The sequence below is a fragment of the Thamnophis elegans genome, chromosome 16 (assembly GCF_009769535.1).
Source record: "Thamnophis elegans isolate rThaEle1 chromosome 16, rThaEle1.pri, whole genome shotgun sequence".
Classification (NCBI taxonomy): domain Eukaryota; kingdom Metazoa; phylum Chordata; class Lepidosauria; order Squamata; family Colubridae; genus Thamnophis; species Thamnophis elegans.
Genome location: NC_045556.1, coordinates 18477156 through 18548112, shown reverse-complemented (window position 1 = coordinate 18548112; position 70957 = coordinate 18477156). Strand labels below are relative to the sequence as shown.

The following is a 70957-nucleotide window of genomic DNA, read 5'->3' as shown; positions in this document are numbered from 1 at the left end:
GGCAGAATTTGTAGCAGGCTCTGATTGTTGAGCTAAGAAAATAGGAGAAAGGGATCTAAATGCATATAACCTTCCACCTGTAATCTTGAAGCCGGTAATCTGAACAGAGAATGAAGCTCATCAGGGAAAATAGCAATAAGCTTAGACTTATATATCACATTGCTTTTACAGCCCTCTCTAAACTGTTTACAGAGTCATCATCTTGCCCCCAACTATTTAGGTCCTTATTTTACTGACCTCAGAAGGATGGAAGGCTGAGTCAACCTTGAGCCCGGTGGGACTTGAACTGACAAACTGCTGGCAATCAGCAGTCAGCAGCCTGCAGTACTGCACTCTAACCACAGCGCCACTATGGCTCTAACTGTGCTGTTGAATATACGTATCTCTATGCGGATGTCACGATTACCATATTGGCAGTTTGAGTCAGAAATAAATGCATTGTTATGGCTCCTCTCCTAACTTAAGAAAGTAAAAACTTTTGAAACGGATTATTTCAAAAGGAACCTTTAATCAAGCAGGATGGAAACCATTAGAAGCAAAGCAGCATCTGAAAACCTTTAGGCCATGCAAATGGGATTAAGCTGACAATGACCCTCCCCTTTGTCCAAATGCAGATTCTGACCAATACACAAGTTTGAAGATGCTTCTTTAACTCTTCTGCCCTGGGAGTCAATAAAACACATGTTCCCATGGCTATCTCTAGTTAGACATCAAAGTTGTATATCCCACATGGCTACCATAAACATCCCTCCAGAGATGTTGGGACCTTCAGTCTCCCGGTGACAGGGAACCAGTTGTAAAGTTGTAAAACTCAGTTGTTTCAGATGTAGCTAATGATTTAACTCAGAGGCTCCCCTCCTCCCAATTGAATGGCAGTATCACTTTTAGGGATCTGACAGGCATTCAACAAAAGAATATAATCTTTGAGGGTGGTTTAAAGGGTTGGAAGGCTCACTCAGCCTTTCATTCTTCCAAGGTCGGTAAAATGAGGACCCAGATTGTTGGGGGCAATCGGCTGACTCTATAAACTGCTTTAGAGAGGGGTGTAAAACACTATGAAGCAGTATATAAGTGCTATTGCTATTTAAACAGTGGCCTAATCCTATCAAGTCATGAAAAGCACAGCAGGGAAATTCTTATGCCAAGCTTTCAGGTTTTTTTAAGGAAGGCCTTGTGGTCAACTCTCAGTCCATTCTGCTTCTCTTCAGATCTTCCCCAATAAACTGATAAGGCCACACTTGGAATACTACATTCAGTTTTAGTCGCCACAATGTAAAAAAGATGTGGGGACTCTAGAAAGAGTGCAGAGACGAGCAACCAGGATGATTAGAGGGCTGGAGACTAAAACATATGAGGAACGGATGCAGAGACTGGGCATGGCTAGTCTAGTGAAAAGAAGGACTACGGGAGACATGATAGCATTGTTCCAATATCTCAGGGGTTGCCACAAAGAAGAGGGAGTCAAACTATTCTCCAAAACATCTGAAAGCAGAACAAGAAGCAATGGGTGGAAACTAATCAAGGAGAGAAGCAACTTAGAACTGAGGAGAAATTTCCTGACAGAACAATTAATCAGTGGAACAGCTGGCCTCCAGAAGTTGTGAATGCCCCAACACTGAAAGTCTTTAAGAAGATGCTGGATAGCCATTTGTCTCAAATGGCATAGGGTTTCCTGCCTAGGCAGGGGGTTGGACTAGAAGACCTCCAAGGTCCCTTCCAACTCTGCTATTGTATTATTGTATTATTGTATTATTGTATTATGTATTATTGTTTTGTATTGTATATTGTATTATTGTATTATTGTATTATTGTATATGTATTGTATTATTGTATTATTGTATTATTGTATTATTGTATTATTGTATTATGTATTGTATTATGTATTATATGTATTATTGCATTATTGCATTATTGCATTATTGCTTTATTGCATTTATTGTATTATGTATTTATTGTATTTGTATTGTATTATTGTTGTATTATTGTTGTATTATTATTGTATTATATTGTATTATTATTGTATTATTATTGTATTATTGTAAACTGAGATTCTCTGCGCCATTCCTGAAACTGGCATAAAATTGGCCATGCTCCTTGCTCAGAGTCCCGCAACCAATGTCTAAAAAGTTAAGATGGCAGCTGCAATGGTGCCATTTCTGCTAATTCAGCATGTTTTTTGAAGGCTGAAATTCATTTTGTTTGATCTATTGATTGGCATGGGATTGAGGGACACACTCTGAAAACTTCATTGGGGAACCGACAAAGATGACATATGGTCCTTTCATTATGATGTAAAGTACCCCTTATGTGCTTGTGAAGCAAATACAGGTTGTCCTCAACTTACGACCACAATTGAGCCCAGTGTTCTTGTTGTTAAGTGAGTTTTGCCCCATTTTACAACTTTTCTTGCCACATTTATTAGGCGAATCACTGCAGTCGTTAAATTAGTTAAATTAGTTATACCATTGTTAAGTGGATCTGGCTCCCCCGTTGACTTTGTTGTCAGAAGGTCGCCAACAGAGATCACGTGACACCCACCCACCCCCGGACACTGCGACTGTCATAAATGTGAGTCAGTTGCCAAATATCCGAATGTAAATCATGGGTCCATGGGAATGCTACAACGGTCATAACTATGAAATACAGTCAAAAGTAACTTTTTCAGTGCTCTTGTAACTTCAAACAGTCACTAAATGAACTGTTGTAAGGCGAGGACTACCTATACAAACAAACGGACCTTGCACTGTGATGTCACAATGCACACTTCAGGATTTTGGCATCATCCTGGTTAGGTAAGGAATGAAGACCAGCCATAGGTAGATACATGATTGTTGCTTTATTTCTTATTTATTTTATTCCTGATTAAATTTCTATCCTGCCTATTTTGCCAAGCCAACTTCTATTTAAATAAAATGATGGAAGTGGTTCTGTTCTTTGGAGATGCTGGAACACTGACCAGGAGTGTTTTCTGGCTTCTGTTACTGCTAGTTTGCTCAGGGATGCACTTTGGGAGGGGAGGGGGGGCTTCAGGGTCACACGCACATGCAGAGAAGCAAAAAAGAAGATGGCGGCGCCTACAGTGACGCCGATAGAACCAGTTCGGGTGCGTGGCCAGCTGAGTTACTACCTATTTGGCCGAACCGGGCCGAACCGGTAGGAACCCACTCTGACTGTGACATGTACAAAAGGAGTTGGGATTGCTAATTCCTCGACTTGTGACCGCTCTTAAAGTCCTCGACTTATGACCGGCCACAAGTCCTCGACTTACCATTGACAGCTGGCGACAGCCTAGCTGCGCCTGATTGGCTAAGACGCAGCTGGCTGAGCGCGGGCTGCAGAGGCACTCCTATTGGTCTCCCTGCTTGACAGCTCCCGTATAAATAGCTGTCAAGCAGAGCGAGGTGCTAAAATTCTATCTGTATATAGTTGCCTGTTGCTCTTACACAATAAATAGATGTTCGCTTACCTCAGCCGCCTCACGTCTCATCTGTTCCTTCGAACTTCAACAGGGATTGTGTCATGGCACAGGGCTACTTTAATCAAACAGATGAGTTTGACACAAACGTACCCATGCACCCATGGAAAATACTGGATTGATAGATGGGTGGATGGATAAACAGATAAAAATAAAACAAGAGTGGCAAACTCAAGGCCTGGGGGCCAGATCTGGCCTGCGGGGCCATCATGGAAACAGCGAAGGATGGGCCCGCAGTGCCTCTGCCAGTGAAAATGGTCCTTGGGAGGGCCGCGGGCAGCCCTCCCAAACTCCATTTTCACTGGGAAGGCATTGCAGGAGGCTGTCATAGCCGAAAACGAAGCTCGGAAGCATGTTTTCGCTGGCAGAGCACTCGGGCCACCCAATCAACCCCCCCCCCAACATGAGTGATGTCGAGCTAGCCATTCCCACCCCAGGCCCCCAAGGTCAACCACAATCTTGATGCGGCCGTCAATGAAATCGAGTTTTTACCCCCTGAGTTATCAGAAGTAGAGCTAGAAAGATGATAGAAAGAGAGAGCCTGCATCTAAAGAAATGGAGATATTTTTTGCAAAATAAAATCTAGCGTTTTGTCCTGGAGCATCTTAAAAGAGAAGAGGAAATAAGCCTCCCAGGGAGAAGACTACGTCTCCTTTCATTTTGTCACCATGGGGGGAAAAAGTTTGGCAATAATTGGCATTCAGGTTAATTTAAGAAAAGCGTTCAGAAGAGGAATGGCTTTTTCTGCCTGTGGCATTTTCTGGACCAAGAAGATAGAATCACGAGTCTTCCTGTTGACAAGCAGCCAAGAGGCTCTGATTGAGGAAAAGTTCACTCACCTTTGGCAGAAAGTTGCATGGGTGTGACGGGTGTGGAGACTTTCAAAATGCCTTTTCCCTGGGTTACAAGTTCTCTTAGCTGCAAGGGAAGGCAGTGAACGATTGCATCTTATTAGTTACGGCACCTGAAGGGGTGAATGCCATGGTCCTCCCAACTTGCCAGATGTTCTGAATGTGGCAAAGGATCAGGTCTTGCTGCCTTCCGTTTATCTGGGCCAAGCTACGTGTCTTTGGTAAGTTTTTTTGTTCTTCAAGATTGGACGAGTAGAGCAAAAGGAAGCTAAGAACATTTATGGGGCCAGGAGGACAATGACTGGATTTTAGAAGAGGGGGAGGGGGGAGAGGGAAGTGTAACTTTTGTGCCAGATGTGTGAAAAGTGCTGAGAAGAGCTTTGGGTTCACTACTCATGCTTGGAAATACTTTTGATTTCCTCTCCTCTTACTTGGGTCTGTGACTCTGACACTTTGGTGGAATCTGTCCCCGTTCCAATTCAGATTCATCCCGAGGGCATACATGTCTTTTTGCTTGCACATGCATTGGTGTGCTTCAGTACATGCCCCTTAGAGAAGGAATAGGTACAAGGCATACTAATAAGCCCTTGAGAAGCACTGTTCACCAGCTTCTGATTTTCCAAGGGGAAAATGTATAAATCCCTGCCTTCCACTTTTAATATTTGATCTCCTGCTTCTTTGGGGTTTGGGGGTTTTCCCCTTCCTTCCTTCCCTCCTTCCTCCCCACTTCTCTTCTTCTTCTCTTCTTTTCTTCTTCTTCTTCTTCTTCTTCTCTTCTTTTCTTCCTCCTTCCTCCTCCCTCCTCTCCTCCTCCTCCCTTCTTCCCTCCCTCCCTCCCTTCCTCCTCTTTCTTCTTTCTTCTTTCTTTTTCTTTCTTTCTTTTTTTTTCTTTCTTCTTTTCTGGTGTATGTGGGTGTTTCCACTCCATTCAAAAAGTCCATTAAGGAAGGAAAGACATGGAGAACATAAGTTCTGTCAGGAAGAAGTTCCAGAGCAGGATCAGATACTGTATGGAAAGGAATTTTTTCCCCTCAGGAAAATGTAGGGAGGCAGGGCAGATCAAGACAAATAACATTTGGACGCTCATACAACCAGCCTTGCTTGATTTTGGTGTTCAGGTTAGTGCAATATACCGAATCAGAAGTGAGCCAAATGTGTAGTCTGCCTTACATGCTCAGCTAGTGGGGAAAAGAACCCCACCAAAATTAAGAGAATTTATATTGTATACTGCCACAGCATAACATACACTGTCTTTTCAGCTCTTTACCTGACTGCATTGTGTTACATTGGATAGAAACTTAAGGGCTACAGAGGCAAACCAGTGGCACTGGTATTCAGGGAATAAAGTATTCTGAACATCATCCTTGCAGATGACTGTGCTATAAAAATGCAATGAAGTAATGCATGAATTAGAGCTATACTTACAGGAAAAGATGCAAAAGGGGAGAGAGAGAGAACATCAAGTACCTCTTTCAGTTCTGGTTTTTGTTCAAGGGTCAAACGTTTAATCATGCAATCTGAACTTTGAGTTGTAAAGAAGGTAAAGGAGAGGAATGTAGCAAGAAAGAAAGTGATTATAGTGGGCCCTGACAGACATGACCTTTGGCTTCATGCCCAAACAGAAAGACTGAGATTGGGGGGTGGGGAGTATGCTTGGAAGCCATCCCAGGCTGAATTCTCACTCAGACCAGTGAGGAGGGAATCAGCCAGTTGCAGAAAGAATTGTTCCTGAAGCAATTGCCAGAAAAAGAACTTCAACCCTCTCCTTCTCCACCCCATTTCTTCACATTTCCCCTCCTCCTCCTCCTCCTCCTCCTCCTCCCCCTCCTCCACTCCCTTCCCCTTCTTCTTTCCCCTTCTACTTCTCCTTTACAATACAGAGAAATGGTTGGCACATTGCTTGTGCTAAACCATCCTGCAGTTGGTTTGGGTTTGGACTAAATTCAATGTGCTCTCTGACCAGTGCAGTTAATTAACTGGGTGAAAGTTCTACAAGACTTTAAAACTTTATCTCTCTCTCTAGCAACCTAGAACTAAGGGGAAATTTCCTAACAGTGAGAACATTGAACCAGCAGAACAGCTTGCCTTCAGAAGTTGTGGGTGCTCCATAACTGGAGGTTTTTAAGAAGAGACTGGATAGCTACTTGTCTGAAATGATATATAAGATCTCCTGCTTGAACAGCTAGTTGGACTAAAAGATCTCCAGGTCCCTTCCAACTCTGTCAATCTGAGGGCACAAATTTGCCAGCCAATAAGGGCTGAGCTGCCAGGGATTGCCCAATTCTGCTCTCATACTGTGCATGGAACCCAGTGGTGAAATTCAATTTTTTTTAGTACCTGTTCTATTTTTTACTACCGGTTCTGTGGGCATGGCTTGCTGGGCATGATGTGGTGTGGCTTGGTGGGTGTGGCAGGGGAAGGATACTGCAAAATCTCTATTCCCACCCCACTCTGTGGCCAGCCAGAGGTGGCATTTGCCGGTTCCCCGAACTACTCAAAATTTCTGCTATCGGTTCTCTAAACTATTCAAAATTTCTGCTATCGGTTCTCCGAACTACTCAAAATTTCTGCTATCGGTTCTCTGAACTATTCAAAATTTCTGCTACCGGTTCTCCGAACTACTCAAAATTTCTGCTATCGGTTCTCTGAACTATTCAAAATTTCTGCTACCGGTTCCCCAAACTACTCAAAATTTCTGCTATCGGTTCTCTGAACTATTCAAAATTTCTGCTACCGGTTCTCTGAACTATTCAAAATTTCTGCTACCGGTTCTCCGAACTACTCAAAATTTCTGCTACCAGTTCTCCAAACTATTCAAAATTTCTGCTACCAGTTCTCTCGACTATTCAAAATTTCTGCTACCGGTTCTCTGAACTATTCAAAATTTCCACTACCAGTTCTCCAGAACCTGTCAAAACCTGCTAGATTTCACCCCTGCTGGAACCCCAAAGAAAAGGTCAAGTGGGTCACTGTTTATTGGATTTGCCCGTATGCCATGATAAGCCACTAACAATCAGGGTTGAATTTACATAGCCATGAGTGTCCATGTGAGGTTGACAAAGTTAAGATGGAAGCTCTGGCTGTACAATTGAAACCCCATCTAATTTTTACATGTGACATGCATTGTAAAAGGGGCAGGGCTTTGTCACCACTGTTTTAATGTATTTTTTGACACTTCTGTGGATGTCCCACTCTCTGAGCCTAGATGAAATTTTGCTGGTGGATTCTGGCATTGTCCTTTCTGTAATAGAATAAAATTGGCCAAGTGTGATTGGACACACAAGGATTTTGTCTTTGGTGCAGATGCTCTCAGTGTACATAAAAAGACAAGATACATTCATCAAGAATCATAAGGTTACAACACTTAATGATAGTCATAGGGTACAAATAAGCAATCGGGAAACAATCAAATGTAATAACTGGAGTGTTGATATCTGTCAGAAAAGGACAAGCTATGTTTTTTATTTGATGATCATGCCACGAATCTCTCTTCAAAGATTGCTGCATTGTTTATGCCTGCAATATGGACATCCTAAATTACAATTAATAACTGATATTTTTCTTTCTTTCTCTATTTTCAATGCTTTAAGCCATCTACGGAATGTGGATCACCGCTAATCATATCGTATAAACATCACTGCATTGAATCAATACAATCTAACGTGATTTATAACACTGTAAATCAAAGGAAAAATAAATAAAAGGTAGCTTTAATTGCAGCCTATTTCAACAGTTATCTCTAAGTTTAAATTTGACTCAGGCGTGGAGGCCTGCAGGCTTTCAAAGCAACAGCAGCAGCAGTAGCAGCAACAACAACAATGCAATGAATGCAGCATTGGACTGCAAAACCAAATGGAGCCCCCTCCCCCAATTAAGAGAACAATTAAGAGGATGCTTATGACATTGTGTAATGCTTGCTATTTGCTTCAGGCTGACCTGTTTGACTCCTCAGAGCAATGCCACTGGGTCTCTTTCATATTGTTTTATTTTATTGTGTATTTTATATGATTTAAACTTATAAAATTATGCTATTAAAATTGTAATTTTACAAGGAATCTGTATTTACTGCCTCTGTTGGCATCCTCCCCCTCCTCTCCTTTCCCTTTTCTCCTTCATTCGTTCATCTCCTCCTCATCTCCTCCTCCTCCTCTCCCACCCTTCTCGTTCCTTCACCTCCTTTCCTTCCACCTCTGTTATATCCTGGAGGCAACAGAACAATTTTTAATTCCTTATTTTGAGTTTGGATTACCATGCTGAGATGCTTGCGTTAAAAAATGTATGCATTTGTCTGTGTGTGTTTAATTTTTCTCTTTTTGTTGGGGTAATGGCATTATTTGATACCTGGAAAAGGAATAATTAAGTCAAGAACCACTGACCTATAGTAAGGCAGGACCGCTCTCAGGACTAAATATTGTGGTTTCCCTTTTCTTAGCTTCCACTGAAGGATCCTCTGAAAGAAGAGTTTCCCCTTGAAGGGTGATTCCAACCATCATGGGGATATTTTGGACCACCTTATGCTTCCTGGTGTATGGTAAGTTCCCTGTTTTTGTACCCTAGGAAGTAGACCGGATCAGAAAAACCAACCCCACAGGAAGATATTTCTTCATTGATGTAGGCTACCAACATGTATCTTCCAAATCTAGTTTTGCGTCTCCATTTCCACTTTGGGGAGCTGGGAAGAACCAACCTAAGTCTCTTCTCATTCGAAGAGAATAGGAGCCGTGGTGGCACAGTGGTTAGAATGCAGTATTGTAGGCTGACTGTGCTGACTGCCAGCAGTTCGATCCCGAACTGGCTCAAGGTTGTCTCTGCCTTCCATCCTTCCAAGGTGGGTAAAATGAGGACCTTGATTGTTGAGGGCAAGATGCTGACTCTGTAAACCACTTAGAGAGGGCTATAAAGCACTGTGAAGTGGTATATAAGTCTAAGTGCTCTTGTTCTTGCTATATTTGTAGCTCAGGGGTGAACTGAGGGGCCCTTGGTGCTCTCTGAGCTTGGTGGTTTTCTTGCAGATGTTTCCTTACCCAACTAGGTACCATCATCAGTGCTAGAAGGGAGTGAGGCTTGCTGTCTGTTTACTTATTGGTGGATTGCTGTCAATGTTGTTGGGATTATCTACAATCAATACTGACAGAGCAACCCACTTGCATACAAAAGAGACCAAACCCCCATTCTCTTCAAACATTGATGATATTAGCTAGTCAGGTAAAGGAACATCTGCAGGAAAACAATCAAGCTAAGTATTTTCTCAATACTATCTCCTTTTCCAGGACTTAAGCAATGTTTCTGTCCTTTTTGTCACAAATGGTTTCCGAATATTGCTTCAAGGCCACATCTATGACTCTTTACATAGTAGAAGTATGGAACACTAAATATTCCCTTGCTGAAATACTTTCCAGGGAACTTCAGCAATTGAACATTGTTAAAAAAATGCAGTCAATCAATAAACCTACCAATAACTAAAGAGAAGTGCATTGAGGCATTGTGATGAAGATGAGATGAGTTCTCTTGGGCAAGTTGTACTGAAGTACAAAGTAGATATGTTTCATTTTGAGCCTGTACAGGAAATTGTCAAGCGCTGGGAAATAAAAGAGATTCAGGCAAGAGAATAAAGATTTATTGCATGCGTAAGCTCTCTACTAGATTCTGACCAACTCACGGATCAAGGGAAATGAATGGGAGATAAAAAGGCATTCTAAGTGGGCTGAACTTAGATATCTGGGGCATGTAGGGACTCATGACTTATGACATGTTTGATCTCTCCTCTAAGGTTTCAGCCTGGTCATCTCCCATATAATTACTGCAGTGATTGCACTCTTACTCATCCCTCTGCAGATCTGTCTGACCGAGGCTTCCAAAGAGCACGAAGCAACTCCTGGTCCCAACCCCTTTTATTAATTTACTGTGAATTCTGCTCATTCACATCCAGCAAAGTCTTCAAAGGGAGGATTACAGTCATAGACCTTATCTGGCTTGGAGAGCTGCCAGGCCGATATCAGCAAAACTTGGCAAGGAGTCTTGGAGAATCACAAGCCAATTAAGCGAATTAATTGTTTCTCCTGAAACTCCACTCCCTTTTACTCCTCTTTTATTTCCTCTGGGAGGGGCCCATTCATCGTCCACCTGTTGCCTTACTCCCAAGGTCACTCCTGTTCTTTAGCTGTTCCTGTCATCTGGCAACTCTGCGCATGCGCACACTGGGAACAGGCTCCAATTGTTGTCTGCCTCACTGATGTCTGACTCTGAAGGCAGCTGATCACCGGCCTACAGCTGTGGCCCCCTCTCTGCCTTTGACACAGAGCATCATCAAAGCCTTCCCCAGACTCCAGGACTTGGTCCATGTTTCTCCCCAACCTCCTCACTGTCCGAATCTGTTGCTAGCTCTGCTAGCCACTGGCAGGCAACAACAAGATCACAGATGCATTATCAGTGACTGAAGAGCTGCATGTAGACTTTAACCTTGATCAAGGTTCTGATCCATCCATTCCCAGTGTTGTGGCTCCTACAGAGTTCCATTCTGTCAATGTGTCAGAAGCTGATATTCTTTACTCTTCATAAATGGTTGGCTTCCAATCTCCTACAGCCCAATGCTCGGTGTTGGCAAGATCCGACATCTCATTACCTCGAGGTTCTCCAACCATGGGGAATGCAAAATCATACACCATGTCATAAAATTCTCAATCCTGCTGTATCTCTAACTCAGCACTTCACACCCAGTGCTTCCTGAAGGACTATAATCACAGAGTTAGTTTGATTAGAGTTAGCCAAGTTTTCATCAATCTCCAGCAAGAGAAATACTTGGTACCAAAGTCGAACAAGACCCCCAAGATAATTAACAAAATTAATTATATAATTGTATAACACCTAAGATAATTATATTAACAAGTAATTAATGTAATATATAACTATTTGAGTGGTAGAAAAACAAATATAGTTCACTCAGGAAATGCACTCACAAGATTCTTTGGACATACCATATAGACTATAAGGATATAGACTATCAGTCTTCAGATAAGGAAGGGGAAGAAATTTGTATAAAGTACCAGATATCTTCAGTGTTTTATTATAGTGCAGTAAATAAGGCCATTTCAGAATGTTTGGAATATGAAATGGGCTTTGTTTTTTTCAAGTCTGATAATTGTTAGGAACTTGATTAATGTCATCTTAAGTGTTCATATTTTTCAGTTTTTAATGCAACCAGAGACTCCCACGTGAGGGAGAGAAGTAGTTTGTAAATTTGATAAATAAAGAAATAAAAAAAAACATTTCGAAGTATGGTTTCGAAAGAAGTATTCTAGCAGCATAACACGAATCCTGATTGTAGAAAACAGCTTCAAAACTGTTCACACGACACATTCCTCCTAGCTGGGGAAAGATTCACAGGACAGCCAACTAACCTTGGTTAGTTTAAATCTTGCTTAGCTTTTGGAGGTTTCATTCTGTTTATACCAACCCAGCCAACTTTATGATTTACTGTATTTGCAAATTCAGGGAATTAATTAATTTAAGAATGAGTGACATGTTTTATAGAAAGGCAGAAGTCCAAAATACATTTCTGTTGTTTTTGTCATTCTCTCAGTGGTCAAAGAGGTCAGGACAAAAATTGTTCTAATGTTAACTACAATTAGACTAAGTGCATATTTCTCTGCCAAGTTTTTTTCTCTTTCTCTTTTAAACTCATGTTTTCCGTTTTTCTTGAAGAGGTCAGCTTGCCCTTCGTCTTCTAACAAATGGCTTTATCATTTAGTCTGGAATTATCACATTTCATGGGATGATTAATAGGAATACCTTCCAAGAGCAAAGGATTCCCGCCCTACCCCCAATTAAGAGAATCATTACAGCCTTACGGAATCCATGCTTGTGTTCTGGGAGGGGAAAAAAAAGATGAAATGTGCAAATTATTGCACTGTTTCTCCTTCATTACAAATGCCAGTTGGGTTTCTATTGGTGCAAACAGTGGTGGAATTCAAATAATTTAACACTGGTTCTCTGCCCCTAATGACCAGCTGGGTAGCCGTGGCTCGGTGGTCATGTGACTGGGGGGGGGGACAACTCAACATCACTCACGTTGATGGGCGCTGGGCCTTAGCTGTGACAATGCAATAAGGTTAACCGGAGAGGCAGTTCCTGTAAGCAGGGCAATCAATATTAGGCTAGAAACACCAGAATGTTTCTTCCTGCCTTCCTTACAGGATAGCCCTGTAACGTTTGTGGGGGGGGACAAAATGAGATTTCTTTCCAACAATCGGTTCTCCAAACTGGTTAGAAAGGTAACAATGGTTCTCCTGAATAGGTGCAAACCGGCTGAATCCCACATAGGGTGCCAAACCTTTGTTTTAGACAACAGTGGTTATTAACTCTCACTGTGATAATCAACATTAATAGAGATAGATGACAAACACAATTTGTCTGCAATTTGTTCTGGAGAGGGCAAGGGAGGGCATCCTGCAGTCCCGAAGTCCTTCCTTTGCAAACCTTGGGGTCCTTCCAAACATTCATGGTGCAATTTTCAACAGAAGGGCGGAGGGAAGCCACGTAAGCAATAGTGTACGTTTAAACATTAATGCCATTTTTTAAAAAAACAAGGACAAAAAGAAGCAAAAACTAAAGCACTGTTGCTCTTTGAGGTAGGCCAGGCCAGGAAACAGACACCGCAAGGGCTACTGGAACTCTATTTTTATTCTTGCAGATTTATTAGCAGAATCTTGAAAGGACTGATAGAGTTTCCTGTCTCCCTCCCTTTTATACCAAGGAGAGTAAAGGCGGGGTGATTCTTGAGTTTCTTTCTCACTTTCTCTTCCTTTCCTGGGTCAAGCTAATGGTTGTATGTATATATACAGTGTGTGTGTGTGTTTGTGTAGTTAGCTGATAGATAGATAGATAGATAGATAGATAGATAGATAGATAGATAGATAGAGCCAATAAAAGAGAATATTTGTAACTCAGGGTTGAAATGAGGGGTCCTTGGTGCTCTCTGAGCTGATTGTTTTCTTGCAGATGTTTCATTATTCAAACTAGGTAACATCACAGCACTGATGATGTTACCTAGTTTGGGTTATGGAAATGTCTACAAGGAAACCAGCAAGCAAGCATGGAGAACACCAAGGACTCCAAGAGAGAGAGGGAGGAAGGGAGGGAGGGAGAGGGAGAGGGAAGGAGGGAGGGAGAAAGAGTGTCATGGCTCCTTCACTTAATAACCAAGAAAGAAACCACTCAATTCCATTTTGCAGAATTAAGAGTACTTTTACTGATTATAAGTAATTAGAAGCTAAGCAAAGCTGGATCTGAGCAAAAGCGTGCGAAAGCATTAGATATCAATACATGATCCATTCCCCTCCCCTTGGTAACCCCAGTCCCATAGTCCAATCGTATATCTCCACAGCTGTCAGGTGGGAGACATCTTCAAAAATCATCATCAGGTTGGTATGCTGGACAGTTGGCCTTGGCGGGAAACTCCCCTCCTTCCACATGCGCAAACGAATGGTGAGAACAACTCCCAATTAACAGTCCTCCTGCACAGATCATATCCCTCCCCAAATACCATGCCCTCCTCCCTGTTTCAATGGCAGCTGAAAAGCAAGCAGCAAAACAGAAGCTGACAAAGAGAGAGGGAGGGAGTGGAGGGAGGAGATGGTAATAGCTGCTGCATACCTTTTTCAAGGCTATCTCCAATATTCCTATACAAATATCAGGTGCAAAAGATCACATCCACACATGTGGCGGTCCAATTAAATTGATTATTGCTACTCATGACTATACACCAGGAATATTCTCAACTAATGGTTAACACCAGCTACGAATTAGATAAGGGTCACAAGAATTCAAGAGGGGTTGGGTTTAGTCCATTTGTGGCGATGCAGCAACTCTAAGCTGATGCCTCTTTTGACTCCTCCTCCAGGCTCTGCTCTCCTTCTTCTAGATCACCTACCTTTCTATTCCCTCCCTGTGGCCCCCAGGCTCTGCCCCAAAGCTTCTTAAGTTCTAATTCAAGTAGCCTGTCTATTCAGCGGTCTACAGAACAGCATGATAGAAATGGAGATTTCTGACACCTTGGCTCAATCTGAGCCACCACCCAAGGCCTTCAGATCGTGTACAAGCACATTCCTTCTCATCTCGAGCTCTAGAACTTCTCTGAAGCCGCTGTTCTCTTCTTTCACCCACAACTAGAGCTTTTCGGGAAGGGCCTCCAGCTCTTTGTTGCCAAGGTTGCTCCATTTCACTGAGCTATTAAAAGTTCAGGAATAAATCCTAGATAGATTCACGAGGCTCTTTATCGAAGGAGAGAGTTTTATTAAGACGATAATTCAGAGCTCAAAAGCAGATCGCTCTTTCTTTAGCCTGCCAAGTTTCAACAAGATGATAGGTCTGATTGTTGATACAGCAGGCAATGTTCAATTAAATAAACCTGTGATGTCTTAAAGAGATTAACTTGTTTGGGACAATCTGCAAAGGTAACAGTTGGGTTCCCTGTCCTACCCTGTCACATTTTAGCCTAGGCTGGCATGTTATCTGTGTTCATAGTAGCACCATCAATACTCACTGTCTCCTCAGGGGCCTGGGTAGAAATTTTAGAAATTAGGTAGTGGAAAAGGGTACAGCTAAGAGGAATACCTAGATTGAGCATCCAAGAAGCAGACACTGACAGAGATAAAGATTTAAGAGAGGAGTTTGGGAGGCAAGTAAAAAAAAAGCATAGCAATTAAGATATTGAAGAGGGCAAGAGATGATGGATAGATGATTTTCTTTTTTCTTTTTGTTTTGATTTGCTTTTCCATTTCCCTCTCTCTGTTTTTTAAAGCATAGCAATTGAAGCACTGAAGCGGGCAAGAGACAATGAATGATTTCTCTTTTTTGTTGTTGTTTTGAATTGCTTTTCCTTTTCTTTCTCTTTTCTTTCTTTTTCAAGCTGGGTGACATGATTAAAAGTTAGATAGCAAAGAAAGAAAAAAGTCTTTTAATGAAGGGTGATTAAAAGCTAGAATAAGTGACAGAAATAAGAGAAGGGTAAATATTAGTGTATACATTTTTATATAATAAAATGAAAGTAATAACAAGAGAAAATGTGGAATAACTGAACAATGATAGACTGCAACCTAACATAAATGTGTATTATTATAATACATACATAAGTTGATTGAATGTCGTAATTATGATTAACCTTATTAGTTTTATTTGTATTAGAATGTATGACACCCAGGTGCCACATTGGTCATACATTGATTTGATAGATTTATTTTAAAAAAATGAAAAACCTGGGGAAAATGCTCACTGTCTCCTGATTTCTAACCTAGCATTGAATACAGACCAGGGTGTCCTGGCTATCATGAGGCTCCCAGCCCCAGAAGGACTCAGGAGACCTTGACAATCCTTCAGAAGACACCATCTCCCCAGAGATGCTGCAGGAGATGCTATGGCTTTTCCGAAGAGAAGATCGTAAGTGGTTCCAAGGCTTTAACCACATAATTTGTTTGGATTAGGCTGAGTCCTCTTTGTTCAGGTTTTGGGTCTTGTGGGGAGCATGATACTGGTCTTTAAAAAGGCATGTGTTCTGACCTAGGCTTTCCCAAAACACAAAGCCGACTCCTCATCCCAATAAACCCCTTTTATTTAGATTAAAGTCAATTCCTCTCCAGCAAACAGTCTTTCATGAGATTTCACAAACTACAGACCTTTATCAGGCTTGGAGAGCTGCCAGGCTGATATCTTCCAAATGCCACACTGTAGCAGCAATTACTTGGCAAGAAGTCAGGAAACAGACCTTCACCTTAAGGAATGGAACTAATTGTCTCCTGCAAACTCCCCTCCCCTTTTGCTCCTCTTTATTCCCTATGGGAAGGGCCATTCACTGTCCACTTGTGGCTTTACTTTCTTGTTCCTTAGCTGTTCCCTTCTCCTGGCAACTCTACACATGCACACACTGGGAACAGGCTCCAGCTGTTCTTCTGCCCCACTGATGAGGAGTATAAGATTATTGCATGCATAAGCTCTCTACAAGATTCTGACAACTCAAGGGAAATGAATGGGAGATAAGAAAGGCATTCTAGGTGGGCTGAACTTAGATATCTGGGGCATGTAGGGACTCATGACTTATGACGTGTTTCACCTCTCCTCTAAGGTTTCAGCCTGGTCATCTCCCACAGAATTACTGCAGTGATTGCACTCTACTCATCCCTCTGCAGATCTGTTCTGACCGAGGCTTCCAAAGAGCATGAAACCAACTCCTGGTCCCAACAAAAACCCCTTTTATTAATTACTGTGAATTCTGCTCATTCACATCCAGCAAGTCTTTCAAGGGAGGATTTACAGTCACAGACCTTCTCTGGTGTAGAATGCTGATAGGCCAATATCTGCAAATCTGGCAAGGAGTCTTGGAGAATCACAAGCCAATTAAGCGAATTAATTGTGTCTCCTGAAACTCCACTCCCCTTTTACTCCTCTTTTATTTCCTCTGGGAGGGGCCATTCATCGTCCACCTGTGGCCTTGTTCCCAAGTAGACCCCTGTTCTTTAGCTGTTCCCGTCATCTGGCAACTCTGCGCATGTGCACACTGGGAACAGGCTCCAGCTGTTCTTCTGCCTCACTGATGTCTGACTCTGAAGGCAGCTGATCACCGGCATACAGCTGTGGCCCCCTCTCTGCCTCTGACACAGAGCCCTCTTCAGAGCCTTTCCCAGACTCCAGGACTGGCTTGTGTTCCTTCCCAACCTCTTCACAGTCCAAATCTGCTGCCAGATCTGCTAGCAGAGTACAATAGCATGAAAATGAATAGAAAAGAATATCTGTAGCTCAGGGTTGACATGTGGAGCCCTTGGTGCCCTCTGAGCATGGTTCTTTTCTTGCAGAGTTTTCATTCACCATCTAGTAGGTCAATGGCCACCAACCTTTTGGGCATCAGGGAATGGTTCCATGGAGAGAGGTTTTCCCATGGACTGCAGGGAGTGTGGTTTTGCATATTACCTGCATCCCATGGATGGGCTTCGCTTGTTTGTGCGGACCAGTTGCTGGCATGCCCAGTCCACAGACCATGGGTTGGGGACCCCTGATCTAGGTAACCTCATCAGTGCTGGTTAGTGTGGGGTTTGCTCCCAGTTTGCATAGAAGAGCTTACCCTGCTGGTGCTGTGGGTTTCTCAGAATAGTTCCTTGATTCTCCCTGGTACCATGAGGCATGATGGTGCAGTGATTAGAATGCAGTACTGCAGGCTGCTTATACTGACTGCTGGCTGCCAGCAATTCGGCAGTTCGAATCTCACCAGGCTCAAGGTTGACTCAGCCTTCTGTCCTTCCGAGGTGGGTCAAATGAGGACCCAGATGGTTGGGGGCAAGATGCTGATTCTATAAACCATTAAAGAGAGGGCTGTGAAGCACTGTAAAGCGGTATATAAGTCTAAGTGCTATTGCTATTGCTACTTCCTTAATCAAGGAACTACCAAGGAGAAATCCATACCTTCAACCAGGACAGGTCAGGTAAGAGACACCAGAAGAATTGTATTCTATTGTTGTCAGGCAGGGGTGCCAAACTCAAGGCCCATGGGATGTTTTCAACCTCCACGGACTCTTGCAGCACTCCGCCGGCCCAAAAAGGGTGATGCGGAGGCCCTGCAAGCCCCCTGCATGACTCACTTTTGGCTGGCAGAGTGCTGCTGGAGGCCAGAGAGGCAGAAAACAGGCTGTGCGGAAGCCTCGCGCGGCCTCTACATGCCCTATTTTTGGCCGGCAGAGTGCTCCTGGAGGCATCTGTCCCATCTCACCCCCACTACCCCACCTGCTGGCCCACGGAGAACTACAGTGCTGATCCGGCCCTTGAAGAAATCCAGTTTGACACCGCAGTTGTAGAGTATAATAACACAACCTTGAAAGTCTAGTAGAGTTTTCCCTCTGCCCCCTCTTACATTAAGCGGAATCAGGGTGGTGTTCTTTTGAATCTTCTTCATGCGCCCCCTCCTTCCGCAGGGCTGAAATGTCATTGGGTGTCTCTTATCTGCTAACAATTAACAATTAACCAGGGAATAAAGAACATGTAAACAGTTGAGCAGAGCTTGCCTCCAGAAGCTGTGGGTGCTCCATCCCTGGAGGTATTTAAGAAGTGATTAGACAGCCATTTGTCAGGAGTGGTGTAGAGTGTGGCAAGGGGTTGCACTAGAAGACCTCCAAGGCCCCTTCTAACCACATTATTCTGTTATTCCTTTACCGACTTTAACTCTGTCTTCTTCTATAAGGAGCAAGTCAAATAGTCAACATGGTGGCTGCAGATGTGTAACTGAAGCTTCACCCCAGAAGGTTGTCCTTGCAGCTGCCATCTTGACTTTTGTGACTCATTCCTTGCCTTCCACAGTTGCCCTAAAAAGGTGAGACAAAACTGAAGATGAGAAGATTATATAAGTCTCCTTGAACATCTGGAATAGAATAGAATAGAATAACAAAGTTGGAAGAGACCTTGGAGGTCTTCTAGTCCATACCCCTGCTTAGGCAGGAAACCCTACACCCCTTCAGACAAATGGTTATCCAACATCTTCTTAAAAACTTCCAGTGTTGGAACATTCACAACTTCTGGAGGCAAGTTGTTCCACTGGTTAATTGTTCTAACTGTCAGGAAATTTCTCCTTAGTTTCTCCTTAGTTTCTTAGGACATTAACCCATCCACATGAATTCCTTATCATTTTCTCTTTCAGCATCTGCATGGAATTACTCTATCCTGGGCCTTTCCATTGTCGTTCTGCTCATTGGTGTTGTGCTCCTGGGAGCAAATATTAGGGCCAACAGGTATGAAGAAGTCATATTTCGGAGTGATAATATTGGGCTTTTGCTTGGCATCCAGCGTACCTCTGAATACAGGACTCCATAGTGGCAAGACAAATCCAATTCTGAGTTTGTTTAGTGTATTAAACGCCATCTTAATCAAACCCTTTAGGATGGTGGAACAAACAGAGGCTCAAAACCCACCACAGTTAAACTACATTAACTAAAGTTGCTAGTTCTCTTCATAATTTAGTTAGGTAAGTTAGGTAACTAACCTGGCCAACTGTGCTTATTTTCACTGCAGACGTCTGTGGAGATTTTCAATCATCATCCAGGTCATGGTTGTCTCCAAAGTGTTTTTTTTTTTTCCCCAAAAAGACATCTGGACTGTTTTTTTTTCACCTTGAGGAAGACATTTTGCTTCTCAGCCAAGAAGCTTCATTGATTCCGGCAGGATAGTGGGGGTGATGGAAGGATTAGAACCTCTTCCTCAAGGGGAAAACAATAGTTGGAAGAAAACTCCAGTCCGGTTCCAAGCCAGGAGAAAGGCACTGGAAATAAATGGAGGCTGGTTGGAAAGTTATCGATGAGAAGAACCAAGAACAGCATGTAGTTCTGGGGCAGCTGACAAAATGGGCTTGGGATAGTTGGCTTTTACACATTTTGGGGGGTTGTTTTGACCTAGGCTTCCCCAAAAAGCACGAAGCAGAGTCCTGGTCCTGACAAAAGCCCTTTTATTAAACGAATATGAATTCCTCTCATTCACATTCATCAAAGGCCTGGCAAAAAGTCTTTCAAAGGAGTATTTATGACTACAGACTTTATCTATCTTGGAAAGCTGCCATGGAAATATTTTCCAAATGAGGTGCTGTGCAAGGAAAAACTTGGACCTGTCCTTCTTAATCCCATCAACTGGAGTTGAAGGTGTTTTATTTGTGAATAGGCTGGCCCAATCTTTCTTAATGGGCACAAATTATCCATCTCTAAAGACTTGGGCATCTGATGGAGGATGTTGGAGCTGCTTTCTGCCTTTGTTAAGATTTTTTCCCGATTTGTTCTTTAGGGAGATATAATATTCTGCCTCTTTTAATATTCCCCAAATATTTCATTCTCGGGAGGGGGGAGGGTGGATGGGCTTCCTACACAATCCAGTTTCCTTTTGAAAAAAAAAACCACTTTTGAGATTTCACTGTAGACCTATTCTTCAAACTACATACATACTGTATTTTTCAGAGTATAAGACGCACCGGAATATAAGATGCACCAAGGTTTTGAAGATGCAATTTTTTTTAAAAAAGTAGGTAGATAGATAGAGGGATAGAGAGGGAGAGAAAGAGAGAGAAATACAGTAGGTAGGGAGGGAGAGGGAGAGAGTAGTTAGGTAGGTAGGTAGATAAAGGGATATATATATAAGTTCAACTTCTTCTGAGCTGGTTTAGTGTAAGGGTTAAGCCACTAGACTAGAAACTGGGAGACTGTGAGTTCCAGTCCTGCCTTGGACACAAAGCTATCTTGGGCCAGTCACTTTCTCTTAACCCTAGAAAGGAAGCAATGGCAAGCCACTTCTGAAATCTTGCAGTGATTAGTTCCCAGGAATGAAAAACTAACTCCAAGGCACACATATACAAAGAGCCAAGCCCCAAAAATGCTTTTTCAAAAGGCAGCTGGACTTTGTTTTTGTACTTTTCCCTTGAAGATGTTTCGCTTTTCATCCAAGAAGCTTCCTCAGCTCTGAAGCTTATTGGATGAGAAGTGAAGCATCTTCAAGGGGGAAAAAAATAAACAAAGCCAGTTGCTTTTTGAAAAAGCACTTTTGGGACAACCATGGCCTGGATGATTGAGAATCTCCATAGGACTAAGGTGACCAGATTTCAGATTGGTAAAGAGGGACACCTTTGACCGGAGGGGGGGGCTTGATTAAAAATTTTATACGGAGCAACAAAAATTTTCATACAACGCAAAAATAGTATTGTAATATTTTTTTTATTTCAACATAACTACAATTTACAAATATAAATTGTAACTGTTGCCAAACATCAAAATTTTGATAATGTGACCATGAGGATGCTGTAACGGTCGCTAAGTGTGAAAATGGCCGCTAAGTGTGAAAATGGTCGCTAAGTGTGAAAAATGGTCATTAGTCACTTTTTTCAATGCCATTGTAACTTTGGTCACCATACCACCTTTCTTGCCACAGTTCTTAAGTGAATAACTGCAGCTGGTATTTTGTATTTTGGATAGAATCTTTTTTTAAATAGTCTAAGACAATTTAAAAAAAGAATCCACACAGAATAAATTGAAGTAAAACATTTCAAACTATTCCACACAGAATAAATTGAAGTAAAACTATTTTTAAAAATTCTATGCACAATATATTTCAAAGTATTGTGCATAGAATTTTTAAAAATGGTTTCACTTCAATTTATTTTGGATAGAATCTTTTTTTAAATAGTCTAAGACAATTAAAAAAAAGAATCCACACAGAATAAAACTATTTTAAAAACTCCTATGCACAATAAATAAAATATTATTTTAAAATACATTAAAAAAATAAAAGAAAAAAACCCAGCTCACTACCAGCAGGCAGGCACTCCAAGTCAATCCAGAATGATGTAGATGTTAATACAAAGAACTGAGCAAATTAAAATGGTGAAATAGTCCCAGGGAAATATTTTTCAAAGAAAAATGAGGAGCCACCATTTTTTCCCACACGAGCCGACCTCCAACCTCCATGCCCCTCCCCTCCAGGAAATCCAGGAAGGAACAATCGCTACTATTCTAGCCTTAGTATTTCCTGCAGCTCTATGGTACTGGGTCATCTTTCTTATAAAATGAGGTAAAAGGGGCGCGGGGGGGCGTTTTCTTGCTTTAACGTTTTAATATCTTCAATTAAAGTACTGAGACATAGAGAGGGATTAGACAGGATGTCTTTTGTCTTGCCCCGGTTAGGATTTCTTAAGCAAATCCACTGGGCTTTCAACATGAAGCCAGAAAAATCGGGACTTTTTTAAAACGCCCCCGGGACACGGGACAAATTGTTAGAAATCGTGACTGTCCTGCCAAAATTGGGACGTCTGGTCACCTTACCATAGACACAAAGAGCAAGCCAATATTATATTTGTGGTGTGATTAGGCTTAGGTGAGCCCTGGTTAGTTAGTTAATTATTATTTATTTAATTAGTTAGTTTGTTGAACATGTGCAAGATAACAGGTCTAAGTATAAACATGGACATGAACACAGGAAATGGGTACGAATAAATGGGGACAGTAGGACAGGGACGTTAGGCATGCTGGTGCGCTTATGCAAGCCCCCTTGATGGACCTCTTAGGAATGGTGTGAGGTCCACGGTAGGCAGTTTAAGGTTGAAGCTGTGGGGTTTTGAGGATGTAACAACCGAGACAGGTAGAACATTCCAGGCATTGACCACTCTGTTGCTGAAGTCGTATTTTCTGCAATCAAATTTGGAGAGGTTGACCTTGAGTTTGTATCCATTGTTTGCCTGTGTATTATTATGGCTAAAGTTGAAGTAGTCATTGACAGGTAGGACATTGTAACAGGCAATTTTGTGTACTACGCTTAGGTCAGACCGAAGGTGGCACAATACCAGGTTGTCCAAGCCCAAAATTTCAAGCCTAGTGGCATAAGGGATTCTATTGTGAGCAGAGGAGTGGAGGACTCTTCTTGTGAAAGACCTTTGGACTTGCTCCATTGTATTAATGTCCAATATACAGTGTGGATTCCAGGCAGACGAGCTGTATTCCAGAATTGGTCTGGGAAAAGTTTTGTATGCTCTAGTTTGCAGTACAATGTTACCAGAAAAGAAGCTTTGCATTAATTAAACTAATTTAAATTAATTAATTTAAGTCAAGTTAATTCCATCTCCGTTTCCAAACTTTCCCAAAGCAGGGTTCATGTCTTTGCATGCTTATTTTGAGCGAGTCTTAGGTTCCCCTAACTGCCTGCTATCATCTCTGGAGGTGAATGCTCGGAAATGGATGGTTGAGGAGACATTGTTTTTTTCTCCATTCCACAGAAACCACAAGGTCCTTTTCCCACACAAAGAAGGCTATGAAGACACCCCGCTGGATGAAGAAGAAGCGAAGCAGGCGTTCGTGTTGCTAAACAAAGAGAATCCGGATCGAGCTGAAGACAATTTGCTTCCCAAAACACCAATCTTGGGAGACGTGATGGTACGCTGGAAGGATGGGAAAACATCACCCCTCTATGCTGATGCCAACGAAGCAGAAGCATAGCACCTAATAATATTCATATTTTGGCTTTTTTGAAACCCGGGAGGATTTCTGGACTATTGACATTTTTTGTACCGCGGGTCTCAAAGCCAAATTCATTAAGTGGAATCAAAAAGCCAGCAAAAAACAAAACCCTACTGCCTTTGAGTTGCAGAAGATCAATAATCCATCAAACAATTCATCTACCAGCTGTCTTCACACGATAGGTTGAACTAAGTTGGCCTAGTGCAGTGGTGGGATTCAAATAATTTAACAACCGGTTCTCTGCCCTAATGACCAGCTGGGTAGGCGTGGCTCGGTGGCCATGTGATTGGGTGTGGCCAACTCAACATCACTCATGTCGATGGGCACTTCTCCTTAGCTGTTACAATGTAATAAGGGTTAACTGGAGAGGCAGATTCTGAAAGCAGAGCAATAAAGATGAGGCTAGAAATAACACCAGAATGTTTCCTTCCTGCCTTCCTTACAGGATTAGCCCTGTAAAGTGGGGAAAAAACAAAATGAGATTTCGTCCAACAACCGGTTCTCCAAACTACTTAGGAAGTTAACAACCGGTTCTCCCGAAGAGGTGTGAACTGGCTGAATCCCACCAGTGGCCTAGTGGCTTCCTTCACACAACATGCTAAGCCTGGTCAGTTGGTTTCTGTTAGTGTTAATCTTAGAATATAGAATAACAGGGCTGGAAGGGACCTTGGCGGTCTTATAAGCCCTGCCTAGGCAGGAAACCCTACACCACTTGATCAAAACAAAACCTTGATTGGTTCTGTTTTGTGTCCTAGTGTAGAATGCCACCAGAGAGTTCACAAACCTGTGACAGCCCCCTCAAAACAGCCATAACTTCAGTGGCACAGTTGGGGTTGCCATCTTGACTTCGCCATCTATGAGGAGACCCCCTGATGCCAACCTGACTCAATGAGTTGAGTTGTGGGTGAACTCAGAAAAAGGACCAATTGTGGATATTATATGAAGGTCGTTGCTTTGCTATGTTGCACCGACCTGCCAAAAAAAAAATCTGTCAGATTATCTGGAAAGGTGTTTAAGGTCTCCTGATTTTGATTTTTCACTGATCATTTGTGATCGCATGTTAAAAGAGGGTGGAATTTGATCATTTGATCATCTGGATCTATTTGGACCTTTTCTGTGGATGCCCTTGGTGGTGGTCTGACCTAGGCTCCCCGAGAAAGCATAAGCCACAACCTTAGTCCCAAAAACCCTCTTTTATTTAGATGGCTGTGAATTATAGTCATTCAAGGCCGTAACCAGAGGTGAGTTCCTACTGGTTCGGATTGATTCAGCCAAACCGGTAGTAACTTGGCAGCCTGGGTTGCTAGAACCGGCAGTGACTCAGGCCTGCCATGCTCCCAAACCAGTTCTCTCGGCGGCTCCATAGCCAGCGCCATCTTATTTTTGGCTATGTGCAGAAGGATTTTTTTAGTACTGCACATGCGGCACATCCCTGAGCAAACCAGTAGTAGCAGCAGCCAGGACCCACCCCTGCCTGTAATGATTCACAAACAGTCTGTGAAGAGTCTGACAGATGTCTGCTCGAGTTGCCGCAGTCTTTCAGGGTAATGTTGATAAGCGCCCACCTTTATCTCCCTTGAAACGCTGCCAGAGACCGAATTGCCAATTAGTTTTGCAAGGCCAAACGTAGCACAGAATCAAACAGAACTTCTCAGAGCTTGAACCGACTATATGAACTAATTGGCTCACATCCCTTTGCTTCTCTTTTATGTCTTATGGGAGGGGCCAATCATCTCCAAGCCTTACTCCCAAATTGCCCTTTTTTTCTTAATCATTCTTGCCTTCTGGCAGCTCTGCGCATGTGCACACTGGGAACAGGTTCACACTGTTCTTCTGCCTCACTGATGTCTGACTCTGAAGGCAGCTGATAACTGGCATATGGCTCTGGCCCCCTCTCTGCCTCCGACACAGAGCCCTCATCCGAGCCTTCCCAGCCTCCAGGACTGGCCCATGTTCCTCCCCAACCTCCCCACTGTCCGACTCTACTGCCAGTTCCGCAGGCCTCAACAGACACTCTTGGTGGTTCTGTTGTGCCAATATTAGCTGCCTTCTAGGAGGTAATAATTTGAGACAGGTGGGAGCCTCCAAAATTTGAAACAAGGAGAAGGGATGGGGGAAGGCTAGGCTATGATGAGAGCTTTGGATGATATTCGAGCAGCCCTGTGACCTCCAAAGAAACCAGGTCAACGTTTTTGCCATCCGTTCAAGCCAAAGTCCATTAAAAGGCTTTTAAAGGCGGCTACATCTCTAGATCTACCATTATGTGATACAATGCCAATCTTTCTGATGAAAACCAGAGAGATTCCTTTGTCTTTTCTGCGATGCACTTCAGCCTAATCCAGATATTCTCCAGACGCCTCGACGTTCAACCCCTCCGAATTCTTTTTTGGAACAATTATCCTGGCTGCTGTAGGCTGTTTCATATGCATCAAAAGCAAAAGGGAAGGAAAGAAAGAGGGATGTTCCATGAGATTGTATCTGTCCCGCGACTGCATTTATATTGGTTGATTGTAATCTCCCTGACTCCTAAAGGTGCTTTTTTGAGAGGCAACTGGGCTTCCTGGTTTTTCTTTGAAGATGTTTTGCTTCTCATCCAAGAAGCTTCTTCAGCTCTTCAGAGAAGCTTCTTCTCCTATCATGTCTCCACTGGTTCTTCTCTTCACTAGAAAAATCATGCCCAGCTCAGTGGCGGGTTCCGGGTCCCATCACAACCGGTATGCTGCGACGAGGCCGGGCATGTGCTCAGGTGCTGCACACGGATGCACACCCACATCCACACCCACCCCGTGACTCTCCGGCTGCTCGGTGGAGCATCGCGCAGGCACCGTAGGTTGCATGCACATGCACAAACAGCCTGGTTGGGTAAAACACAGCTCAGCAACACGGGCGGGCTGGCGAGCCGGCCTCCAAAGCATCGTACCAGAATGGTGCTTGCGGCTCTCAGCAGGCACCAGTATGCCTGTACCAGGGCATACCGCCCGCAACCCACCACTGGCCCAGTTCCTGCAACCGTTCATCATATGTTTTAGCCTCCAGACCCTAATCCTCCTGGTTGCTCTTCTCTGCACTTTTTCTGAAGAAGCTTCTTGGATGAGAAGCGAGAGGTCTTGGAGAACTATGCAGTCAGATCTCCAAGAATAAAGTCAAACCTAATTCTAGGCTTTTCCATTACAAGAGTCTGTTTCTCGGGCATATCAGAAGGGGGCTTTGGGGTGGTGAGTTAGGCTGTCTTCGATCCGGAGAGTCATCTAATCAGCCAGGCAGCCTTAGTCCCAGAGGTGCTTTTTCAAGAGGTAACTGGACCTTCTTTCCTTGAAGATGCTTCGCTTCCCATCCAAGAAGCTTCTTCAGCTCTGACTGGATGGTGGGGAATAGCAGGATTTATACTCCTTGCAGACAGCTGGTCATTCAAATTGTTTCAGAGAGTCTTTAAGGTCACCTGGAGATTTGACCAGCTGTCTACAAGGAGTATAAATCCTTCCGTTCCCCATCATCCAGCGAGAGCTGAAGAAGCTGAGAAGCAAAACATCTTCAAGGAAAAACCAGAAAGTCCAGTTGCCTCTTGAAGAAAGCACCTTTGGGACAACCGTGACCGGGATGACTGAAAATCCCCATAGATATTCCACTACTACTAATTTTAGGGCTGAAGTAGATCGGACAAACAAGTTTTAGGGGTTTTCCCTCCCTTCTTCTCTAAGGAGCACTCAAGCTGTTATGTGAGCAACACAGCAACTTCCAAGGAAACCAGAGGAATATTTTTTACCACTAGTCCAAGCGAACGTCCATTAAAAAGGCTTTTTCAAGATCTCTAGATCTGCTATCTGTAGGTGGCATAATGCCATTCTTTCCAATGACCCTGACAGGATTGGGACATGAGCAATAGCAATAGCAATAGCAGATTTTTATATACCGCTTCATAGGCTTTCAGCCCTCTCTAAGCGGTTTACAGAGTCAGCATATTGCCCCCAACAACAATCCGGGTCCTCATTTTACCCACCTCGGAAGGATGGAAGGCTGAGTCAACCCTGAGCCGGTGAGATTTGAACCGCTGAACTGCTGATCTAGCAGTCAGCTGAAGTGGCCTGCAGTACTGCACTCTACCCACTGCGCCACCTCGGCAGACATTTTAGCTAGGGTTTGTTTAATTAGGAGGGGGCCTGGCTGACATTTACCCCAAAAGTAAAGAGGGTACAGTAGGCAGGTTTGGGGTTCGGAGGAAATGTTTTAGATTGGCAGGAAGGAACTGAGCCAGTGGTGGGTTTCAAAAATTGTTGGAACCTACTCTGTGGGTGTGGCCTCCTTTGTGGGAGTGGCTTGCCACCCATGTGACTAGATGGGAGTGGCTTGCCGCCCATGTGACCAGATATGAAATTATGAATTAGTACTTAGGTCGGTCCAAGTAGCTATTCAGAAACTCTGGCATTGAAGCATGCAAGTCTTAAAGCTGTCAAGTTACAAGATCCTTGCCAGTGGTGGGTTTCAAAAACATTTGGAACCTCTTCTGTAGGTGTGGCCTGCTTTCCGGGTCCACTGGTGGAACCTCTTCTAACCGGTTTGGTAGATTTGATGAACTGGTTCTACCGAATAGGTGCGAACTGGTAGGAACCCACCTCTGAACTGAGCCTGCTGTGCCCAAGACAGAATTTGAGCAAATTAGTGCTTATGGGTGCTACACTAGTGAACCCAATGCCTAGCCATGGTCTGTGTGATTCAATGCAGGCAGGTTTTTTGTGTTGATTAGGACAAATGATTAGGACATATAGACTGGGTGAAACCAGCTTAACAGCAGGGACTGTGAAAGGGATCTTGGAGACTTAGTGGACAACAAGCTAAATATGAGCCAGCAGTATGTGGTGGCAGCCAAAAAAGCCAACACAATCCTAAATTGCATTAACAGAGGGATTCAATTAAGATCAAGGAAGGTACTGATACCACTCTATAAAGCCTTATTAAGACCACACTTATAATACTGTATCCAGTTTTGGTCAGCACACTATGAAAAAGATGTGGAGACTCTAGAAAGAGTGCAGAGAAGAGCAACCAAGATGATTAAGGGACTGGAGATGGTTGCAGGAACTGGGCTTGGCTAGTCTAGTGAAGAGATCGACCAGGGGGGACATGATAGCAGTCTTCCAATATTTGAGGGGCTGCCACAGAGAGGAGGGGGGTCAACCTATTTTCCAAAGCACCCGAAAGCCAGACAAGGAATAATGGATTGAAATCAAACAAGGGGAGATTCAACCTAGAAATAGGGAGACATTTTCTGACAGTGAGAACAATCAACCCACGGAACAGAAGTTGCCTTCAGAAGTTGTGGGAGCTTCATCACAGTGATTAGAGATTAGATTGCCATTTGTCAGAAATGGTGTAGAGTCTCCTGCTTGGGTAGGTGGGGTGGGGGTGGGGTTTGGACTGGATGGCCTACAAGGTCCCTTCCAACTCTGTTAATCTGATTATCTAATTTGAGTTGATGAGGAGAAATTAGCACGAAGGACAAAGGACTGAACACGTTTCATTGTCTGCCCAGCAACGCTAGAGGGTGCTGTGTATTTGTACAATCTGCATTTTGTCAGTGCAAAAGGGATCATCATAAAACCCATGATTGGTTCTCACAGTCATATATTCCCTGGCACATCAATGCGCTTTGCTTAGGCTTGTGGGTCCATTTGTCCATTTTGTGCTTTTCTGCCTCTGTCCTGCCTTTGTTTTATTTTTTACAAACTGTTCCTCCAAACACAGGGGGGAAATAGAAGGGCCGCATGTTATTATTTCTTCCACTGGCTGAACAGTTCTGTGGTTTTTGTTTTTCCAACCATCTTTCTCTTATTGAGGGAAGAGAACTTAGGCGTTCAGAAAGGAATGTTGATGAAATCGTGACGTGGAGTGTGGTTTTTCTTAACCACTAAGGGACATGGAAAACATGGGGTGGGTATGAATGTCCAAATTTTCAAATGTCCAGAATTCCAAAACAAGGCAGGACAAGAAGCAATGGATGGAAACTAATCAAGGAGAGAAGAAACCTAGAACTAAGGAGAAATTTCCTGACAGTGAGAACAATTAACCAGTGGAACGGCTTGCCTCCAGAAGTTGTAGGTGCTCCATTACTGGAGGCTTTGAAGAAGAGACTGGACAGCCATTTGTCTGGAATGGTATAGGTTCTCCTGCTTGAGCAGGGGGTTGGACTAAGACCCTCCCAATTCTGTTAGTCTATGTTCTGTATGTCTTCTCCTTGTAGAGTCATTTCTTTGGCTGGTCGAAGCCTCTCTGGCTTCCCAAATCTCTATTCAGTCCTAAGAGCAAACTCTTTCCGTGGGATTCCTCCATCGATTGCTCAAGCAGCCCATGGTAGAGTCCTCCACGTGTTTATGACCAAGAAAAAGGGTTATAACCACCTTCCCCACCTGGTGGCTTCACCCATAGTTTGTCCACACTGTCAGTTCATGGCCTTTCCCCAAAATGCTCCTTTGCATTCTTAGACGGACGCTTGGACTGCAGGAAAGGCCAAGAGACGGATATGCGAAATGACTCAATCCTTGCTTGGGGATTCAACCCAACCCTCCAACAGCTGTGTTCTACTTTGGAGTCTACCCTGCGGCATCCCTGCTTAGAATATCTTAAAGCCCTTCAGCAACGTCAACGCTGGGGCCTTCCTCTTGCTTTGAGCTCTTGAGGATTTGACCGTGACCAGCTTGGCCCGGGCAACTGAAGGGACCTCTTTGTAGTTGACAGTGGAGAGGGAGTTGAAGGTGGAGGCGATGGTGGCAGTTGGGACCAGGTGGGCCGAGGGCTTCTCCTCGATGATGAACAAGGGCCGGACTGCCAGGGGTCTGTCCATCTCTCGCCTCACTTCCCGTACCGCCTCGTGGAAAATGCGCTGCACGGACTCAAAATCCAGGCACGCCGAGACTTCATGGAAGGAGGAGCCATACTTGGTGGCAAGAGACATCCCTTCGGCTTTGGTGACCTGTCTGGGAGAAGAAACCAGGAGAGAACATCCCACATGAAAAGATACAATACTCTATTGGGTTACAAATAAGAAAAGTATGAATTGGAAAAGATACTAAGGGGGAAGAAAATGGAGGAGGAACATGGAAATATGCCTAACAGTATATATGTCAACTCCTAAAGTTGCCATAGTGAGAGAAGGGGGGGGAGCGCATTCCACACATACTTTTGGCTAAAGTTGGATTTCAGATTACTGCAGTAGGCTTGGGAGGGGTGCACCTCATTGGGCAATGTGATTTATGATACAGACTGAGGGGAGGGAAGGAACAGGGGTAAAGTTCAGCTACAACTCAAACGAAGCTTAGATCTGACTGTGAAAAGGCCTTGCCTAATGGTGCTCCTAATAAATGTCTAGTTTTGTATCGAAACTTGGCTCGATACTCATGAATCCATTAGGGCATTTTTAAGAAACCTGACAATATAATTACAATTATAACAAGACACTTAAAAAGTATGGGCGTGTGATACTATGTAATAGTATTATGAGCATAGCTGGAAACCTGAATCCAACTCACAAATGAAACTTGTATATAGGTTTAGTTTTAAAAGGAGAAGGTATGCAAAATTAGCAATATGAAAAATCTTTTCTGGAGTACAATTATGAATACTACCAATATTAAATGGAGCTTGCTCAGATGCTGACCAGGCAAATTAGAGAGTGGAAGGGAGAAAAAGAGAGAGAAAGAGGGAGAGAGGAGAGAGAGTAGTAGAAGGGAGGAAAAGAGTAGGAGAGAAGGAAGGAGTGGAAAGAGGGGACAGGAGAGGGAGAGAGCAAGGGAAAGTAGAGGAGAGAGATGGCAGAGAGAAGAAAAGAGGTAGGGAGGAGGAGAGAGGGAGAGGAGATAGGTCGAAGATGAAATAGACTATGATATGGTGTATGGAAAGCAGAAGAGCAAGTGATAGTTGTTGTGGCTTGATGGTAAGAGGAACTGATATAATATTGAATATTTAAAGAAAAAATGTTTGTTAAGATGTAATGGTATACTTTGGATTATATGTACTGTATGTTAAGAAGAAGAAAATTTTAAAAGAAAAGAGACAACACAAGAACTGGCCCATGTCCATTAGTTGCCAGATGTGAGTGCTCCATAAAGAGAGCCATTGCCTCCTGACATTGTGGGAACTCCATCACTGGATGTTTTTAAGAAGAGTCCAGATCTGTGATGGGGAACCTATGGCACACGTGCCAGAGGTGGCATGCAGAAGCCTCTCTGGGCATGCACGCCACTTCCAGCTGCCCTTCCGGTTTCCAGCCCACACATGGGCATTGGCCAGCTGCTCTCTTTCGGCTTCTGGCACACGCTCCAGTTTCAGCACTCGGTGCCAAAAGGGTTAACCATCACTAGTCTAGACAGTCACTTATGTGAAATGGTATAGGTTCTGCTTGAGCAGGGGACTGGGCTAGAAGACCTCCAAGGTTCCTTCCAGCTCATTCATCCACTGCTTGGAAGTCGTCAGCCATTTTTCACCACCATTGAAAAATGGCCACAAGTCACTCTTTCTTTCAGATGCAAAACACTAGAAAATTAAGTTATAGTTTAAGCCCGTGATGGCAAACCTATGGCACCTGTGCCACAGGTGACACATGGAGCCATATTTGCTGGCATGCAAGCTGTCATCTGTGTGCCAGCCAGCTGATTTTCGGCCTTCGGGAGGGCCAGGGGAGGCTGTTTTCGCCCTCTCCAGGCTTCAAGAAAGCCTTTGGAGCCTGGGTAGGGCAAAAAACAGGCCAACGGGCCAAATGGAAGTTCAGAAACAAAATTCCGGTTGGCTTGTTGGGCCCGTTTTTCGCCCTCCCCAAGCTCCGGAGGTTTTCCTGAAGCCTTTGGAGGGTGAAAACGGCCTCCTATGGCCCCAGATAGCACACACACACACAATTTTGGCACGCCTTTATAAAAAGGTTCGCCATCCCTGGTTTAAGCAATGCCCAGCTTATTCTTTGGTCGATAGGAAGCCTGGATTTGGGGGGTTGCCTTCCCATGCATAATCCTTGAGCCTGTGCTTCTGTGGCTGGCATGAAATGAAACGGCACGATCCCACTTCAGAATGTTATCTTAGTAGCACAGTTGTTAAGTGAATTGGGCTTCTCCGTGAACTTTGCTGGTCAGAAGGTCATAAAAACAGGATCAAGTGACACAGGACACTGCAACCGTCACAAATATGAACCAGTCGTCAAGCATCCAAATGTGAATCACGTCACCAAAAGGAGGCTGCAACTGTCGTAAGTTTGAAAAATGGACACAACTCCCTTTTTTTCCAGTGCCCTTGTAAGTCTGAACAGCACTAAATGAACTGTTGTAAGTCAAGGACTGTTCGTATAAGTTTAAGTGCTGTTGCTAACCCAAAGGTGCTTGTTTTTAGGAGGCAACTGGACTTGCTTGTTTTTTTTTTTCTTTCAAAGACGTTTTGCTTCCCATCCAAGAAGCTTCTTCAGCTCTGACTGGATGGTGGGGAACAGAAGGATTTACTGTGTATTCCTTGCGAGGTTTATATTCCCGAAGAAGCTTCTTGAATGGGAAGCAAAATGTCTTCAAAAGAAAAAAAGCAAGAAAGTGCAGTTGCCTCCTGGAAAAAAAAGCACTTTTGGGACAACCATGACCTGGAGGGCTGAGAATCTCTACAGACTTTTAGCTATACAATTTGGGATGAAGACTCTTCGAATGGTGTGGGAGGAGGAATGGATTTCCAGAGAGAAAAATGCAGACTACAGAAACCAGGAGCACCCCTCAGGTGACCCTCAGGACAAGAGAGACCACCTGCTGCCAATCACCTCCACTAGACCGATTAGATCCCACAGATTAGGCTTCCTCCGAATTCCATCCGCCGGCCAGTGTCGACTGGCGACTACCCGGAGGAGAGCCTTCTCTGTGGCTGCTCCGACCCTCTGGAACGAACTCCCTGTGGAGATTCGAACCCTCACCACCCTCCAGGCCTTCCGCAAAGCCCTTAAAACCTGGCTGTTCCGACAGGCCTGGGGCTAAAGAGCTGTTGCCCCTGTCTCGAATGGTATGACTGTTGTGTGTTTTAAATTATGCATTGTTATGTTTTGTTTTTTTAATTTTTTGTCTGTATCCCCCTTCCCTGATTTGAGTTGTGAGCCGCCCTGAGTCCCCTTCGGGGGGAAAGGGCGGCATATAAATATAATAAACAAACAAACAAACAAACAAACAAACAAAGAAAAAAACCCAAGTGGCCTCAATGACTCTCTAAAAGGATGCAAATGACCAGCTGTCTGCAAGGAATATCAATCCTTCCATTTCCCCACTATCCTGTCAGAGCTGAAGAAGCTTCTTGGATGAGAAGAGAAACGTCTTCGAAAGAAAAAAAACAAGGAAGTCCAGTGGCCTCTTGAAAAAGCACCTTTGGGACCCCCCTGACCTGAATGACTGGGAATCTCTACAGACCTTTAGCTATACAGTTTGGGATGAAGATCCTTGGAATGGTGTGGGAGTAGGAATGGTGTGGGGGGGGGGGGCGAGAATTGCATACTACAGGAACCAGGAGCACCACTCAGGTGACCCTGAGGACACAGATAAACCTCCAAGTGGCCTCAAGGACTCTCTAAAAGGATGCAAATGACCAGCTGTCTGCAAGGAATATCAATCCTTCCATTTCCCCACCCTCCAGTCAGAGCTGAAGAAGCTTCTTGGATGAGAGGAGAAATGTCTTCGAAAGAAAAAAAAAACCAAGAAAATCCAGTTGCATCCAGTAAAAGCAACTTTGGGGCAACCTTGACCTGGATGGCTGAGAATCTCTACAGGCTTTGCTATTGCTGACATTTGCTCTTCCCAAGCAAGCAAGCCAATACAGGACTTTTAAAGGAATACATTCCTCTACAGCAGTGTTTTTCAACCTTGGCAACTAGAAGATGTCCGGACTTCAACTCCCAGAATTCCCCAGCCAGCATTCGCTGGCTGGGGAATTCTGGGAGTTGAAGTCCGGACATCTTCAAGTTGCCAAGGTTGAAAAACACTGCTCTACAGCTCTGAGCCATGCATTGGTCAGCCAATTTGGGTCTGGTGAGCCCAAGGCACACCGGGATCGCCTTATAGCAGCCTGTGCGTGTGTAGTTACTGGGGTTTAGAGGACACTCCAATCCGGCACGACTTTGAGAGGCTTACGTTCCAATCGAGCGGTAAGAAGATTAAAGCAATGAAACAGAATACGAAAATAAAGAGAGCTGCTATAAGCACGAACCATCACAGAAGATTCCAAAAGAGATTAGATTTACAAGGGTAGCAAGATCCTGGCTTGAATTCCCTATTTCTACCTATTTATTTATTTTTAGTTCATCTGACACACCGAAGTAATAGTCCGGTGTCAAGAAATAACTTAGTCCAATGAAGTAGAGTTGTTGTATTTATTACAGCCACCTCTCTATCTCTTTTTTTCCCCATGCTGGCTGAGAATTATGGGAATTGAAGTCCCCCATAGAGTCTGGAAGGAGCCAGATTGGGGACATCTGTGGTCAAAGACAGTTCCTAGGGGCAGAAATTACTCTTAAGAGATTAGGAGTGGGAGAGCTTCCAAGAGAGGAGAAGGGGTGTATCAATGGCTATGGAAGCTACCTAAACATGACAAAACCTCTGAATTCAATCAATTTATTCCTTTATTAGGAGCGCCAGCAGCCCCCTCACAGCAAGCTAACAAGTCCGTCCATCCAGGAGATGAATAGTTGTCTGCCACATCTATTCATCTCTGCCCCCTGCCTTTTATCCCCAGAGCTAGGGTGGGGCTTCGCTAGCAGTGGTGGCTCTTCCGTCCCAAGGATCAGCCCATAGATTTCCATTACTCTCCTCTCCTCTGCCTTCTGCACATCAGTGTGTCAGGCACTGAAGTAAGCTGTTTCTCATCAGCCACCTCCAGACCTGGGGGCTGTTGACTCTCCGTCTGAGGGCTGATGGCCAGCCCAGGCTCTGCCTCTGTCTCTCTCTGTCTCTCTGTCTATCTGTCTGTCTCTCTCTCTGAGACCTCCATTCCCTCTCCCTCCTCAAAGCTCTCAGGTTGCCTTGATAACAGGGGTGGGTTTCAACCGGTTCGCGGCGGTCCCTGCGAACCGGTTGGTCGGCGAACCCGGAAGTAAGTAACTTCCGGGAACGGCAAAGGGTGCGCCCGCCCACCCGCGGTCCTTACCCGGTTTTGACGGGTTCTGCGCTTCTACGCATGCGCAGGACGCATACAGCGCCTGCGCAATCCTCCAGGAGCAGCTGGAGGATGCCACTGGCCCTGTTCCAACCAAACCAGTTGGAACGGGGTGAGAAACCCACCCCTGCTTGATACTGATACTGACCTCCACTCTCCTCCTCATCTGATTTGGCTGCTGGAGGGGCAGGCAACCACCAGGCCACAACAACGAGTTTGAGCAGGTCACATTGCTCTGACACTTAGGAATACAACTGGTATTGTTTTGATTTGGTTTTGTAGCTCAGTACGATGCAGGACCCCAACCAGGTTTTACTGTGTAAGGTGCGCGATCAAGGAAGGTTAAAATGGCAGCCTGCAACTGCCCACAGCATCGACATTATTTTACAACATATGTAAAAAGCATCAGGGCTTTTATAGGTTAGTTGCAGCCAGAATATGGACTTTATTGACCCTGTGGGTACACCTCTGATCACAGCTACTTGCTCAGTCAACAACGCCATGTGAGCTGAGAAAGGGATTGAAGTGGCCAAAACAAAATTGTTTCTTACCAAGAGGTTGAAGAGCAATCCAGGAGGAGAACTCAAAACTGGAACGGACAGCTTTGCTTCCTTTCCTCCCTTGTTTGTTTACTCCTCCTTCTCCTCTCCCCTTGAAATCTGTCTTCTATCCCTCTCTGACACAACCCCCGTACCCATTTGGGAAATAGTTTTAGAATCCAGCAATGCATGTCAACTTGGATTCTTGTGCTGAGAAGAAACCTAGAGACAGGAAAGGGTGACCAGCGATAAATTGTCCCCTCTTGATGCTTCTGGGTGATCAGACAAAGCTAGGAAGGCAAGGGATGTGTAGGAAAAGGGCAGACAGAGTTGGGGAGGTGGGGTTAAGCATGTTATAGGCTTAGAGTTGTTACATTCCCATAAATGGTTTAATTCCAACTCCTCTTGAATTCTGTTGACCATTATCGGGTGCCAATTTAATACAGGACTTTAGTTGGCTAGATTCTTGTATTCAGGCTTGAGCGATTAAATGTCTGAATTGCAACTTAACATATGATCTCGAGTCCTTCCTTCTCATTAGGAAGGAAGGACTCCCTGGAGAAGAGCCTAATACTGGGAATGATTGGGGAGCAAAAGAAGAAAGGGACGACAGAGAATGAAGTATCTGGATGAAGTCACTGAAGCAATCGGTGTGAGCTTAAATGGACTCCAGAGGATGGTAGAGGACAGGAAGGCCTGGAAGAATGTTGTCCATGGGGTCGTGATGGGTCGGACATCACTTCGCAACTAACAAGCACAATATGGTCCCGATCATTTGCACCTAACCTTGTTCTAATGAACTCAAGTTCGGTACTAAATTGCCGCCAGATAAGGGTCAAAGGAATTCAAGAGGGATTGGAATTGGACTGTTTGTGGCGATGTAATGATTCAAAGCTGATGAGATGCTTAACTCCATCCCTCTGCAGCTCTGCCTCCTCTTCTCCTACAGGATGCTCCCTTTCCCCAATGATAGGAATCCATTCATCCCCTCCTTGGGCCGAGCTCTTAATCTTCTTACCTGTACTGTTCCATATCCAGCTTGTTCCCTATCAGGAGAACTGGAGATTCATGGAACGTGTTCTTCAAGTGGAGAGCAATGAGATCCAGGTACCGCTGACATCCTTCAAAGCTCTTCCGGTTGTCAATGCTGTAGACTACTAGAAAGGCATTGGCCCAGTTCAGATACCTCTCACAGCCCACTGGTATGTCCTGACAGAGAAGCATGTGGGAATTGGTTAGAAGGCCCAACATCTCTCTCATCTAACAGCAAACTACACATTCATCTGTTCTGACCGAGGCTTCCCAAGAGCCTGAAGCAAACTCCTTGTCCCGACAAAAACTCCTTTTATTAATTGACTGTGAATTCTGCTCATTCACATCTGGCAAAATCTTTCAAGAGAGGATTTATAGTCACAGACCTTATCTGGCTTGGAGAGCTGCCAGGCCGATATCTGCAAAACGTGGCAAGGAATCTCGGGGAGTCACGAACCAATGAAGCAAACTAATTGTCTCCTGCAAACTCCACTCCTCTTTTGCTCCTCTTTTATTTCCTCTGGGAGGGGCCATTCATCGTCCACCTGTGGCCTTACTCCCAAGTCGACCCCTGTTCTTTAGCTGTTCCCTTCGCCTGGCAACTCTGCACATGCATACACTGGGAACAGGCTCCAGCTGTTTGTCTGCCTCACTGATGCCTGACTCTGAAGGCAGCTAATAACTGTCAGATGGCCCTGTCCCCCTCTCTGCCTCCGACACAGAGCCCTCATCAAAGCCTTCCCCAGACTCCAGGACTGGCCCATGTTCCTCCCCAACCTCCTCACTGTCTGAATCTGCTGCCAGTTCCGCTGATGGGCCACAACATCATCTAGGCAGCAAACAAACATATCCATCTTGGCAGGAATGAAGGTAAAATGAAACCAGGGGAGAAATGTAGCAAGGCTGAAGAAGGCCCTATCTCCAGGCATCTTTTGTTCCAAAGCCCCTTTGGATCCAAAGCAGTTGGACGCAGCTCTTGGAACTACATTAAGAAGCCATTGTGAGTTTTGATGAAAGGAGAGAAGACGGTTGCCTCAGGTCACACATAACTTTCCAACTTATCTCAAATCAGTGCATTTTGATCTTCCAATAAGAGGGGAGAATCTCATGTCTTCTCTCTGGCTTTTAACCTTTTAAGCTGCAATCCTGCTTTAATTTTCAATGAAAGAAGCTTTCTTTTCAATTTCAAACGAAACACTATTCCGTTGATTTGACTCTGTCCTTTTAAAACTATCCTGAGAAATATTCTAGAACATAGCAGAAGAAACATGAAACTAACAAACTCCAAAGAAGAATGCAGGGCTTATTTTAGGTAAGCTGATCTGGAGAGGTGGGGGGGGGGGAAGCAAATAATATAAAAATAAGACAATTAAGTCTTGTTCCTTGCATTGCCAAAGTCACATGAGAAAGAAGACACCATTCAGAGATGGACTTTTGGATCCCATCACTACTTGCAGCTTTTGGCACTTGGTGCCTTTGGGACAAAACCTCATGAAATCTGGCCCCTTTCTACAAAACTGCATATATTTGACCTTATATACATCAAGTTTGCAAAACTCTCAGGCAATTTGCAAAGAAGGTGAGGTAGATACAGATCACTGAATCACAACTACTTGTACGTTTTGTGCTGCCGGATGCTAAATAAATAAATAAATAAGTGTTGTGCTCCATGAAATTTTGAGGACTTAAAGTTGCTCATAACCAAGAAACTCAAGGGGAACAGTTCCAGAGGTGGATTGCTGCTGGTTTGGCTGAACTGGTAGTTGTGGCAGAGGGAGGCTCTGCGCATCCACCTGGACACTTCTGCGCATGTGCAGAAGCATTGCGCATGCGAGGGTGGGTGCGTGCACGAGCGAACCAGTAGCAAAATGGTTACCAACCCACCACTGAACAGTTCCCATATTGTGCTGCTAAGTTGCAAAGGGTTTAACTGATTTTGGCTTAGCCTGTGGCATGAGCTCAGCCATTGTGGTTTAGGCCATCACCCATGGCTTAGCACATGTATGAGCCAGGCTATTCCTGTTGACATTTATGATGACTCCAAATTCAAATTTTGGGAGAAGGGCAGGCCACACGAAGGAAAAAGGCATTGCAGGTAGGTCTCAATCTACGACCACAACTGAATGAGATTGTAATTCATTTTGGCCCCTTTTACGACTTTTCCTGCCACGTTTGTTAATGGAATCCCTGCAGTTGTTCAATTAGTAACATGGTTGTTACTAGCTTCCCCCTTGACTTGGCAAAGGGGATCACTTGACCCTGGGACATTGCAACCGTCGTAAATTTGGGTCCGTTGCCAAGCATCCGAATATAAGCCATGTGACCATGGGGATGCTTTAATGGTCCTAACTGTGAAAAGTCACCATAAGTCACATATTTTCAGTGCTGTTGTCACTTCGAATGGTCACTAAAGTGAACTGTTGTAAGTCGTCCCTGTAATATCGATCCAATATATTCCGACACCTGGGACTTCATGTTTGTTTGAAGTGTTTGTATTTCAGCAAGACCTCTATGACATGGGGGGACGGGGACTGTAAATCATCTTTTATTTTGATGATGTAGACTTATTATTCATGAGCTTCCTGGTTAATTTTAATGAGTCTCAATCTGGTGTCTTCCAAATGTGCATAAAATCACTAAAGTGGGTGGGACTGTAGCCCAAAATCTCTGGAGACAAGAGGGTGAACAAGACCACCTTAAATGAGGTGAACAAGACCACCTTATGAGCCGAGTGGTTAGAGTGCAGTACTGCAGGCTACTTCTGCTGACTGCTGGCTGCCTGCAATTTAGCAGTTCAAATCTCACCAGGCTCAAAGTTGACTCAGCCTTCCATCCTTCCGAGGTGGGTAAAATGAGGACCCAGATTGTTGGGGGCAAGAGGCTGACTCTGTAAACTGCTTCGAGAGGGCTGTAAAGCACTGTGAAGTGGTATATAAGTCTAAGTGCTATTGCTATCTTCCTCCCTCCCTCCCATACCCTCCCCTTCCTCCCTCCTTCCTTCCTTCCTCCCTTCTTTCCTTCCTTCCCTCTCTTCTCCTTCTTTCCTTCTTTCCTTCCTTACCTCCTTTCCAGTGGTTAGAAGGCAGTATTTAAAGCTAACTCTGCCAACTGCCAGGGGTTCGATCCTGACCAACCATCCATCCTTCCGAGGTGGGTAAAATGAGGACCCAAATTGTTGGGGGCAAGAGGCTGACTCTTTAAACCGCTTAGAGAGGACTGCAAAAGCACTATGAAGTGGTATATAAGTCTAAGTACTATTGCTAAGTGCTAAAGAAGGAAGTGAGAAAGAGGGAGGGAGGGAGGGAGGGAGGGAAGGAAGGAAGGAAGGAAGGAAGGAAGGAAGGAAGGAAGGAAGAAGGAAGGATGGACTGTAGTGGCACAGTGGTTAGAATGCAGTATTGCAGGCTAACTCTGCCAACTGCCAGCAGTTTGATCCTGACCAGCTCAAGGTTGACTCAGCCTTCCATCCTCCTGAGGTGAGTAAAATGAGGACCCAGATTGTTGGGGCCAATAGGCTGACTCTGTAAACTGCTTAGAGAGGGCTGTAAAGCATTGTGAAGTGGTATATAAGTGCTCTTGCTCTTACATTTTATTTTCCCAAAGCAGTAAGGATCTAACCAAAATGAAACACCAGGAGAATTGATTAGATTTGCCTAGAAACTATGCCCTACTGATAGGAGGGGCTCTTGATAATGAGTTTCTTCTCATTTATAGCTGGTAAATGTTACCTACTCCTTCCATTTGTGGTAAGACAGTATTTGGAAACACCGAGATTTCATTGCAAGTTGTTCAACAGTATTTTGTTCTACTGCTATTGTCTGATCAGCTTCTTAAAAAGTTAAAATCATGGCAAGGGGTACCAAAGTTTGTGAATCTGAGATGTTTCGTTACTCATTCAAGTAACTTTTTTTAAAAAAAAAATTGCTTGAATGATGAAGTTCCTTGGATGAGTAATAAAACATCTCCGATTAACAAATGTTGGTTCGCTTGCCCTGCTCTTAACCCTTTAAAAGATGCTTTGGGCCTGGATGGTTGAGCATTCATTGACATACCTGATCGGCTGTATCCATCACTTTGAGCAAGATGGGCTGTTGGTCTATGATCTCTTCCGAAGCGTAAGTGTCTTCTGAAAAGCAAAGGTTTTGAACATTGGTAGATCGTTTTGGGAGAAGCCAGTATTTGTGTACTCCTAAACTAAGCTGGGACCTTTAGAGGAGGTGCTGCTTGTGTCTCATCTTCCTCATGTAGAGCATTGAGATTGCCACTGGACTCATCATCATCATGTAACGACCCCATAACCACTTGCGGGCCAGAGTCTGGGCAACTGAATGGAGCTAGCAGATCGTTTGAATGGCCAGATGCCTTTCCTGTCACCAGGGTAGAGTTTTGTTCAGCAGATATATTCTCAGTGTGCCCAGAGAGAGAAATATCTGCCCCTACCTAGGATCGAACTCACAGCCTCCTGATTGTGAGGTGAGAATTCCACCTCTAGGCCATCACACCACTCCATAATAATAAATAAATAATATAAATATAAATAATATAAATATAAATAATATAAATATAAATAATATAAATATAAATATAAATAATATAAATATAAATAATATAAATATAAATATAAATAATATAAATATAAATATAAATATAAATATAAATATAAATATAAATATAAATATAAATATAAATATAAATATAAATATAAATATAAATATAAATATAAATATAAATAATATAAATATAAATATAAATATAAATATAAATATAAATATAAATATAAATATAAATAATATGAATACGAATACACACACACACCACACACACACACACACACACACACACACATATATACAGTACATATATACACATATATACAGTACATATATACATAATATTATGTACACAATCATAATCTTCTTTTAACGATCCCTTATCCTTTGCAGGGTGGAGTCTGGGCAACTGAATAGAGCTAGCAGAGTGTTTGAATGGCCGGATGCCCTTCCTGTTCCCAATACAGAGCTTTGTTTAGCAGATGTATTCTCATTGTGCCCAGCCTCCTGTTTGTAAGGCAAGAGCTCCACCTCTAGGCCACCGCTCCACTCTGCTAGATTGGCACTGGATTGAAATGAACAAAATTCATACAGATTCAACAATTCTGAAGAAGCCGTCGAGATATCTCTCCAACTACCCAAGCAAATTCCTTGGGAATTTTTCTCGGCTCATGTCTGCGCAAAGAAGGCAGACAGCAACAGACATAATCCTGCAACCTATTTTTAAACATTAAAATAATAAAAAGGCAATGCTAAACTGACTGTCACATGCTTGTCCGTCATCCGGTCACTTTTGCTCTGATTGTTCAAGGGGGGGGGGGAGGAATTAGATGGCTACTTCTCACTGAATATCGCCTGCTTAAATATTGCCTGCCTACTTTATTTTGTATGCAGTAATTATTTGGATCACTGGGGCCTTTTCAATGAAAGCCACCGCTTTTGAAAAGAAATCTCGGTATGCAAAATGAATGGAAAACGTCCTTGCAAAAAAAAAAAAAAAAAGGATCCAGAATTTATTCTTCTGTGCCTTCCCTGAAAGCCTCCTCTGTCGTTTTTCAAACTTCTGGATATGACTCAACACAGCTACCTGCCAAGAATTCCCAATACAATTATACGCCAGCTTTTTTGTCGCTGATTGATGAAGTTCCTAGCTTCGGTCTGACTCCTTGCTCAATAGCTCTCCGTGGATGCACCGATAAACAGAAAACAAACGGAAATAGATGCCATAGATCAAGACATAACCTTGGTCTAACTCACTGGCAGAGCCCTCCCGGATTTCAAATTGTGGTTTGTCTGGGGATGGAAAGACCGCAGGGTGGGATGATGGTTGGTATTGTTCTAGAACAGTGTTTCTCAACCTTGACAACTTTAAGTCCTGTGGACTTCAACTCCCAGAATTCCCCAGCCAGCTGGGGAAGTTGAAGTCCACAGGACTTAAAGTTGTCAAGGTTGAGAAACACTGTTCTAGAATCTCTTTGGGGACCGAGAAAATGGTCCATCTGAATATCAGGCCATCTGACTCAGTGTTGTTCACCCAAATAGCAGAAGGTTCTCAAGATTTCAGGGTCTTTTAAAGCCTCTTTTGAGAGGCCAGGGGCTAAATGTATAACCTACAGAAAACAAAAAATAATAACTGCATAAACCGCCATTGATTCAGTTTGTCCAATGTGCTGAAATCGGAGCAAAGAAATCATACGATAACTTAGTGCAAGATGTATGAACTCAGCTACTAATTTCTTTTCTTAAACCTAAACATGACTTTCCGAGGGACTCAGCCCACCAGTCCCTTATTTCACAACATTCCAATAAAATTTGACCATAAATTTGAGATCCCATTAAGCAGGACTGGATTTTAAAACAACACTTAGGCTGAGTTCACACCCAGTCTTCCTCCCAAAAGCAAACTCGGGCATCTCGCCCTTAGTGTCTCCTTTAAATTAAGCCTTCAGTTTCAGAATGTTTAGCAGAGAGAGATGGAAGTGATAAAACACATGGAAGTATAACCTAATGCAGGCATTTTTTTCCAGAGTTTTAGAATTCCAGGCACAGCGTTGTGGTTCCAAGGGCTGGTTTAAGCAGAGAATAAAAATGCCACCGCTGGAATACTCTGGTTTTCCATCCATTAAAAACCCTTAGTAAAACCACAGCTGGAAGATTGCGTCCAGCTTTGATCACCACATTACAACAAAGATGTTGAGACTTTGGAAAATGTGGAGAGAAGAGCAACTACGGCCTGGAGACTAAAACATACGAAGAATGGTTGCAGGGTTTGAGTTTGGCTAGTCTGGACAAAAGACTGGAGGTGTCATGATAGTAGTATACCAGTATTTGAGGGGCTGCCACAAAAAAGCATGGCACCACAAAACCGCAAAGCCCTTATCCGCGGAGACATAAGCGCGTCGCTAAAGCTGTGACGTCATCACCGTGCATCATCACCACCGCAACAACAGCGCGGCAACAGAAGGGCGCTTTAAAACGGCACCGCGGCAGAAAGCCGATTTCAATTAAGGTAAGAGTTAGGATTAGGTTTAGGGGTTTGTTTTAGGGTTTGTTTTAGGGTTAGGTTTAGGGTTAGGTTTAGGGTTAGGTTTAGGGTTAGGTTTAGGGTTAGGTTTAGGGTTAGGTTTAGGGTTAGGGTTAGGTTTAGCGTTAGGGTTAGGGTTAGGGTTAGGGTTAGGTTTAGGGTTAGGTTTAGGGTTAGGTTTAGGGTTAGGTTTAGGGTTAGGTTTAGGGTTAGGTTTAGGTTTAGGTTTAGGTTTAGGTTTAGGGTACTGAGTGCTTGGGAATGCGCAGATTTGCCCTCCGCGATTATGTCATCGCGGTAGGGTCGCGTTTTTCCTTAGTGCTTCGAACGGCGCGAATTAGTCTTCGCGCTTATGTCTCCGCGGATAAGGGCTTCGCGGATTTGTGGTGGAACCCAAAAAAGAGAGGAGGGGGTCAATTTATTTTCCAAAGCATCAGAAGGCAAGACAAGAAACAATGGATGGAAACTAATGAGGAAGAGAAGCAACCTGGAAGTAAGGAGAAACTTCCTAACAGTGAGGACAATGAACGAGGGGAACAGATGTTGCCTTCCAAAGGTGTAGCTATTTCATCACTGGAGGTTTTTAAGAAGAGACTGGACAATCACCTGTGTAAAATGGTATAGGGTCTCTTGCTTGAGCAGGGGGCTGGACTAGAAGACCTCCAAGGTCCCTTCCAGCTCCATTCTGATTGATTGATATCAACTTCCAAAAGTTGTAGATGCTCCATCGCTGGAGTTTTTAAAGAAGAGACTAGACAGTCATTGTCCAAAATGTTATAGGGCCTCCTGCTTGAGCTGGGATTAGAAGCCTCCGAGGTTGCTTCCAGCTCTGCTATTCTGTGGTTAAATTCACACAAGTATGCTTTTAATCAATGGAGCAGGGTTGCCTCCAGAGGTTGTGGGTGAACCCATCACTGGAGGCTTTTAAGAAGAGACTAGACAGCCATCTATCTGAAATGGTATTGAGTCTCCTGCTTGAGCAGGGAGCTGGACTAGAAGACCTCCAAGGTCCCTTCCAGCTCCATTCTGATTGATTGATATCAACTTCCAGAAGTTGTGGGTGCTCCATCACTGGAGGTTTTTAAGAAGAGACTGGCAGCCATTATCCAAAATGATATAGGGTCCCTTGCTTTAGCAGAGGGTTGGACTAGAAGACCTCCATGGTCCCTTCCAGCTCTATTCTGATTGAGAAATCCAGGAAATCCAAATATAGGCTGCAGAGAAGGACAGCCAAGAAATCTTTTAAGGTCATTTTTGTCTTGGCTCCTTGCCATTTCAAGGGGGATTTGTAAGTTGACAAGAGATCTGTCTCACAGCTCGTTAACTTTCTGGAAGTTTTTTTTTTAAGTCCAGAAGCCTCTCCTTGCCCTCCTAAGCAATCATTGTTTTCCATCTCTATTTTCCTTGGTATGTGCTCTAAATTTGGCAGCTTATTTTGAAACAGCCATGAAGCATATTTGCAAGCAGAACTTGGAAGAACTTAAAATACCCTGCAGCATGTTCAGAAAAAACAGAAAACTCCTGAAGGGGGCTGACATTTTCCAGGGACCCCAAAAAGGGGATCCATTTTTCTACTTGCTGGGTTGGGTGGTGGTTGTTGGTAGCCTCTGTGGATCTGAGCCATTTGTTGCAACCTAAAGCAGGATTGTCCTAGCCGACCGATAATCGACCTGAAAATCTCTCTTTGTTATCCCAACTTCCAGTTTCTGTTCATGGGGAATCCACAAACCTTTCAAGTGTGTGTTATCTGGATTAAACCTGGATTGTAAAGTGGGTTTCCCAACAGGTGGTGGGTGCTGGTGGACTTGATCTGGGATCACAAGCTAAGCTGATCCAAAGCTGGGAATCCTGACCGAGTTTAGATTGCAAAAAGGACACCATGGAAGCATGAAGGAGACACATTCAGACTTACCCAGATTGGGGTCGTATTCGCTTATAAACCTCTTGGTAAGAAACTTCACCGTTAGCGCTGCAAGAAAAGAGAGAGGGTTACTTCTTCTGCCCCAAATCTGTTTCTCCTTCAACTAATTTGAGATTCTTTCCTGAAAAAGCCCCTGAAGAATATCCAGAAGCTTCAGGGGGTGGGGGGCCAAAATGGGACTGTGTGGGCAGTTATGATCATGGGATTGCATTAGAAGATCTCCAATTTAGGTCCCTTCCAATGCTGTCATTCTCTATTTCCTAGAACTGCAGACATTAAACTCTGCTCTGCAAGCTGTACTGGTTGCCAGTTTCCTTCTGGGTTTAATTCAGGATGTTGATTCTTAACCAGAATGTCAAAGGTGCTTTTTCAAAAAGCAACTGAGCTGTTTTTCCTTGAGGAAGAAGAAAAAGAGTAACTATCCTTCCATCCCCGCCAACCACCACAACTGATGAAGCTTCTTGGATGAGAAGTGAAACTATCTTCTTCTTCTTCTTCTTCTTCTTCTTCTTCTTCTTCTTCTTCTTCTTCTTCTTCTTCTTCTTCTTCTTCTTCTTCTCCTTCTCCTTCTCCTTCTCCTTCTCCTTCTCCTTCTCCTTCTCCTCCTTTTTCTTCTCCTCCTTCTCCTCCTTCTCCTCCTTCTCCTCCTTCTCCTCCTTCTCCTCCTTCTCCTCCTCCTCCTCCTCCTCCTCCTCCTTCTCCTTCTCCTCCTTCTCCTCCTCCTCCTCCTCCTCCTCCTCCACTTCTCTTCCTCCTCCCCCTTCCTCCTCCTGCCACTCCTCCTGCCCTCCTCCTCCTGTTGCCTTTTGGAAAAAGCACCTTACAGACAACTATGACCTGGATGGCTGAGAGTCTCCAAAGACACATTAACCAGTATGTTTTATCAGCCCAGACAATCAAATTAATTCAGCAAACCACGATTAAGTAAATAATTGGTAAGCAGATACAAAGTCTACTTAAGAGTAGATGATGAGGCAGTCTCTTCTCCTGGACTCACCCAGGTCTCCTCAATCTGGTTTTAGCAATAGCAATAGCAGTTAGACTTATATACCGCTTCATAGGGCTTTCAGCCCTCTCTAAGCGGTTTACAGAGTCAGCATATTGCCCCCAACAATCCGGGTCCTCATTTTACCCACCTCGGAAGGATGGAAGGCTGAGTCAACCTTGAGCTGGAGAGATTTGAATACCCGAACTGCAGAACTGCAGTCAGCTGAAGTAGCCTGCAGTGCTGCATTTAACCACTGAGCCACCTCGGCTCCTTTTCTCAGATGTGCTGCATTTCCTTTCCTTCCGTATGTCCAAAGTGCAACATAGTGCATAAGGATAGTCAAAGCTACAAAGAACCACCTTCAGAACAGCATGTGAGGAGGACTGAGATGCTGCCCCAGAAGGAACAGACTGTTCTCCTAACCTGATTTCCCAGCTCCTTGACAGCCCAGGATGGCCACATTGCACTCCTGCAGAAGGTTTGGGAGGTGGCGTTCGTTCGCCCAGGGGACAGCTCGAGGTTTGCCAAACATGGAAGACATTTTTCAACTCTGCGAATAAAACCTAACAATGAATAATTCTGCATTGAAGGGAATAGTTACAAGTTTATGTGAAGTGTTAATAGAATAGAATAGAATATAGAACAGAACAGAATAATAGAAGAGAACAGAATAGAATATAATAGAATAGAACAGAATAGAACAGAACACAATAGAATAATAGAATAGAACAGAGAATAGAATGAAACAAAAGAGAATAGAACAGAATAATAGAACAGAATAGAACAGAATAGAATAATAGAATAGAACAGAACAGAATAGAATAATAGAATAGAACAGAATAGAATAGAATGAACAGAAGAGAATAGAAGAGAACAGAACAAAACAGAATAGAATAGAAGAATAAAATAGAATAATAGAATAGAACAATAGAATAGAATAATAGAATAGAATAATAGAATAGAATGAAACAGAATAGAGTAGAATTCTTTTGGGCCAAGTGTGATTGGACACACAAGGAATTTGTCTTTGGTGCATATGCTCTCAGTGTACATAAAAGAAAAGATACATTTGTCACAAATCATAAGGTACAACACTTAATGATAGTCACAGGGTACAATAGTACCACTTTAAATTGCTTTAGTAAGACCGGTCTAGGAGTATTGTGTTCAGGTTTGGTCACCATGATACAAATGAGGTTGAGACTCTAGAAAGAGTGCAGAGAAGGACAACAAAACTGATTAGGGACTGGAGGATGAAATATATAGTTGCAGGAACTCAGCATGTCTAGTTTAACGAAGAGAAGGACTAGGGATGTCATGATAGCAGTCTTCCACTATCTGAGGCTGTCATAGAGAAGATGGGTCAACCTATTCTCCAAAGCACCAGAAGGTAAGACAAGAAACCATGGGCGGAAACTAATCAAGGAGAGAAGCAATCTGGAACTAATGAGGAATTTCTTGACAGTGAGAATAATTCATCAGTGGAAAGACTTGTCTTCAAAAGTTGTGGGTGCCCCATCACTGGAGGCTTTCAAGAAGAGATTAGACTTGGTACAGGGCCTCCAGCTTTACAGAGGGTTGGACTAGAAGACCTCCAAGGCCCCTTCCAACTTCGTTATTCTGATATATTTTTTTCTTTTGTTGTCAGTTCCAGTGCACAGATTAAAACGGTACATTGTCATTTCTCTCTAATTTAGGTTTCTGATTTTGGCAAAAATTCTTCCGGGTCTGGTTTTGGACGGAGTGGCACTGCCCCAGACAGACCTGGTGACTAATCTGGGCTTCTTCCTGGATTCACTTATTTAAAAAATCTTTTAAGAGTTGAACAGAATTGGCTTAATATGATGCAGGAATTCAGCCACTAAGTAAATAATTGATGGAATTTAGTGTTAATTAACGTCTCAGAAATTTGGGTTAGAGTTTTCCCCTCCCTAGCGAGGAATGAGTCAGAATTTCTGAACATAACCAATGACTCTAAGACAAAATTATAAGTTTTTTTTTAAAAAAAGCTTAAATGCAGCAATAAAAAGACTTAGCAACATAAATAAGAATAGAATGGAATAACAGAATAGGAAGGGACCTTGGAGGACTTCTAGTCCAACCCTCTGCTCAAGTAGGAAACCTTTTACCATTTCAGGCAAATGGTTGCCTAATCTCTTCTTAAAAACTTCCAGTGTTGGAGCATTCACAACTTCTGGAGGCAAGCTGTTCCACTGGTTAATTGTTATCCCTGTCAGAAAATTTCTCCTTAGTTCTAGGTTGGATCTCTCCTCGTTAAGTTTCCATCCGTTGTTTCTTGCCTTGCCTTCTGGTGCTCTGGAGGATAGGTTGACTTCCTCTTTTTTCTGGCAGCCCCTCAAATATGGGAACACTGCTGTCGTGTTACCCCGATAACATGATAACTTCTAAAGCACCCAATATATTTCTCATAACATCCCACAATATTATGCTATGTCTTGCTTTCAGGTGCTTTGGAGAATAGCTTGACTCCCTCTTCTTTGTGGCAACCTCTTAGATATTGGAGACTGCTATCATAGTCCTTCTTTTCATTAAAATAGACATCTCCAATCTGTTCTTTATATGTTTTAGCCTCCAGTCCCCTAATCATCTTTGTTGCTCTTCTCTGCACTCTTTCTAGAGTCTCCACATTTTTTTTAAATCGTGGCAACCAAAACTGGATGCAGAATCCCAAGTGTGGCCTTACCAAGGCCTTATAAAGTGATATTAACCTTTCACGTGATCTTGATCCTATCCTTCTGTTAATGGAGCCTAGAACAAAGGTATTCACACAACACTGAAGAAAATTCCTCTAATTGTGCCTTAAATAAAGCAGTTGCACTGAGTCATAAATCTTGGTTTATAGACCACCCAATATAGTAAGCCAAACTCGGCAAATGACAGGATGACACGGGGCAAGCTGCCAGCTCAGTGAAAAGGAAGCAGTTGTCTGGCTTTGGAAACACTGTCTCTCTCAAGCTACTTTCACTTTGCCCCCTCGAAGATGAAGACACAGCTCTCTGCGTGGAAACCGAGAAAGAGTGATATGTTAGAATTAGAATAATGGAGTTGGAAGGGACCTTGAAGGTCTTCTAGTCCAACCCCCTGCTTAGGCAGGAAACCCTATACCACTTCAGACAAATGGTTATCCAATCTCTTCTTTAAAACTTCCGGTGTTGGAACATTCACAACTTCTGGAGGCAAGTTGATTGTTCTCACTGTCAGGAAATTTCTCCTTAGTTCTAAGTTGCTTCTCTTCTTGATTAGTTCCCACCCATTGCTTCTTGTCCTGCTTTCAGGTGCTTTGGATAATAGCTTGACTCCCTCTTCTTTGTGGCAGCCCCTGAGATATGGGAGCACTGCTATCATGTCTCCCCTAGTCCTTCTTTTCATCAAAAGTAGACATACCCAATTCCTGCAATCGTTCTTCACATGTTTTAGCCTCCAGTTCCCTAATCATCTTTGTTGCTCTTCTCTGCACTCTTTCTAGAGTCTCAATGTCTTTTTTACATTGTGGCGACCAAAACTCTTGGACTCAAAGAGCAACAAGTAAGTTTTTTTCAATAATCCCCCCCCCATTCCTGAGGAGTTAGTCTTCTGCCCCCTCAGTAAATAAATATTGTGGTTGGGAAATGATGATTTGGTAGTATTCTAGTCTTCCAAGAAGTAAGAGTCTTCTCCCATTGCTGGTAGACCAAGCAAAATCTGTTGAAACATCAGTGATGATGGGGTACTTCTGATGGAAGTACTACTCTTGATTAGAATCATTTTTTTACGACCACTCAAGGTTACAACAGCACTGAAAAAGAAGAGATTAGGCAGCCATTTGTCCAGAATGGTATAACATCTCCTGCTTGAATGGTAGATTGGATTAGAAGACCTCCAAGGTCCCTTCCAACTCTGTTAATCCTGTTGTTGTTGTCTCACCAGGCTAATGAGGCAATCTCATGGAGCCTTGGTAAAACTTCTCCCCATCTTGGGAAGGTGAAAATAGAAGTGTCTGTAAAAAAAATGGTACAAATAAACCTTCAGATTGGTGGCTAGGAATGTATGATTGAACCTTATGTCCATTGTAGAAGTTCAATCAAACCATCACAATTGTTGTCTTTTTTTTTACATATCTTTTACATACCTTATAAAAAGTTGTATGTAAAAATGTCTTTTACATATCTTTTTTTTCTATTTCTGAAAAAAAGTAACTTGAGGTGGTTCACCCTGCCCCAAAGGAGGAACATACAATATAGAGGGTTGGAAGGGTTGGAAAGCAGGGCTGGGTTCCAGATGGTGCTACTCCTGGTTCACTTGTGCATGCACTTTGCACACGCATGAGCACTGGATGCGTGTCACACACCCATGCACAGTTCAATAGAAATTGTTCCTGCACATGTGCAGAACTGAAAAACAAGATGGCCACAGTGACCAGGAAACCGGCTCGGGGGTGTGGCGGACCTCACAGAACCAACAGCGACCCAGGCCACCACACCACTAATGGTTCAGCTGAACCGGTGCGAACTGGTAGGAACCCACCACTGTTGGAAGGGATGTTGCAGGTCTTCTAGTCCAACCTCCAGCTCAAGCAGAAGACGCTATTCCATACTGTACAAATGGGTGCCCAGTCTCTTCTTGAAAATTTGCAGTGATGAGAACTCACAACTTCTGAAGGCAAGCTGTTCCATTGATTAATTGGTCTAGGTAAAGGCAAAGGTTCCCCTCGCACATATATGCTACCCATTCCCGAATCTAGGGCTGGTGCTCATCTCCATTTCAAAGCCGAAGAGCCAGTGCTGTCCGAAGACCTCTCCCTGATCATGTAGCCGGCATAACTCGATGCCGAAGGCATACAGAACACTGTTACCTTCCCATCAAAAGTGGTTCCTATTTTTCTACTTGCATTTTTACCTGCTTTCGAACTGCTAGGTTGGCAGAAACTGGGACAAGTAATGGGAGCTCACTCTGTTACGCGACAGTAGGGTTTCGAACCGCCAAACTGCCAAATGGTGCTTTTCCCAATCAAATCCAGCTGGTTGACAAAGATGGAGTGCCTCTGGGCAGAAGAGAACAGAATGAATCCGTCATTCTTGTGAATCAGAGCTTTTTCACCAGGTAGAAGGTGATCAGAACTCTGCACATGCCCAGATACATGGTTTGCTTCATCATCTCTTGTTGGAATTCAACAGCCATCTTTTTTTTTTATTTTAGAACATTGAGGCTTCTTGTTTTAATCGCTAGGACTTGTAACCTGTAACCTTGTTTGCTGTTTTCTAATTTTATGGTTTGATTGTATAGAATGCTATTGCTGTAAACAACTAGGATAAGGGGTGAGCTGCTTCTTTTAAAGACAGTGTAGGCATATTTAAAATAAAACAAAACAAAATAGAGCTTTATGCCTTGCTGAGCTCTGGGGTCAAATTTACATTCCAGGGTTTGTTAATCCAGGTCTGGCTCTATTTGGAGCTGAGCTATTGATGTGCATCTTTCCTGCTTTTAGCACATCTGCTTTTGATTCAGAGAGCCCTGAGTTGGGATAAACACAATTTTGTTCACAGGATAAAAGTCAGAAGGGCTTTTGAACTGTAAGCAAGATAGGCCAGCAGAGAAGAGAAGAGGGGGAAGGTCTCACCAAGTAGCAAGAGACAGCTGGGCTTTGTGTAACTCAAGTAATGTGCTACTGAAGATCAAAGGTAAAAGTCCTGCAGAGTTAAACAAAGGCTAGTTTGTACAGCATACTAGTCTAAAATCTTGACGGGTGACAATGGCTTAGGGCATGGATGTCCAACCTTGGCAGCTTTTAAGACCTGTAGACTTCAACTTCTGGGACTTGAAGTCCACAAATTTTAAAGTTGGCAAGGTTGGACACCTTGGGCTTCTTGTATAAGGCAGATCAGAGTAGGCTGATAGTTTGGTGAGTTGTGTTATCCTTACCAGTTGGGTTAATTTGACTGTAGTTGGGGAAGCCAAGATTTAAGGGGATCTTTGCAAAGACAGCCACAAAATATTTATCCAGTTCATAGCTTCGTATTTTTATTTAGTACTTTGACCTAAGCACAAAAGAGCATGTTTTCCACAAACAACATCTGTCCAAGTCAATTGAGTTAAAAGGAAGTTGAGCTAGAAGAAGACCTGGTTTCATCTCCCCCAAGGAGCTTCTGTGGGTGAAGAGCATCTAGAACCTGAATCTCCCTGCTCCTCGACCAGCACCTTCTCCAATGGATTGCATAGGCTTTGGGATTGACTGGCCCAAAGTCAACTCATGATTGAGAAGGGACTAGTATCTGTGTCTCCCCACTCCCAGTCAAGCATCTTTTCCATTAAACCACCTCTGTCTCATTCTCTTATTTAAGACCTGCCAGAAGCACACCCAGAAAGTCAAAGGTAGATTAGGAGCAGATTCTCCCAATCAGAAAAAAACTTGAAACAAAGCTTCTTTTTAGATGAAAATAAGCAGAAAAGGAACATGTAGTTGGATGTCTATTTTGGGTCTGCTGCAGTCAGTGGCCCAATGAAGAGAAGATGGACAAAATCCAGAGTGACTCTGGGATTAACATTCCTAGAATTGTTTCTTGTCTTGATTAAATTGATCCATGTGAACTTCTCAAACACTGAAGTTAGATCTTCGGCAAGTCTCAGGACAGGGCCATGGGCTCCTTTCCTCTTTTTAAAAACTGGTCAGGCTCACACAAATTTACAAACCATCACAGCTGAGTTTGCACAGTACACAAAGTCAGATAAGGACTTTAGAATAACGTGTGAATCCAGCATGGATTCCCCACAGACCTCTACATTGAAATTAAATGGAGATAACACAGAGGCCAGAAAAAACAAAAGGCCAGTTGTGTCTCTAATATATCTCAATATTATAACATATTTTTCTTTGCTTCTTGGGTCCAAAGTAGAGTCTTATTCCTTCCCATCAAATAAAGATTGGCTGAATTCCTGCAACATGTTGAACCACAAACTAGCCATTCTCATTGAGGCTGGCATCTTGTGCAAATTTAATCTGTTGATAGTTTAGGGATGTCATGCACTTCCGCAAAATAGGATTTATTGAGCCAATGTAAACATGGGCAAGGTGGCTCAGTGGCTAAGAAGCTGAGCTTGTCGATCAGAAAGGTCAGCAATTTGGTGGTTCGAATTCCTAGCGCTGCGTAACAGAGTGAGCTCCCATTACTTGTCCCAGCTTCTGCCAACCTAGCAGTTCGAAAGCACGGAAAAATGCAAGTAGAAAAATAAGAACCACCTTTGGTGGGAAGGGAACAGCGTTCCGTGCGCCTTTGGCATTGAGTCATGCTGGCCACATGACCACAGAGACATCTTCAGACAGCACTGGCTCTTCAGCTTTGAAACGGAGATGGGCACCACCCCCTAGAGTCGGGAACAACTAGCACTTATGTGCGAGGGGAACCTTTACCTTATTATAACATATTTTTCTTTGCTTCTTGGGTCAAAAGCAGAGTCTTATTCCCTCCCATCAAATAAAAATTGGCTGAATTCTCACAACATGTTGAACCACAAACTAGCCATTCTCATTGAGGTTGGCATCTTATGCAAACTTAGTCTGTTGATGGTTTAGGGATGTCATGCACATCTGGAAAATAGGATTTATTGAGCCAATGTAAACAAGGGCAAGCCTGTTGGGCAAAAACCCAGCCTGTAAAGATTACTAGGATATGCCCCTATATTTTCTGGGCTGACCTCTCAGCTAGACTATATTTTTAGCCTTGTATATTAGAAGAATCCTTGTATGTTAGAAGAATCCAGTTTATTGTTAGTTTGTAGCTGAGCGCGCTGTGGAAAACCTAGGATGCAATATTAATGCTTAGTTAACCCTGGGGGAGGAGGAGGGTATCGCTCAAGACACAGCCAAAAAGAATCCCCACCACCACCATTTTTGGTTCCTTTGGTTGGGATGCTGCGCAGCTACGAAGTTGGAGCTGATGCCCATGATGGCTCCAGTGAGCAGAACGAGTCAGAAGGAACTCCCAAGCAACCAGGGTTGGCTTTCCACATTTCAAAGTCGGAGGAGACATGCCTATTGCTGCCTTCAAAAGGGAAATATTTCCTCCTGAGCCTCCTTAGCTGCCACAAACGCACTCACCTTCAGGTTACAACAGGAGCCCCATCGAAGAACGCTGGAGAAATTCAGCCCAGGTTAGACATCCATCCCTCCAGGCTAAATCTGTGTCCAGCTGGCAGAAAAGCTCCCTCTAAAACTCTGGGGACCGGCGTGAGGGGAAGAAGCAAGCCTGAAGCCAGGTCTCTGCGGCTGACAACCAAGAGGCAACCGCTCACTCTGGACAGCTGCTGGTCGCCTGGATCGGGCTTGAATGAATGAGGCTGAGAAAGGGAGAAGTCCCTTCCCTGGCAGTGTCTGCCAGCTGAGCTCCAGCCAAATTCCTTGTAAGGAAAGCGACTGCCGTGTTTTTGGCCTGGGATGGACACATTTTCCCATCAAGAAGAGGGCAGGGCAGAAGCGAAGGCCTTTCCTTGCTGGAGAGGGTGAGGGGAACGTCAAGGATGCCCGGAGATTTGGGGGGGGGGGGAGAAAGCAGAAAAAGGAAATGCACAATTTTGCTGCTTCAGAATAGAATAGAATAACAGAGTTGGAAGGGACCTTGGAGGTCTTCTAGTCCAACCCCTTGCCAAGGCAGGAAACCCTACACCACTTCAGACAAATGGCTGTCCAATCTCTTCTTACAAATGTCCGGTGTTGGGAGAAGTCACAACTTCTGGAGGGAAGTTTTTCCATTGGTTCATGGTTCTCACTTAGTTCTATGTTGCTTCTCTCCTTCCTTAGTTTCCACCCATTGTTCCTTCTCTTAGCCTCAGGTGCTTTGGAGAAGTCGTGGACAAAGAGAGCGTAGTGCTCTCTAGCCCCCGTTGCACCTTGACAGCGTCTAGAGATCCACCATTTTTGAGAATCGAAGAGCCAGAACTTTGGTGAGGAATCCCAAACCTTATTTTAGATCCGTTCTGCAATTTCAAAATCACTTCTGCAAGTGATCAGGCGAGGTCCAACTTCCCGCAAGATCGTCTGTCTGTTCCCTGGAGTCTGGGGAAGAGGAAGAAATGGTGTTGGGGTGGAAAGATGAGCATAGATGACACACTTCACTCTTCGAGTGGGGGAAAAAATGAGTTGCAAATCTGTCCTGGGTCTCCTTTAGCTGGGGATCTAAAAGCCACCAGTTGAAAAACTGGCCCACCATGGGCAAGAGACACGGGTTTCTCTCCGGGAAAGAGATGTTGGGCAAAGACAGCATAATCCTGCTCTTGGGATAATTGAATACTGCAATGTGCTCTACATGGGGCTGCCCTTGAAGAGCATCCGGCGACTTCAGCTAGTCCAAAGTGCAGCCGCGCGAGTGATCGTGGGCGCACCACGGTTCGCCCACATAACACCGATCCTCCGTGAGCTGCGTTGGCTACCTGTTGGTCTCCGGGTGCACTTCAAGGTCCTTCTTACCATCTACAAAGCGCTCCATGGTAGTGGATCTGGCTATTTGAGAGACCGCCTTCTCCGATTACCTCCCTTCGTCCCATCAGATCGCATAGAGTAGGCCTCCTCCGAATCCCATCCGCCAGTCAGTGCCGACTGGCGACTACGCGGAGGAGAGCCTTCTCAGTTGCAGCTCCGACGCTATGGAACAATCTCCCCATGGAGATCCGCACCCTCACCACTGTCCAGGCCTTCCGCACAGCCCTCAAGATCTGGCTATCCCGACAGGCCTGGGGATAAGACTCTACTCTTGCCCCTCCCGAATGTTGAATGAATGTTGGGTTTTATTGCTAATTATTTTTATTCACATTTTCTTTTTGTGTTTTGTCCTGCACTCCCCTCCCCTATTATTGTAAGCCGCCCTGAGTCCCCTCAGGGAAAAGGGCGGCCTATAAATGCTTAATAAAATGAAAAAAAAAATGAAATAAATATAGGCAGAAACATCTCTTTTAAGAGGCACCGCTGGCACCATATTTGGCATCTTCAGACAATCGCTAGTGACCTGGACTGACCCCGAACTTGGCACCTCTCTAGTTTCACCATCCACCCCAGCCTGGATCTTTGATTTGTGACACCAGGGATGGATGCAGGGTCCTGATGCTGCAGAAAATCAAGAGATGGGACTGCGAGATCAAGATAAGCTTTATTTTGGCCAAAAGGTCCAGACAGAGATAACAATTCCTAACATCTGGACAAAAACCTATAGAAAAGACAGTTTCTTATATATCTTTCTAAGAGCAACGTACACGGAAATGCTTAACTTCACTTCTTATTGGTTACCTTGAGGAAAGAGCCTTATAAGTAGGTAGAGTCTTACTTCTCCTTTTGTCTTGGGTCATAGGTACTGAGTACGTGTCTCTAAGCAACCTTTAGCTGACCCTTGTGGTCTTTTGAGAACTATTGAACTCTGCCGTTAGGCACTCGCTTTTTGCTCTTTTGCAAGCTGCAACTCTGCCTATGTGGCCTTTTAATACAGAAGTAAAGGGCTCCTGAGAGGCTGTCTAGCCTGACCCAGTAGGTTTCACACTTAATGCCCAATTCTCACTTTACATCCTACTTTACTGAAGTCTTGCATATAACCCAGAACCCCTCCCAACCTTGACAATCAAAGGAAAAAAATGTGGTGTCTAAGAAATTCCCCTAAAGGACTTCAAATGACCTCAGTGCTGCACCAATGGAAGGTCTTGTCTAAAACATTTGACCATCATCTCATCAAGCTAATGTTTGTTTAATTGCATTGTATTGAATGAACCATAACGGACTGGATTCATTTTAAGACCCCTGATGGCAAAGCCATGGTGTGCATGCCAGAAATGGCACACAGAGCCCTCTCTGGCAGCACATGCGCCGTCACCCCAGGCCAGATCTCCGTGGTGTTTCTTTCGTGAGCTTCTATTTCCCTGCAAACGATGAAACAGAAGCTCACGAAAGAAGAAGATCTGACCTCTTGCCCCACTGTTGGTGTTGGGATGCCTCGCCTTTTGCTGGCCAACTGACCTTTGCGTCTCTGTCAGCGCATGCACATGTTCATGCATCTCAGTGCATGCACATGTTTACACATGTCTGCACATGCATGTTCGCATGTGCACCTCATGCACGCCTTTTAGTTTGGGCAAGCTTGTGCGGTTTGGGAGCTCGGTGTCGAAAAGGTTTGTCATAGACACTGAAACATAAATCACGGTGGCTGTTAGGAATATAATATAACGGTTGGGCTGGCAATATATAAATCATATAGCAATGCTGTACCTGTTTATTTATATCATACTATAATTGTGATTGGTTGCCAGAGGGAGCCAGAATGACTGTTAGCTCTGTTTGTTAGATGCTGGGCTGATCTGATCTGAGTGTTTTGGAAGCTGGCTGTTAGAAAGTGCTGTGAGCTATTGTAAGTTTTGCAACAGCTAGCAAACTTTGACTACTGAACTGGTTGTATAATTATGGACTATGTTATTTGGATTATCCCTTAACTGAAAGACGTTGATGAGTGACTGTCTTATCCATGTATGACTTGGACTGTTTGATGGACTCTGATACCTCTATTTCCACGAAAGTAAACACCTATTTAAACTGCAGTGTCTCTGTATGCTGGTTTGTGTGTTCTCCAATACAACTCTCACAACGCTTCGCTGAACGCACTCGCTCTCCCAACAGGGAGCTTACCTAACAGTGGTGAAACCACTATAGTGGATTAATTAACCTGTTAATCCACACCCTAGCAAATGACATGATTGCTCAGAAATTGCATGAAACCATCCACTGATTCTCAGTCATTCAGGTCATGGTTGATCACAGGGGTGCTTTTTTCAAGAGGCCACTGGACTTTGCTAGGTGTTTTTTTTGTTTTTTGTTTGCTTAAAGAGGTTTCACTTCTCAACCAAGAAGCTTCTTCAGTTCTGACTTCAGTTCGGTCAGAACTGAAGAAGCTCCTTGGATGAGGAGAGAAATGTCTTCAAGGGGAAAACCAAAGAAAGTCCAGTTGCCTTTGGGGGGAAAAGAAGGACCCAAGGGACATCCACCATGCCATTTGCTTGCTCTTTGCTTGGCTGTTTGTATGAACCCAGCCAGGTTGTAGGATCCTTTGTGATGATCCCTCAGTGGAACCCATGGCAAAGACACGAAGCTTTTCCAGAGGAAGTGCAGATGTTCAAAGGCGAATCTAATCCCGTGTGCTTCAGACCAACTTGTCTATTTTTTTCCCCTTCTGCCCTTGGCCTGTTTAAAAATGACAGGCAGTCTTGTTGATCAACTAGAGGAGTCTTTCTTTTGGGAATGATTAAAACCCTGATTCCTAAGACTTTCGAGATGTGTTAACTGCTACAATTCCCAGGCTATGGAGAGTAGACTTATGACCAGACTTTGAGTAAGTTTACTAACTGTAATTGCCATTTATTACGGCAGGATTTATGGCGTGCTTTTCCAGTAATGACGCTGGTTCTCTAATGGCATTTGCTGTATTCACGATGGGCAGGGAGAGGAGAAATGTGGCAGGTAACGGTTGTGCATGTGAAACTCCAAACTTTCTCCTAAATAAAAAGAATATGTTGAAGATTCTTGCATTGCTTTGCAGCCTGGCAGCTTTCTGCACGCAGACATGAAACATTAGAAGTTCAAGTCAGGTTGGCAGCAAGTTTTTTCTGTGCATAATAATACTGGATTCTGGGTTGTGCTCTCCCCCCCTGCCCAATACACATCTACAGATGAAAGGGCCCTCAAAAATTCCGCTCATGGTCGTTCCAAGAGGCACAGGAGCCAAAAAAAGAAACACTGCAGCCAAATTTGTGGGATAGACATTTTTGAAAAGTTAAAAAGGGGAGGGAGGGAGGGAGAGAGAGGGGGAAAGAAAGGAGGGAGGAAGAGAGAGTGAGAAAGAAAGGAGGGAGGAAGAGAGAGTGAGAAAGAAAGGAGGGAGGGAAGCGGGAAGGAAGAGAGGGAGAGAGGAGGGAGAGAGAGGGAGAAAGGAGGGAGGCAGGAAGGGAGGGAGAGAGGAGGGAGGGAGGAAGAAAGAGGAAGAAAGGGAGAGAGGAGGGGGAGGGAGGGAGGAAGAGAGAGGGAGGAGGAGGAGGGAGGGAGGATGAAAGAGGGAGAAAGAAAGGAGGGACGGTGGGAGGGAGGGAGGAAGTTAGAGGGACCGAGGAGGAGGAGGAGGGGGGGGAAGGAAGAAGAGAGAGGGAGAAAGAAAGGAGAGAGGGAGGGAGGCTGGAAGAAAGGGAGGGAAGGAGGAGGAGGAGGGAGGGAGGATGAGAGAGGGATGAAGACCCAACTTCATGTGTTCAGCCATATCCCAAGCATTATTCACTTGCCTTTTTAAAGGGACAGCTTTTGACCTGGGTAGTGGCTTCTTCGGATAATCTGACTAGGGATTCATGCATATTACCTACTGTGTGCACAAATACACTTACGCAAACACACACACACACTCCTGTAATAAAGGAGCAAATAAAGGAGCAAGGAAATTCGATGGGTTTCAGAGTAAACAAGTTGCGCGGAAGCCGATCCAAATGGGAAATGAGATGAGAGACAATTACAGGCCTTCAACTGGGCTGCCCTTTATTTTTTGGAAACTGGCAAACGCCCATCCTTCTAAACAGGAGGCCAAACCTCAGGGGGGAGATTGACATGAGTCTGTGATCAGGTTGCACCCATAAAACTTCCTCGTATGAAAGAGATGAAGCAGGAACACCTTATCTTTTCCATGCAATGAGAGTTTGGAGAAAGACAGGGGGGGACAATGGTGTGTGTGTGTGTGTGTGTGTTTGTGTTTGTGTTTGTGTGTTTGTGTGTGAACAGAGCACAGTTGGTTCATTTGCACCCTCGGCATAATCTGGAGAGAGCGAATGGGCAAGAAGTTTGCAAGTTCTGATTCCTTGATTTTCTTTCTCCCTTAAGCCAAGATTCTTCACTCGAGAAATGGATTGCGGCAGAAGAAGCTGAGAGACAGCTGCTTCACCCAGGTCAGCCCTGGCCTTTAGGTGTTTTATTGGTGCTGTAGGAAGTTAGCACCCACCCCCTTTCCCAGAAAAATGCAATATTTTAGAAAATATCAAAAGGGCAGAATATGGGCCACGCCCACCTCACCCCAGCCGGCCCCTGCCAGGAGTCTCCATGTGGCCCATTCATCATGCCAGATAACTGGAGAGCCCGCACGGAGGCTCAGGGAGGAGAAGGGGGAAATGGACCTATCAAAGGTTCCGGTAGTCCGGAAACGGTCTGTTTCTGGTCAGGGGGAAGCAGTTTTCGCCCTCCTGGAGTCTCAAGGAAAGCCTCTGGAGCAGTGTTTCTCAACCTTGGCAACTTGAAGATGTCCGAATGCTGGCTGGGGAATTCTGGAAGTTGAAGTCCGGACATCTTCAAGTTGCCAAGATTGAGAAACACTGCTCTGGAGTCTGGGAAGGGTGAAAAATGCCCCCCTCCATCTTGGTGCAGGAGGCCAACTAGGACACACCCACCATGGCCATACCCACACAGCAATGGGGCAGTGAACCTGTTGTTGCGATTTTTGAAGCCCACCCAGTGGTGGGTTTCAAAAAATTTTGGAACATTTTCTGTAGGTGTGGCCTGCTTTCCGGGTCCACTGGTGGAACCTCTTCTAACCAGTAGATTTGACGAACCGGTTCTACTGAATAGGTGTGAACTGATAGAAACCCACCTCTGAGCCCACCCCTGAGAGGTAGTGCAAGATTGGAAGATGTGGAGAGACAATTGCCAAGAGTTGGACATGACTGAATGGATCTCATCCTTATCCTCAACACAATAATAGAACCTTGTGAGTCTGAGTGTGCTTCCTCCTCCCTCCCTTTATCACTGTGTGGACTGTGAAGTGCCCGAGATGAGTTTTCTCAAATGTATATTATTTTCTTGGCCCAGGCGTCACTCCAGCATTGTTTATCTGGCCGCTGCCTTGGTAGCAGCTCTTCCTCCTGACCCTGTAGAAGACAAAGACATTCCCTGGTCTTCCTCAGGGGCCTCTACAGGATATTGGAGAGAAAGGTCAGGATGGGCCAGGATGGTGCAACCAAGTTGTGTATGAAATACATAAAAAAGAGCTTTGGCTGAGCTATTGTGGCTGTTGTCTTGACTTTTTTTTCCAGCCCTACCCTGGTTTTGCTCAACTGCTAAAATAACTATTTAAAAAAAATCAGTTCTGGAGAATAAGTCTCCATGCGACTGATTGCAATCTCCTGAATTTTGGTGCTCCTGAATTTTCCGTTATCGGCAGGAAGCCAGATTCACTTAGCCCTTGATGTAATCCTAAATTCCTCTGTTTCTCTACTGTGGCAACTTTAAGATGGATGGACTTCGACTCCTCTTAATGGCTGACTGGGGAATTCTGGGAGTTGAAGTCCATCGGTCTTAGTTGCCAAGCTGGGAAACACTGCTCTATACAATTCTTGAAGCCCCCCCACTCCAACGGCAAAAGCCTACAAGAGAAGGTCTCATGTCATGTGGTTCTGCAACCCAACAAGACAGACACAGACTCCAGAGGACAACTAGAACTGCAGAAAAAACAATTACTGCCAACCTGCCTTCCATTGAGGACCTGTACACTGCAGGAGTCAAAAAGAGGGCTGGGAAAATATCTACAGACCCCTCACATCCTGGACATAAATTGTTTCAACTCCTACCCTCAAAACGTTGCACACCAAGAAAACTAGACACAGGGACAGTTTTTTCACAAACACCATCACTCTGCTAAACAAATAATTCCCTCACCACTGTCAAACTATTTATTAAGTCTGCATTACTATTACATTAATCTTCTCATCGTTCCTATCACCCATCTCCTCCCACTTATGACTGTACGACTGTAATTTCATTGCTTGTATCCTTACGATTTATATTGATTGTTTCCTAGCATGATTTGATGGCTTATTTGTACCCTATGACTATCATTGTTGTATCTTATGATTCGTGACAAGTGTATTTTTTTTATTTATGTACACTGAGAGCATATGTACCAAAAACAAATTTCTTGTGTGTCCAATCACACTTGGCCAATAAATAATTCTATTCTATTCTATTCTATTCTATTCTATTCTATTCTATGTATTCTATCCTATTCTATTCTGAAATTCCTTCCCCTCAAGGCAGCACCACTGATCTTCAAAAGCTGTATCAAATGTGCAATTATTGATCTGAAAGAGGGGAGATAATTAAATAGGTGGCTGGGTATGAAAAGAAATTTAGCTTTAACCTTAGCTAGGTCATAAACCAACTGAAATCAAATGTAGGAGTTATCCTGTCCCCCACTGCCTGCATTTTCAGACTGTGACCTCTGACCTTCCATCCACAAGACAAGGGCCCATGTAACCCAGAAAAAACGGGGAACACCCCCCCCCCAATTCTAGAGGCAACGAGAGCCATTGCGCTCAGTGCTGCAATCACCTTGTGTTGAAAGGTGACCTCTGAAGATCTGCGTGATCCAAAGAGGGTATTGTTTCGTTTTTGTTTTAGCTTCTCTCCTTTGCAAGGAACCGAAGAAATGCGACTGCTATCAGCTTGCAAATTGCATTGGAAGGATGTGATCCTGCTCATGTTGCTGGCTCCTCTGGTCACATGGAGACCAGTTATCTTTAGAAGGGAAGCATTTATATATAGAGCGGGCAAGCATACCTTAGCTCTTCGATTCAACACAGGAGGTTGGAAGTTGACAGGGACCGCTGCTTTGTCCCTGGCAACACGCTTGCGGATGGACTAGGGAGAAAGCGATCCTGTCAGAGAAGACGGGGCCATGCAGTCACAGCTGGTGGATCGCGTCCGGATCCAGGTGGAAGACACCTTTTTCTCGGTGGAGAAGGCCCTTCTGGTGGAACACAGCGAATATTTCCGTGCTCTCTTCCAGTCCGGCATGAAGGAGAGCACTCAAAAGGAGATCCAGATCAGGAATCTGAGTGCCGCTGGATTTTGCGTCCTGTTAAAAGTCCTGGAAGGGGAGCATCCTCTGCTGAACTGTGAGGAAAACCTCAAGGCGGTGGAATGCGCCTCCTTCTTGCAGGCGACGGCCCTGGCCAAGTACCTGATTGCATCCATCAATTCTGACAACTGTATCATCCTGTTCCAAGCTGCGGCGATGTTTGGCCTTCTGGATCTTTTCCGCAGTGCTGCCCTCTACATCAGAGACAGTTATTCCGATCTGGAGGAATATCTGGACTGCCTTTCTCCAGATCTTTTGGATTATGTCGAGTCTCTTCTCCCGAGTCGCTTTGTGGCTGTGGGAGCTCACACCCCCACCTTTGAGTTCCTGGAGGATGTCTCGCGCTCCGTTTGCTACCTGGATGAGGAAACCAACACCTGGAGGACCCTTTCTTACTTGCCACTCACCGCCAGTACTTTTCTAGCTGGCATGACGACCCTGGATAACAAAATTTACATTGTGGGAGGGGTCTACGGGTACAATAAGCAGATTGTGGACCAAAGCTTTTGCTATGATCCAGTAACCAACGTCTGGAGTGAATTTTCTAGCCCTCAGCAACTCCGGTATGATATCACCTTGACGGCACTGGAAGATACTCTTTACGCTATTGGTGGTGAGTTTGAGAAGATCCCGCTGAAATCAGTAGAAAAATTCAACCTGTCCACCAACAAGTGGGACTTCCTGTCGGATTTGCCTCAGCCAGCCGCGGCTGTACCCTGCGCCCAAGCCATGGGACGGATTTTTGTTTGTTTGTGGAAGCCTATCGACACCACAATCATCTACGAGTACCTGCCCCAGAAGGATGAATGGCTTCCCATCTCAACCCTGACTCGGCCCCAGAGTTACGGCCACTGTATGGTGTCTCACAGGGACAATCTCTACATCATGCGCAACGGACCTTTTGACGACTTCCTGAGATGTATGATAGACCGCTTCAATCTCACCACGATGCAATGGACCTCTTTACCTGGCCAGTACATGAACAGCAAAGGAGCACTCTTCACCGCCGTCGTCAAGGGGGACACGATTTATACGGTTAACAAGATGTTGACCTTACTGTACACCGTAGAGGACAGCACATGGAAGTTCAAAAAGGAGAAAGCTGGCTTCCCAAGAAGTGGATCTCTGCAAACCTTTCTCCTCAGGTTTCCAAGAACAGACCACAGTATCGCAACGTAAACGTGGCAACTCTGTGGATTATTGGGTGGTGGCCATCTGACCTCACATCTGAGCTTTCCTGCAGAGTCCGCTTTTCCAGACTTCCTGTGATCTCAGCGTTATAAGATCATGATGGTTCGTTCAAAGTGAAGAAAGTCTCAAGAAGGTGCTTGGGGCAACCTTCAACCATTGCATGAACCACAGTCTTATCTTCTTGGTACTGTAGATGACTTTGAGGCTTTATGAATGGTGAGCAAGGTACCCATTTGTGGCAACAAGATTGTTCTGATAGGCCAGGCCTCGGTAGAGGTAGTCGATGGCACTGGCCTATAAGCAGAAAAGGCCAATAATCCATCAGAAGTCGAGGGATGCTCAGAGCAGAAATATGGAGAGAGAGGGGGGGAGGGAGGGAGGGAGGGGACCAAATACATTTGGGATAATGTCTCCTGAAATTTTGGCCAGGTTTGTTTAGTCCCATCACTTGATAAACAGAAGCTGCTAACACTAGCCGGGTTCAGGCAACACATTTAAGTTGCTTGTTAAATTCATCCATTTTCTAGATATGCATAATGAATCAGAAATTAAACAAATAGGCTGGTTTCTGTCTCTAAATCCTAAATCCTAAAAAATGAAGCTAAAATTAACCATTTAATATGTGTGGAGGTGCAGTTCCTTTTTCCTGGCCTGATTGTCTCTCCTATCTAAATTGTAAGCATTTTTTTGGGGGGGGGCTTAAGGCCATGATGGAGAACCTATTGCATGCATGCCCGAAGTGGCATGGGGAGCCATGTTGTCTGGCACGTGCAGTGTTTCCCATTCCTCTTCCGGGTTTTTGGCACGCATGCACATGCAATGATCAGCTGGCCTTTGTGTGTCTGACAGTGCCAGAAACAGAAGAGCTGGTCTTCCATTTTCTGGTGTGAGCATGCATGCTGGCCAGCTGATCGGCACATGCGCATGTGCAGCAGTAACTGGAAGACTTGCTGGTTGGCGCACACATGCCCCCCTGGGCAGCTCCTTTTCCTGATCACGGCCCAGACACACACGCATGAAGTACTCCCTTTTCAGCATTCGGTACCACATGTGCGTGCTCCCTTTTCGGCAGTCGGTGCCAAAAAGGTACGCCATCACTGGCTTAAGGCAATAGCCAGGTTCATTGCTACAGTACAGCAGGGTACAGAGAACGCTCTGAACGGATAATTACTGGTCTGCATTTAACACGTAGTGTAAAACCCAGTGGAGATATTGCATGGAAAATGCCTCATGGTGCAATTCCCTCTCCCTGAATGTTTCTGGGGCTTCAAGAAGGAATCGTTCCAGATGCTGCCAATGATGCTAGGGGGCTGGTCCTGAGACTTTTGCCTGCCCAAAATACATTCTACCCCTGAAGGACACTGAGAGTGAGGCCCCCACCTTGCTAAATAGATTTTACAGAGAAGAGCCCTTTCCTCCTGGACAGAGTAAGAGAGCTTCTTGTTCTCCAAATGGAAGGATGACAGCAGAGGTGGGTGTCACATACTGTAACAACCAGGGCGGGTGGGCAGGCCCAACCATTGTTCGGAACTACTGGTTTGTCCGAACCGATCCGAACCGGTAGCAGCTCACCTCTGGATGACAGTCCTTAAGTAGGGGAGAAAGTGCTTTCTGCAGACCACAAATCAGTGGTGGGATTCACTTACCTTCCCTACCGGTTCGCAAATGTGAGCACATGCACCACATCTGCATATGCGCACCTCCTTCTGCGCATGCACAATGCTTGCGCATTATATTGGGGCGGGTGGGTGGAGCCTCCCACAGCCACCACCCCAGTTCGCCTGAACCGGAGAGAACCGGCTGAATCCTACCTCTCCCACACATCTATCTGTCTCAGTAGAGGAAACAGTTGTTTTTTTCAGTCCTGGGCAGAAAACTTTCCCGACTACCTGTGGGATTGAAACTGTGACCTTCAGCATCTGCTGAGAAGCGAGATGGATTAGCTGCCCCAGGTTCTCCCCACTGAATCGCACCAATATTAACATATCTTGCTGTTAGAGCTCAGACATTTCAACCGAAGCACAGGAAATGCAAAAGGTTTAATTTTTTTGTTAGAAAAAAAATTAAGTGTACCAGGAAGAAACCGGCTAAACTTTTAAGGAAAGCTAAGCTGGTTTTATTCCATTTGAATGCAGAGTTGGACTTCAGTCCAATGCGAAGTATTTAAGCCTCATGGCTTCAGTGGAAAACACTTGCCCTTCCATGGTACTGAGGATCCCTTGCCAAGTTTGTTCCTTCGGCTAGCAACCTCTGTTTCCTGTGGTGATATAAACAAGTCCTGTGTATGTGTTTATAGAATTTATATTCTCAGCAATTAAAGCTGAGGCAGGCTATAAATAGACCCTTGGTAGAGGACTAATGGCTTCAAAATAAGGGCGGATTGAGCCAATTTGGAGATGATTTTTTTTTAACAGGGTTTATTTTTTTGCACTAAACGGTTTTGTTCAATCCAGATGGCCTTGTTTAAAAGAACACAGCTCTTAATTCTAATCAGCTTCTAATGCAAAGGCAAAACTGGAATCGTAGGCTAATCGGAGATAAGAGGGATCTAAATCATGGGACGAAATGCTTCCATGGGGATCCTTTAAGCCAGACTTTGCAATAGAAATGGGTGTCTAGCATATCAAAGAGAAGGATTAGGGGAGACACGATAGCTGCCTTCCAGTACTTGAGCAGCTGTCGCCAAGAAGAGAGGATGGACTTATTCTCCAAAACACCAGAAGGCAGGACAAGAAGTTATGGGTGGAAACTTGCTAAAGAGAGGTCCAGCCTAGAAGTAAGGAGAAATTTTCTTGGCAGTGAGAACAATGGAGTATGTTCCAACCTAGGCTTCCTGAGACACTAAAAATCACACACTTAGTCCCCCAAAACCCTCTTTTTATTTCAATGGCTGTGAATTATGTTCATTCACAGCCCTTAATGAGTCACAAATAGTTTGTAAAGAGTCTGACAGAGGTCTGCCACAGTCTTTCGGGATAAGGCTGATAAGCACCCACCTTTATCTCCCTTGAAAGGCTGCCAAAGACCTAATTGCCAATTAGCTTTGCAAAGTGAAACCGAGCACAGAGTCAAAACCAAGTTTCAGAGTTGAAACTGACCAGAACGAACAAAGTTGCTTCCTGCAAAGGCTTACATGCCTTTGCTTCTCCTTTATGTTTTATGGGAGGGGCCTTACTCCCAAGTCACCCCTTTTGTCTTAACTGTTCTTGCCTTCTGGTAGCTCTACCCATGCGCACACTGGAAACAGGCTCCCCTATTCCTCTGTCTCGCTGATGTCTGAATCTGGAGGCTCCGGAGGCAGCACATAACTCCCAAATGGCTGTTGACCCCTCTCTGCCTCTGACGCACAGCTCTCGTCCGAGCCTTCCCCAGACTCCAGGACTGGCTCATGTTCCTCCCCAACCTCCTCACTGTCGGAGTCTGCGACCAGCTCCACAGGCTGCCGGTGGACCACAACAGAATAACTTGCCTCCCTGAGCTTTCAAGAATAGACTGGGAAACCATTTGACCAGGATGGTGTAAGGTTTCCTGCCTTGAGAAAGGGGTTGGACTAGAAGACCTCTGAGGTCCCTTCCTACCCCTATGATTCTAAATACCAAAATTACGTGCCCAGTGTGAGCGCTGCCCAAGAAACTGAAAAATATCACCATGTTGTTAAATGATCAGGATCCAGAGTATCCTTATCGTTGCGATAGGTGGCATATAAATTTCATGAATACATACAATCAATCAAAGCATCCCATTTCACATATATTGGTGGAATAATCAATATCACAGGAAGATGGTTGCACTTGTACGAATCATCTCTGGTGCTTTATCACTGGAGGATTTTAAGGACACTGGATAGTGATTTGTCTGAAAATTGTATAGGATCTTCTGCTGGAGCAGGGGGTTGGTCTAGAACAGTGTTTCTCAACCTTGGCAACTTGAAGATGTCTGGACTTCAACTCCCAGAATTCCCCAGCCAGCATTCGCTTCAAGTTGCCAAGGTTGAGAAACACTGGTCTAGAAGACCTCCAAGGTCCCTTCCGGCTCTATTCTAATTGTTCCTTCCAGGAAAGATTACTACTGCACTTATCTGAATTTATTCCTTACTTTTTTTGTTGTTCTCGTTTTAAAATGTTATTAAAATGCTTGATAATAATAACAATAAACAAAGCCTTCAGGCACCATAGGAACCAACTCGAATCAAGTCATGTGTGCTGGCTTGTACATCACCATGTTTATCCAGGAGTGGTTGAATAACAAGGAGCTTTAAAAAGAAAAGATGAGAACAAATCACAAAGGTGAGCTTTCCGAAGGCTGATTAAAGAGATTCATAAGATAAAGGTTTGAGAGAGTACAATATTTACAGACTCATTTGGGGAAGGGAGGGGAGGGGAGGATGTTGGGCCGCTGTCATTGGCTTTGGGCCATGAGCTCCTCCAGGGCCCTGTCTCGGTGGTTTTCACACAGAAGGAGGACTTCTTTGATGTCAGCTTGTTGGAAGCCCATGTCGTTGAATTGGGCTAAGAGGCAGAGGAATTCTGAGGCCTGCAGTGGGAAGGAAGCACAGGAACCATGAGACTATTGTGGGCACGCAGAGTGCCTTTCCACGAGTACTCTGAAACCCCCATAAGTAAAAAACTCGGTTTTATAAAATCATGAGGACTAGAGCCTTCAGGATTCTCAACAAGTCATTCATGCTAGCTTGTAAAGGTAAAGGTGTGTGCTAGTCGTTCCCAACTCTAGGGGGTGGTGCTCATCTCCGTTTCAAAGCCGAAGAGCCAGCCCTGTCCGAAGACGTCTCCGTGGTCATTTGCCCAGCATGACTAAATGCCAAAAGAGCATGGAACGCTGTTACCTTCCCACCAAAGGTGGTTCCTATTTTTCTACTTGCATTTTTTACATGCTTTCGAACTGCTAGGTTGGCAGAAGCTGGGACAAGTAATGGGAGCTCACTCTGTTACGTGGCACTAGGGATTCAAACCACCAAACTGGCAACTTTTCTGATCGACAAGCTCAGCATCTTAGCCACTGAGCCAGCACGTCCCTTAATTGTTCTAACTATCAGGGAATTTCTCCTAATTACCAGTTGAATCTTCAACCCATTGCTTCTTGTCCTGCCTTCAGGTGCTTTGGAGAATGCATCAACCCTACGTTCCCTATAATAGCCCTTTATTTATTGGAAGATGGCTTTCATGTCACCCCTGAGCCTTCTCTTCAATAAGCTAAATATACCTAGTCCCCTTATCCATCCATCTTATGGTTTAGCCTCCAGACTCCTGATCATCTTTGTTGCTCTTCTCTGCACTTTTCCTAAGGTCTCAACATCCTTTTTGTATCATGGTGACCAGCACTGGACACAGTATTCCAAGCATGGCTATCACTTATAGACTGACTCATCTCCACATTAGGGAAAAAACAAGCTGGGACAAGTAACGGGAGCTCACTCCGTTACAGGGCGCTAGGGATTCGAACTGCTGACTTTTCTGATTGACAAGCTCAACGCCTTAGCCAATGAGTCAATGGTTCAATAATAAGGAGCTTTTTGGTAGTTGCCCTGTGGTACAAGAGTGGGCAACCCGGGAGTCTGCAGAATGATGAAAAGAAGAAAGATAACAAAAACGGCCCTACCAGTAGATCTCCTCTCCGAGACTTCCTAAAATACTACCTTTAGATGCCTATGGAGATACTCAATCATCCAGGTCAGGATTGTCTCAAAGAAGCTTCTTTAGATCAGAAGAGCCAAAAGCCAAGTTGACTTTTTTGTGGGTGTTTCTGTTAAATAAAAGCTTCTTTGGTTCTTCTAAGCTGAAGAAGCTTCTTGGATGAGAAGCAAAACA

At 44.2% G+C, this 70957-nt stretch overlaps 4 protein-coding genes across 4 annotated transcripts in view; 2 read left to right on the top strand and 2 right to left on the bottom strand.

Annotated features, from left to right (window-relative positions):
• Nucleotides 1-15642: 15642 nt before the first annotated feature.
• LOC116519293 (organic solute transporter subunit beta-like) lies at nucleotides 15643-23472 on the top strand. Its single transcript, XM_032233131.1, has 3 exons — nucleotides 15643-15759; nucleotides 18998-19088; nucleotides 23099-23472. Exons 1-3 carry the CDS (start codon nucleotides 15720-15722, stop codon nucleotides 23316-23318), a joined length of 351 nt encoding a protein of 116 aa, XP_032089022.1. The 5' UTR covers nucleotides 15643-15719; the 3' UTR covers nucleotides 23319-23472.
• Nucleotides 23473-29436: 5964 nt separating this feature from the next.
• RASL12 (RAS like family 12) lies at nucleotides 29437-55353 on the bottom strand. Its single transcript, XM_032232418.1, has 6 exons — nucleotides 55133-55353; nucleotides 47464-47590; nucleotides 46044-46100; nucleotides 41110-41183; nucleotides 37044-37234; nucleotides 29437-30307 (listed from the first exon to the last, which is right to left on the bottom strand). Exons 2-6 carry the CDS (start codon nucleotides 47579-47581, stop codon nucleotides 29944-29946), a joined length of 804 nt encoding a protein of 267 aa, XP_032088309.1. The 5' UTR covers nucleotides 47582-47590; nucleotides 55133-55353; the 3' UTR covers nucleotides 29437-29943.
• An 8405-nt stretch (nucleotides 55354-63758) lies between these two features.
• On the top strand, nucleotides 63759-65120 carry KBTBD13 (kelch repeat and BTB domain containing 13). The gene has a single exon (XM_032232561.1). It carries the CDS (start codon nucleotides 63759-63761, stop codon nucleotides 65118-65120), a length of 1362 nt encoding a protein of 453 aa, XP_032088452.1.
• Nucleotides 65121-69141: 4021 nt separating this feature from the next.
• UBAP1L (ubiquitin associated protein 1 like) overlaps nucleotides 69142-70957 on the bottom strand; it is a 21596-nt gene continuing 19780 nt past the window's right edge. The window contains exon 5 of the mRNA XM_032233598.1: nucleotides 69142-69665. Within this exon, the coding sequence (XP_032089489.1) occupies nucleotides 69531-69665 (135 nt within the window). The 3' untranslated portion in view covers nucleotides 69142-69530. The remainder of the gene's footprint in view (nucleotides 69666-70957) is intronic.

Coding starts and splice junctions, on each gene's coding strand:
- LOC116519293 (XM_032233131.1), top strand. CDS start 15,720: ATGCTGCAGGAGATGCTATGGCTTTTCCGAAGAGAAGATC. Junction 15,760..18,997: donor GCTTTTCCGAAGAGAAGATC/GTAAGTGGTTCC, acceptor TTTCTCTTTCAG/CATCTGCATGGAATTACTCT. Junction 19,089..23,098: donor GCAAATATTAGGGCCAACAG/GTATGAAGAAGT, acceptor TCCATTCCACAG/AAACCACAAGGTCCTTTTCC.
- RASL12 (XM_032232418.1), bottom strand. CDS start 47,581: ATGTCTTCCATGTTTGGCAAACCTCGAGCTGTCCCCTGGGCGAACGAA. Junction 37,235..41,109: donor TGATGGATACAGCCGATCAG/GTATGTCAATGA, acceptor CTTCTCTGTCAG/GACATACCAGTGGGCTGTGA. Junction 30,308..37,043: donor CTGGATATGGAACAGTACAG/GTAAGAAGATTA, acceptor TTCTTCTCCCAG/ACAGGTCACCAAAGCCGAAG.
- KBTBD13 (XM_032232561.1), top strand. CDS start 63,759: ATGCAGTCACAGCTGGTGGATCGCGTCCGGATCCAGGTGGAAGACACC.